A 72,089-nucleotide genomic window follows, 5' to 3' on the forward strand; every position below is an offset into this window, starting at 1 on the left:
AGGGGCTCCTCTTATGGCCTTGTAGGTTCAAATAGATCATTCGTAGGTGCCACAGATTTTGAGTTAGGTTCCGTCAAAGTTTGACAATTTTGAGCACTTAGGGCGCTCAAGGGACGACGTCGGTAGGGTATAACCCTGAGCGTTCGATCAAGTGGAGGGGCAAAATAGGAGCATGCGCAGGGTAATAATGCCTAACTAGACATGTTAAAGCTGACGGTTCATCATCGCGACGAGCAGAACGAGAAATCAGCCACGCAACAACATTCCATTGAGTGAGACTAACGATTTTTTTGCCAATAGAAAAATTGCTGCCCTAATAAAACCGTAGGGAAAATTGAAAAATCAAGATAGACTTTTGTAGGGACCTCTCTCGTGGCCTCGTAGGTTCAAACAAATCATTTGCAGGTGCCACAGATTCCAAGTTAGGGCCCATCAAAGTTTGATAATTTTGAGCACTTAGGGCGCTCAAGGGACGACGCCGGTAGGGTATGACCCCGACCATTCGATTCAGTGGGGGGGCAAAATAGGAGCATGCGTAGGGTAATAATGCCTAACTAGACATTTTGGAGTTGACGGTTCATCATCGCGACGAGCAGAACGAGAAATTGGCCACGCAACAACATTCCATTGAGTGAAATTGATGATTTTTTCGCCAACCAAAAAATTGCTGCCCTAATAAAACCGTAGGGAAAATTAAAAAAATGAGATAGGCTTTTGTAGGGACCTCTCTCATGGCCCTGTAGGTTTAAATGGATCATTTGCAGGTGCCACGAATTTCAAGTTAGGGTCTATCAAAGTTTGACAATTTTGAGCACTTAAGGCGCTCAAGGGACGACGCCGGTAGGGTATGACCCCGAGTGTTCGATCAAGTGGGGGGGGAAAATAGGAGCATGTGTAGGGTAATAATGCATAACTAGACATGTTGGAGCCAATGTTTCATCATCGCAATGAGAAGAATGAGAAATCGGCCATGCGACAACATTCCATTGAGTGAGACTGATGATTTTTTCACCAACATAAAAATTGCTGCCCTAATTAAACCATAGGGAAAATTGAAAAACTGAGATAGGCTTTTGTAGGGACCCCTCTCGTGGCCTCGTAGGTTCAAATGGATCATTCGCAGGTGCCACAGATTCTGAGTTAGGTTCCATCAAAGTTTGACAATTTTGAGCTCTCAGGGCACTCAAGGGACAATGCCAGTAGGGTATGACCTCAAGCGTTCGATCGAGTGGAGGGGCAAAAAAAGAGCATGCACAAGGTAATAATGCCTAACTAGACATGTCAGGGTGGATGGTTCATCTTCGCAATGAGCAGAACGAGAAATTGGCCACGCGACAACATTCCATTGAGTGAGGCTGATGATTTTTTTGCCAACTGAAAAATTGCTGCCCTAATAAAATCATAGGGCAACTTGAAAAACTAAGATAGGCTTTTGTAGGGACCTCTCTCGTGGCCTTGTATGTTCAAATGGATCATTTGCAGGTGCCACGGATTTTGAGTTAGGGTGCGTCAAAGTTTAACAATTTTGAGCACTTAGGGCGCTCAAGGGACGACATCGGTAGGGTATGACCCCGAGCGTTCGATCAAGTAGGGGGGCAAAAAATGAGCATGCGTAGGGTAATAATGCCTAACTAGACATGTCAGAGCTAATGGTTCATCATTGCGATGAGCAGAATGAGAAATCAGCCACGTGACAACATTCCATTGAGTGAAACTGATGATTTTTTCGCAAACCAAAAAATTGCTGCCCTAATAAAACCATAGGGTAACTTGAAAAATCGAGATAGGCTTTTGTAGGGACCTCTCTCATGGCCCCGTAGGTTCAAACAGATCATTTGTAGGTGCCATGAATTCTAAGTTAGGGCCCATCAAAGTTTGACAATTTTGAGCACTTAGGGCGCTCAAGGGACGACGCCGGTAGGGTATCACCCCGAGCGTTCGATCAAGTGGGAGGGAAAAATAGGAGCATGCATAGGGTAATAATGCCTAACTGGACAAGTCCAAGCTAACGGTTCATCATCGTGATGAGCAGAACGAGAAATCGGCCATGCGAATACATTCCATTGAGTGAGACTAATGATTTTTTCGCCAACCGAAAAATTGCTGCCCTAATAAAACCGTAGGGAAACTTGAAAAACTGAGATAGGATTTTGTAGGGACCTCTCTCATGGCCCCGTAGGTTCAAATAGATCATTCCTAGGTACCATAGATTCTGAGTTAGGCCCGTCAAAGTTTGACAATTTTGAGCACTTAGGGTGCTCAAGGGACGACGCTAGTAGGGTATGACCCCGAGTGTTCGATCAAGTGGGGGGGCAAAATAGGAGCATACATAGCGTAATAATGCCTAACTAGACATGTTAGAGTCGACGGTTCATCATTGCGACGAGTAGAATGAGAAATCGACCACGCAACAACATTCCATTGAGTGAGACTGATGATTTTTTCACCAACCAAAAAATTGTTGTCCTAATAAAACCATAGGGCAACTTGAAAAACTAAGATAGGATTTTGTAGGGACCTCTCTCATGGCCCTGTAGGTTCAAACAGATCATTCATAGGTGCCATAGATTTCGAGTTAGGGCCCGTCAGAGTTTGACAATTTTGAACACATAGGGCGCTCAAGGGATGACGCCGGTAGGGTATGACCCTGAGCGTTCGATCGAGTGGGGGGGGAAATAGGAGCATGCGTAGGGTAATTATGCCTAACTAAACATGTTAGAGTTGATGGTTCATCATCGTGACAAGCTGAACGAGAAATCAACCATGTGACAACATTCCATTGAGTGAGACTGACGATTTTTTCGCCAACCGAAAAATTACTGCACTAATAAAACCATAGGGCAACTTGAAATACTGAGATAGGCTTTTATAGGGACCCCTCTCATGGCCCCGTAGGTTCAAATAGATCATTTGCAAGTGCCACGAATTCTGAGCTAGGGCCCGTCAAAGTTTGACAATTTTGAGCACTTAGTGCGCTCAAGGGACGACGCTGGTAGGGTATGAACTCGAGCGTTCGATTGAGTGGGGGGGAAAAATAGGAGCATGCATAGGGTAATTATGCCTAACTAGACATGTCAGAGCTGACGGTTCATCATCACATCAAGCTGAACGATAAATCGACCATGCGACAACATTCTATTGAGTGAGACTAATGATTTTTTTGCCAACCGAAAAATTGCTGCCCTAATAAAACCATAGGGAAAATTGAAATACCAAGATAGGCTTTTGTAGGGACCCCTCTCGTGGTCCTGTAGGTTCAAATGTATTGTTGGTAGGTGCCACGGATTTTAAGTTAGGGCCCATCAAAGTTTGACAATTTTGAGCTCTTAGTGCGCTCAAGGGACGATGCCAGTAGGGTATGACCCCGAGCGTTCGATCGAGTGGGGGGCCAAAATAGGAGCATGCATAGGGTAATTATGCCTAGATGGACATGTTGGACCTGATAGTTCATCATCGCGATGATCTGAACGAGAAATTGGCCATGCGACAACATTCCATTAAGTGAGACTGACGATTTTTTCACCAACCGAAAAATTGCTGCCCTAATAAAACCTTAGGGAAACTTGAAAAACTGAGATAGGCTTTTGTAGGGACTTCTCTCTTGGCCCCATAGGTTCAAATGGCTAGTTCGTAGGTGCCACAGATTCTGAGTTAGGGCCCGTACATATTTGACAATTTTGAGCACTTAGGGCACTCAAGGGACGATGTCGGTAAGGTATGACCTCAAGCATTCGATCGAGTGGGGTTGCAAAATAGGAGCATGCATAGGGTATTTTTCATTAAATGAATTATATTATTCATGAATAGTATTTTTCATTGAATGAATTGTATTGTATTGTTGATTAAATGAATTGTATTGTGCATTAAATAAATTGTATTGTATTGTTCATTAAATGAATTATATTGTTCATTATAAAAACAACACTTATGATGAAATCAAATGAATTGTATTGTTCATTAAATAGCCATTATTAACCATTGTTAATTATTGGAATGAAGATTAAAGATTTCCATTATAACACTACACACAGATGAGCAACAATTTATATGATTGAATATCAACTTCGGTATATATAAAAATGTTGAATGATTACAAATGTATGTCCATACACAAATATGGCATAAACGCCAATTGAAACAAAATGTATGTCTAAATATGTGAATTTATGTCCATATACAAAATATACATGCCAACTAGACATGTAAGCATCCCAAAACTATCTATAACATCCTAAGCTGTTGATGGATCATCAAAATCGATCCTCTTCGCCACACTGCTCGGCTCTGAAGGATCCTGCACAAGAAAAATAAACCATGATTAATATTAGTTATATTATATAACTCACATTCGAAAAGTTAACATAAAAATGAACTATTTAATTGAACTATTCATGTTTACCTCATCTCCACGTTTTCTCTTCAGCTTTGTAGGACTCTTAATGTATGTCTTTGGTAGAGAAGGTATGTTTTGAATATTTTGATACATAACCTACATATGTTTAGAAACATGAGATTGATACAAGTTAGCATATAATTGTCACTGATAATAAAAAATTATATCTACTAATCAAATAATAAAATAAACACACATCTACTTGAGGCATCTCTTCTTCTTCTTCAGGTATACTGGGTGTAGTCATCAAGGATGTGAAGCCAAGAGTTCTCTGTATATATACACAACAAGTATATGAAACTATAAATCTATGTCTAGACATGTATAATCACTATAAGTTATTTAAACTATTCATTCAATCATATTTGCATTCAATTACCTTTCCCTTGTCTCCAATTGCACTACCAGATCCTAGATCACACTGCACTGCACTGGTGCTGCTTGTGCCCTACAAGAGTAAAATAAGATATACATGCAAGTTACTACATAATCTAATTAATACAAATATAAATGATGAGCATGTATGTACAATAAAATACAAACGACTAGGTGCAATAATATATGTACCATCAAGCTATCAAGGCCAAATGAAATGGCCGACAAGGTGCCCTCCTGAATCTGTCTCAACTCATCCTCAGTCATCAACTATTAAATAGACCATGTAAATAAAAATTAGTACTTAATATTATCTAATTTATAAATATTTAATTAAAATATAACATGAACTATGAAAACACAAATCTTACCAATACATCATCAATGTATGATGATAGTGCCTCCTCGCCTCTAGCATGTGAGGACTCCCCAGGGTATCCTCCAGTCTGTGTAATAACCTCTAGTGCATCATGCATCTCATGCACCTCGTAATCTGCACTGTCCACAGCAGGATCAACGGGCTGTCCAACTGGACCCAAGCATATGTGCCCACACATGACACAACTATGGGGCATGCATATGTGTGGAGCCAAGGATGACATGTCACCAGCACCGGATGCACCACTACCATCAAGAGTAGGCTGAGCTACTAACACAGCCTGAGAAACCAAAAGGCTACTCAAAGAGTGAATAGCCGATATGGTCCGTGAAGCCGCCTCACAAATGATATCAAGATGTTGAACTGCAGGTGGGGGATCAATAGGAGGAGGGGGGACATATGGGCCCTGGACTACTCTGACTACCCCAGGTCTATTTTGGGGCATACCTAAACCTACACCCTGGAAAGGTTGGATGTCAAAGTAGTTCACATGTTTGTGTAAAACAAACTCAGCATACAATTTTTTTATGAAATAGAAGGGGATATCAAGATTGTTGTTGGGTGGTTTGTCGAAAACCATCCATCAACGATCCCAAAAGTTTTTCACAATCCCATCATTTGTGCACCATTTGATAGAAAGTTTTATTTTTTTGGGATCTACAGGCTGACCAGTACGGGGACTGACAAACGATGAGGCGATTTCGGCTTTGGATATCTCAAGATCCTTGATATCCTTATACAACAAGCCATTTGCATATTTTTCCTTCATAGAATCTCACCACAAAAGGGTGGCATCATGCTCCTCAGTCATGGTTTCCATACTTTTTACGATCGACATGAGAGAATCAAACAATGGGTTTAGACGAGGGATCCTCCGATATACTTCTGCAATCCCCCTCAATTCATTCAAATTTTGTGCAATCAAATCTTGAATTGAGGGGGGGTTTGGCAAATGAGGGTTTGGTTGTTGCAATTGTGGTTGGTCAGTGTTTTCATTGTTATCCCCCATTTTTAACCTAATTGAATGTAAACAATTAAATTTAGTTAACAAATTTAAACAATTAGGTATTTGATTTAAAAAAACCTAGTTTTCATTGAAAAAAACCATATTTTCAATGGAAAATCAAATAAACATTCACAAAAAATACAAAAAATGAATGAAAATGATTCAAAACGACAAAATTCTTACCTCTAAATCTATTTTTTAGCAATTGTTTGTCAAAACACTGGATATCGGATGGAGCAAATATTGGATTTTGACAAATTCGAATGACCCGTGAGTTAAAAATGACTCACGGGACTGTCACTATCGAAATATTAAAGTCTCAAAAAATCGGATATCCGATTTCAACACTTAAATTATTTTTAAATAACATATATAATATAATAATATATTATATAAAACGTATTGTATTATATTATATATTTTATAATATATAATATTATATATAATATTATATATAATATTATATATAATATTATATAATATTATATTATATTATGTTATATAATATTATATTATATTATGTTATATTATATAATATAATATTATGTTATATTATATATAATATAATTTTATATTATATTATATTATAATATATAATATAATACAATATTATATAATATAATACAATATTATATAATATAATACAATATTATATAATATATAATATAATATTATATTATATTATATTATATATAATATAATATTGTATTATATAATTCGTAACATATAATATATTTTTAAAATTAAAATTACAAATAAAAATCGGATATTGGATATCCAATTTTATCTGATATCCAACTTTATCCGATATCCGATTTGCATAGGTAATTACCAGGCCAAGGTGTACTGACACCCAAGCCAAGCAAAAAGTCAACACGGATTTTTGGGTTTTTAGGCGAGTGAGGAAGGCTATTTTTTTCACATTGCCACTTTTTGGCCCCCCTTGATCCTGCACTAACCCAATTCCCTATCTTGATTAAAATAATGATCCTCCAGGTTGAGGTTATCTGGGAATCTAGGGCGATTCTCCCTATCAGTGGTTGGGTGCGAAGAAAAGGAAATTTTGGCATCTTTAGAGAAAGCAGTACTGTTATCAGGAGTGTCTTCAGAGTATGACACAAGCTTCTTCTTAGAAGTGTTATTCTCCCTTTCCCAAGCATCCTTAGAAGAATCCTTGGGAGGACCTTTAGGATTATTTACAGAGACCTCATTTTTTATTGTTGACATTGTTTGATATTGTTATCTTATTTGGATATAGTTTTGGCATTATGGAAATGTTAGTTTTGTGGACCAAAAATATATTTGTGTACTTCAGATGTTGTGGCATTGTTCATAGCTAGTTGTGATCCCATCCTTAGGTCCAGAAATGATTTGTAGAAGCTTTTTTAATGTGTTATGGGTCTCACCATAACGTGTGGAGATCCATATTTGAGTTATATGCATTAGAGAATATGTTTGATCATTAATTTCTTATATGGATGTGTATCATGTTGATATTTTATTTTTTATGTTCTAGTGATTTCAAATTAGTGAATTGATCTTTCAAAGATATTTTTTTGTCCCCTCTTTCTCATAGAGTGGATCAACATGTGTGTTTTTTCTCAGGCCAATTTGATTCGATCTTTGATGATCTATCTTGTATATAAGGACTATGTATGATTGAGTAGAGTATGAAAAGTGGGGGGAACAAAGTAGAGGATATGAGTGGAAGTGTGTGAAAGTCAATGAAGAATAGAGAAGAAGAGTTGTGATTGAATGATTTGTGAGTTGTTTGAGACAATGGTAGAGAAATGAGATAGAGTGTTGACAGATTGAGATTAGAGTTGTGCATGTTGATCTTGGTTGCCTAATGCAAAGTTCAATGACAACTTCATGATCAGAAGATCCTTCTTTTCAATTCATTTTTGTATCTTGCCTTGGTTTAGTTAGCTTCAGGTTTTGCAAGTCCTTTTTGTCTTGCCCCAAGAGTAGTTAGCCTTGGTTTTGCAAGTCTGGAGCAAGCCGCTCCAAATAATCTAATCCTTCTTCCAAGACTAAGTTACTTTAAAAAAATTCAAAACACTTTCTAGCTTTTAAAAAAGAAAATCCCTTTTAATCTTAAAAATTGCATAAATCTTTAACAATATAACTATGTCCCAATGTATAAACAAACCTTACTATTTTCTAACATACTAAGAATAAGTAAAAGATGATTAGTTTAATCCATCATAAATAGAAAATTCGAAAGGATTGATGAATCTTTGATCTCAAGAACACACAACCCACTCCCTCCAAGCACAATTCTCTTTCAAAATGTTCAAGAGTGTCTGTTTTACTTTGAAAAAATGTTCTCTTTCAATCTTCAAAATTGCATGTCTTTCAGAATGAGACTCCTTTAGAATTGTACAAGCAAATCTTAATTTTTTAATAATAAATATCAATAACTTAATCTTTTCATAAATAAATAATTCAAAAATTTGATGATCACAAGAGTACACCAAAGACAAGTCTCTTTTAAATTATGCAAGAACACTTTCTAGGTTTTGTAAAAGGAGTTTTCTTTCAATCTTAAAAAATTCATTAGTGTTCAATAGTCAAACTCTTGTTCAATATATAAGTAAATATTACTTTTTCCTAATGGGCTAAAATAAATCATAAAACTTAAAGACATTAGTTTTTTACAAACAAAAAATTAAAAATATTGTTGAATCTTTCAAGTGTCAAAAAAATGTCAAGCCATTCCAAATAATCCAATCCTCCCTTCAAGAGCAAGTCTCTTTCAAAATATTCAAGAACACTTTCTACACTTTAAAAAGATGATTTCTTCCAATCTTTAAAGTTGCACATATTTAACAATTAGACTATTTATGAAGACATAAATTTCAATTCTATTTTATTTTAAAATATTAAAACAAACTTTAAAAGATAAATACCTTAATCATTTACAAAGTAATAATTCAAAGATCTTAAAAAACCACCAAACCATTCGAAATGATCTAATTGTCTTTCAATTTTAGTACTTTAAACAGTTGGATTTTCTCATTGCACCAATGTAGGACTACAATTGGAATGCATAACCTAATTTCACCACTCTTGAACAACCAGTAAACCATCACTCCTTAAAAATCAATTGAAATATTGAGGGGGAAAATTCTCGAGGTAGAAGAGAGCAATATTAATTAAATAATTTAATTTCCTTTTTATCATCATTAATCAAAATAAGAAATTATTATTCATCTCTTGAAATACACCAATCTATAAATTATCCTTATACACCATAAATTATGCATTGATACAACCTAAAAACTGAATAACAAGTTCCCTCAAAAACACATATTCTACCCAACATCCTCCTCAAAGAATTTTGATCTTAGGAAGTTTCTTTCCTTTCAATTATAAGTGATTTACCTTGAATAACAATTCATTCAGGATAGAAGAAGTTAATCAATTCAACGGTAAATGAATATCATAGCCATGAGAAGATTTGGTAATATAGGTGTGAGATTTTGCCAAGATCTAGAGGCAATGGAAAGCACAAATAAGAGAACAAAATATACGATAGGAATAAACTGTATTCTATCAAGATGCAAAATATGAGCAACTAGACCATTAATCGTTGTTCAATAGTTGTTACATATAATGAATATGAGCTTGCATATATAGGCAAGGCTATATGGATATGTGAGCATACAAACATGACATGTGGCTCAATGAGAAACAAGGGTAGGTAGGAAATAGGTGTGGTAGGTGTGTGTGTGAAAAGTGGACCTGTATCTATAAGCACAACACTTCAATCAAGTCATTACATGCATGGTTAGATAGATATAAATATGAATATGAGAACCATAACAAATCAACCCATTACCTTCTAAAAGATGCGAGTATAAGATTGCTCTTAGATTATAAGCAATACCAGTGACTAGACAACACCAAGACAAAGGATTTTAATCTATATGAGCATGATATTAATGCTAGATGGATGCAAGATTAATCTAACAAGATTTAAGTAATGTAGCATCCTAAAATTGTGACACTTGCAATTTCGACTGCATTTGGGTCTTCACGATGGCGATGCAACACTGAACCTGAATGGAGACCCCGAAACTTGTTCGTGACATCAAAAATTGCATTTTTCAGCACCCTGGCCTGATCCTCCTTGCACCCTGCTGGCCCTGGAGGTGGGACCATGGTGCCTAGTGCCCTGGTCCCCCAGGACCATGGTGCCCAGCACCCTAGTCCCTGGCCCTATTTTGGGCCCGGTCTCTTATGGGGCTTCAGGTCTTTAAGTTTGCAAATTGGAAAATAAGGTTGCTATGTCGGCCCAAGGTCGGAAAAATTAGTCTTTCAACCCTAATTGGCAAGTATATAAACTACATTTCCCCTCTCAGAAGGGTGGATGAAAAGAGGAAGGTCATATGTGTACAAGACGCGGAAACGATACTCAAACATTCAAGCATTCAAGCATTCAAGCATTCCTTCAAGCAATTGATCATTCTAAGTCTCCATTCAAGGCTAAGTGTTGCATTCAAGACAAGGATTCAACCATTGAAGAGGAGATCACTTACAACATACAACATACAACAACATTTACACCTTCACATGTAAGAATACAAACATTCTTACAACAAGGTATCAGTACTTTTTTACATTACAATCATTTACATTTACAATATTCTCATTTCTTGGTTAATTCCAAAACCGGGGTTTGACCTAAGGGAAAACCCCTACTCCCTAACCCCCCAATCATCCTCTCTTTTCTGTGTGTAGGTTGCAAGTACGCGGCTGTAATTGAAGATTTGGAATCCTTGTGCAGAGACGAACAGATCCCCCTTCGTTTCGCAGTTTTTTCGGAGGACCGTGTGCATGCCAGGCGCCATCATCCTGTCAACTTTTGCTCAAATTTGCAGGACAGAGCCGTCTTGACATTTTACTACTAATTCCAGGTCCGCAGCTTCATCCTATATTCCTATCTCTATTTATAAGTGAATCTTTCTCACTTTACATGCATTCCTAGCTCAATCCTTCTATTTACATTCTTTACAAAAGAGGGTAGCCTTGCTGTCTTAACCCTTGAAACTCATTTAGAATCCAATCTTGCATTGTGTGGGATTGGATCTTGTGGGTTTCAACCCCTCTTTTGAATGTAAAGTCTCCCCTAAGTGAAAACCGTCAACCCTAGTGACCTCCTTTCTCTCTCCTTGGAGTGGTGGGGGGGAACACTTAGGGTTCGATCGTGCTTTTTTCCGCTTTACATTTTTGTGAACCCGACGTGAACATCCTTTCTGATTATTCATGGTTAGATCTGAAAATTGGATGCCTTGATTACATTTCCATGTTTGATCTTTTGCAAATTTTAGAGGTTAATTGCATAAAAACCCTAAATTTTCTTTTTAGTAATTGAGCTTGTGAAATGTTTAATTATTAATGCTTGTTTCAGATCTACCCTTCTATTGCAAATTGTCAATTCATATTTGTGCTTTAATTCTGAAAATTAAGTGGTTAAGTGTCAAAACCCTAATTTTTAAAACCCTCTTGATTCAACCTTTGACTGATAATTTCACTGATCAAAACATCTCCAAATCAGCTGTAACTTCGGATTCCGCAATAAAATCATAATATCTTTCATCCCTGAAAATTTGGAAAAAAGTTGCGAGGACTGTGTGCACCCCGAGCGCCATTGTCCCCGACATTTTTTCTGAAATTTCGGGAGCTAGATCTTACTGTATTTTTCTGCTAAAATCCAGAACCTTGGCTGATTTCATCAATTCTAACACTTTCAAAATTAAAGTCAAAGTTGGTCTAGTGATTGCTTGGATTAAGGCTCCTAATCATTCAAAAATTATTGAAATTGAAATTTTGTATCAAAATTGGTTTCTTACTGTCCTAAATCTGAAAAGTGTGTTGGCATTCATTCAAAATTTTAGTGCTTTATTCAAATTCTTGCAGTTTGTAACTTTTGAAATTAAATGTTTAATTGCAACAACTTTGATTTCCGCTTTCAAAATTGAATTTTGCGTGAAATTGAGTCAACTTTTAAAATTAAAAACTTGCATTGCTTTTGGTATTCCCTCTAAAATCATAAAATTCAAAATTTCAGTTTCCATCTCTTTTTCAAAATTCAAATTTTGCATTTTTCAACAATCTTGGTAGGGTTCAATTTTGAGATTGCAACTTTAATTTGGCCTATCTACAGATCGTAAAATCACTCAATTTTTTTAGATTAGCTTTAAAATCATCATAGCTTTCATCTTTGAAAATTTTGAAAAAAGTTGCAAGGACCATGTGCACTCCGTTCGCCACGGTCCCTGACATTTTTTTCGAAATTTCGGGAGATTGTCGTGATTGCATTTAACAGCTTAAATCTAGGAGATTGGCTGATTTTATTGAAATTTGCTACCTCTAAATTCAAAATCTTCTCTCTCTCTCTAGTGCATGAGTTTTACAACAATAAGCCCTACTTACACTATTCCCGTTAGACGAATCCTTAGAATTAAGTCTTTCCGAGGTTTAATTACTGAGGAGATGGAACCTAATTTGAATAGCCTTTTCAACGGGGACACGGGTAATTCCTCTAATCCTCTTAATGATGAAGAAGCTCTCCATGAGGTTTCTGTAGAACAACTTTCGAAATTGGATAACCAATTTGATGATTTTCAGCAATGGATGTCTCAAGAGTATCCCAATAGTCAAGCTCTTTCATTAATTGAGGGTCTAAAACGTATGGTTCAAAGTGATAAGAATGGAATTGATATTTTGCATGGTATTGCACACATTGTGGATTCGAATGTGATGCCTATGAAGAGTTGTGCTGAAACTTTAGGTTATACACAACCTCGCACTCAAGTCAATCATTCCATCCCTTTGACAACTTCTATTGCTAGCATACCTACCTTTACATCAAACATAATGACTACTTCTATACAAGACATTCTGCCTATGATCACCAGTCATGGGGGCAATCCTTCCTCTTCAATTAACCCTCTTCCTTCATTCAATCCAACTTCTTCATTCATTCCTTCAATAAGTGTTCCTATTACATCTCCACAAATGAACATGACGCAAGGGGGCAATTCATTCAACCATTCCATTCCTCCTTGTAGTCTCCTCTTTTCCAATCATCTCCTATGACTAACTATCATAGTGTCCCACCACCTTACTCTCAATCAATACCTTCTTTCAATAATGTAATACCTCCATCACAATCTAACACATCTAATATGAACTCCTCGACTGAAGCGACCATTAATAATCTTGCACAAACTGTCTCTTCTTTACAGCAACAAATTGCCTCTATGAATCAATCTAAGTTTAGTGTGCCTACATTTGATGTTGTGAGCCCACTTTCTCTTGACATTGTTCGAGCTATTCCCCCTAAACATGTTGAAATCCCGCATTTGGAGCTTTATAATGGTAAAGGTGATCCTCTAACACATGTTAAGACTTTTCAAACAATATGTACCGATTTTGCTTATGACCAAAGGTTGCTTGCAAAACTGTTTACTAGGACATTAAGAGATAAAGCCCTACAATGGTATTGCTCGATGCCTTCTTATTCTATTACTTCTTTCGAACAACTTGCAAATGCTTTTATTCAACAAGTTCAAAACAATATAAGTCCTAAAGTTACTTTGATTGATTTAATGCATTGTAAACAAGGTGTTAAAGAAAAAGTGACTGATTTCATTGGTAGATATAAGCATTTGTATGCTCAAATTTCTTTTCCAGCAGCTGTGTGCAACTCTTCACAATTATCAACTGATTGTGAGTCAAATGGAACAAGCAAATCCTATGGCTCTGAGTGATAAGGGTGATAGTAGTCAACAACCATTTGGAAAGTTTAAACTGAACAGAGAGTCCATTAAATTCAATGAAAACATCATCAACAACAATGTGAATGCAGCATCAGGTGTGCCTCCTATTTCTAAGTTTTTCAAGAAAGAGAGAAAGTTTACTCCTTTGAATGAATCATTGCATAGTATTATGAATAAGTTATTGGAACAAAATGTGCTTACTCTCCCTCCTATAAAGCAAATAGATCCTGCAAAGATTAATTCACCCTATTTTGATAACAAATCTTTTTGTCAATTTCATCGTCAACCTGGGCATGATACTGAAAAATGTTTTTCTTTAAAGGGTAAAATTCAAGATTTGATTGATAATAATACTATCTCTGTTTCAGGAGTGAATGATAAAGGCAATACATCTGTAGCTCCTCCTAACCAAAATCTTAATATTTTTACTGATCCATTACCTTCTCATACCTCTAATGTGATTGAGACTAATGATTCCTCTTTCTCATCTGATGGTCTTGTGTCTATGACTCCGAATGTGATTAACTTTGTAGAGCAGCAAGAAAACCCTAAAGAACCTTCCATCACATTTGATTCTAGTGAAACTATTAGGGCACCTGATGGTCCTTTATACATAGTTGCAAAAGTCAAGAATACACCTTGCCGTGGAGTGCTTATTGATTCTTCTTGCATGGTTAATGTTATTACTGAAGAATTTCTCTTTACTTTACAATTGAATCAAGTGATCTATGACAAAACAAATGTGGTTGTGAAATTATTTGATGCATTTTCTTCTCCTGCAATTGGTTCTATTACATTACCTATTGAGGTCCATAATAAATCCCTTGATGTGAACTTTGCTATTATTCCATCGTCCGAACAATTTCGTGTGAAGCTAGGCTATCCTTGGCTATCTTCCATGAAAGCTATTGCTTCTCCTATTCATAAGTGTTTGAAATTTCCCCATAATGGTGAAGTTGTTACTGTTAATCATAGTCTCTTTAAACCAGCTGAAAGAACTTCTAGCGTTCCTATTGATTATTTTTGGCCTAAACAATTCCAATCTCTTCCTCCGCGAAGTGATCATCTTTTCAAATCTTATCAAAAGTGGAAAATAGATATGATCCTATCTCTAAGTGAACCTAGAACACCCAAACTTGATATTCCTATCGTTCTTGAGAAGAAAGTTCTTCCTTTGAAAGATAAAACTAATGTCTTTCCTCAAGAAGATTCCCAACCCATTCCTATGGATGTGACTATGTCTAATCTAATAAACTTTCTAAAAGTAGGCCTATACCTCCTCATCATGATGGACTTGGTCTCCTTCCTAAACCAAATATTCCTCCTTTATATGGAACAGTTCCTCCTCCTTCCTCTTATGGAGAGAAGAGACCTTCCTCTTCTCCTATTACCCAGCCTAAGAGACCACAACCTAAACACCCAAGTGATAAGGATGAGAACATTCCTCCTCCTCAATCTTCTCCACTTCCTACTAAGACTAGACGAAATCATTCTGCGCGTGAATGCCGATGAAAGCATCGTCTTAGAGCTCAGGCAGCTACTTCTCAAACTTTGCAATCTCCAAAAACACCTTCAGCTAGTATTCTTCCATTTTCTCCTCAGCCGAAAATTGAGCCAAAATCTCCTAAACATAAGATGCATGATGGTTTTGATCCTGTGCCAGTTAAAGATCCTATTTTTATAAATCTTGATGATGATATAGATGAAAATGTTATTCATGATGAAAATGTTACTCCTCTTCATGTTGATAATGAATATAATATGTTGATGTTGATAATCATTTACCTAACGAATTTTCTAAAGCACTTATCCTAGCTCCTAGACAAGAACAACGTGGCTTGGAACATGAACATAGCCCTTGTTTGGATCTTGTGATAGCTCCATCTGCTGTGTTGAATGTTCCTCCTCTAGTGTGTTTCCTGCCTTCCTGAAATATTGATCAGTAAGATCGGGGGGTGGATGACGTGCTAGACTAGTTTCATTAGCATAGCAGACTCTCTCCTCCTCTCTTTTGTTACTTCTTCTATGTGTTATTCTCATTCTTCTATTTGTTGTCCTTAGTGTTGTCTACTTGAGGACGATGCAAAGCATTGAGATCTCTTTTGGTCTCTCTCATGTTGACTCAAAAGACACGTGTTCCCTTCTTCTAGGTGACCTTCCTTGATTGGGGAATGAAGAACAATTATGCATACATACATATGATATACATGAATTATCATACAGCATACTGACCCCGAGGAAAGCAAAGTCACCTCGTTCTTTGTGTTTTGTGTCTATTATCCTTGGGTTTATCTCACACTTGGGGGCTAAATCTTTGTGATAACGTGCTCCTTTCCCTTCTCATTTCTTATGTGTATCACTACCTTAAAGCGATCACCCCTGTTGAGGCGTGTATGATCGCTTTAACGTAGGGGGGCATACACCCCGTCCATATCTCTTCAGGATACTTGAAAATTTCTTGGCGAACTTAGCTTTGCCTTGAAAATTTTTGGTATTTTTCTTGCATGACTCATAGTGAGAGAACCTTACTACTGACAGTCATGGTTCTCCCTCGTGATCTTCCCTTTTACTTTGTCAATCAAGGTCGTAAGATCCTTAGTCCACTGGGGGCTTGGTGTGTCTTGCCTCCTTGACGTGGTGAAAGTCTTTCAGTGTTGTTTCCTTGTACTTTACCGGAAGTATGGGCGTACGCTTATACTCCCGCTAAAGTGGGGGCTAAATGTAGCGTCCTAAAATTGTGACACTTGCAATTTGGACTGCATTTGGGTCTTCACGATGGCGATGCAACACTGAACCTGAATGGAGACCCCGAAACTTGTTCATGACATCAAAAATTGCATTTTTCAGCACCCTGGCCTGATCCTCCTTGCACCCTGCTATCCCTAGAGGTGGGACCATGGCGCCCAACACCCTGGTCCTTCAGGACCATGGTGCCCAATGCCCTGGTCCCCCAATACCATGGCGCCCAGCGCCCTAGTCCCTGGCCCTATTTTGGGCCCAGTCTCTTATGGGGCTTCGGGTCTTTAAGTTTGCAAATTGGAAAATAAAGTTGCTATGTCGGCCCAAGGTTGGAAAAGTCAATCTTTCAACCCTAATTGGCAAGTATATAAACTACATTTCCCCTCTCAGAAAGGGTGGATGAAAAGAGGAAGGACATATGTGTACAAGACGCGGAAACGATATTCAAACATTCAAGCATTCAAGCATTCAAGCATTCCTTCAAGCAATTGATCATTCTAAGTCTCCATTCAAGGCTAACTGTTGCATTCAAGACAAGGATTCAACCATTGAAGAGGAGATCACTTACAACATACAACATACAACAACATTTACACCTTCGCATGTAAGAATACAAACATTCTTACAACAAGGTATCAGTACTTGTTTACATTACAATCATTTACATTTACAGCATTCTCATTTCTTGGTTAATTCCAAAACTGGGGTTTGACCTAAGGGCAAACCCCTAATCCCTAACCCCCCAATCATCCTCTCTTTTCTGTGTGTAGGTTGCAGGTACGTGGCTGTAATTGAAAATCTGGAATCCTTGTGCAGAGATGAACAGATCCCCCTTCGTTTCGCAGATTTTTCGGAGGACTGTGTGCACGCCGAGCGCCATCATCCCGTCAACTTTCACTCAAATTTGTAGGATAGCGCCATCTTGACATTTTACTACTAATTCCAGGTCCGCAGCTTCATCCTATATTCCTATCTCTATTTATAAGTGAATCTTTCTCACTTTACATGCATTCCTAGCTCAATCCTTCTATTTACATTCTTTACAAAAGAGGGTAGCCTTGTTGTCTTAACCCTTGAAACTCATTTAGAATCCAATCTTGCATTGTGTGGGATTGGATCTTGTGGGTTTCAACCCCTCTTTTGAATGTAAAGTCTCCCCTAAGTGAAAACCGTCAACCCTAGTGACCTCCTTTCTCTCTCCTTGGAGTGGTGGGGGGGAACACTTAGGGTTCGATTGCACTTTTTTCCGCTTTACAAGTAATAAATGAGATAAATTATCTAAATATGTATGCAATATTCTCAATGAACCTAGAGTGAAAACAACATGATAACAATATATTCTCCAGGATCTTTTTTTTTAATGAGAGATGAGAACCTAAATTTATAGAAAATTCAGAAAGAAACCAATGGATGAGATCAAATGATGATGAGCGGTCAAGATTTTCCAAGAGGAAGCACAATCCAAGTGAATTGATGTGATTGGATGCTTTTCTTAGTTTTAAAGGAAATTGAACTAAAATTAAGATAAAATCAAGAAAAACTGATTTATTCTCTATTTCATTCAATTTTAATATTTAATTGTTTTAATTGCTTTCTTTGAGATTATTTATCAAAGATTATCTCCAATTGATTTCTTTTCTCAATTTTTAATTCTTTTTTGGTCAATTAATTCCTTTTTTTGAAGATTTATGGCAATTTTAATTTATTTAATTAAATATGCAAAAGATATTTAATTAAAATAAATAAGATAATTGTTTAAAATGATTTACTTGGAATGATTTAATTAATTAAATAAATATTTAATTAATATTGAGTGATTGATTTGCCATGTGACATTTCATGATTTTAGAAATTTATTGTGTGCTCGAGATTGATTTAATTGCCTTTGTTTAGGACCTTGGTGATGTTGTTGAGATTAGGGGCTCATGGTTTAGATGACCATTTTTAGGGTATTACATTTTCCCCTCTTTGAATTAATGTGCGAGCAGCGTATTGGTTCAAAGAAAATTTGATATCTAGGAGATGCCAGTTCTGAACTTGATTGATCACGAACTAGATTAAAAGTGAGGTGTTTAGATTGATTCGAAGCGATGAAGCTGAATGGAGTTGAAATTTGTGGCTTCATAACCTCTGATGGTTTTTCCGACTGTCTTGGTGATGGAGGAAGAGACGTAAGTGAGAGTGTAGGCTCTATCTTGTAGCCGTCCATGCCAGTGTTTGTGATTTTCAATTTCTTTTGTAAATCTTTCAGGAAAGATTCTGATCTTTTAGCTGTGGAGGCTTCTCTATTATGAGGAACAAAAGCATCAACACTCTATGTTAATGCATTGTAGGTATAGCTTGCATCGGCAGTAATACTGACTTCAACTCCATTATAAGGAAATTTCAGGCATTGATGATACGTAGATGGTACTGCTTTCATTTCATGAATCCATGACCTAGCCAGTAACATGTTGTAAGAAAGATGAAGATCCAGGACTTGAAAAATGGCATCTCTTTCTATAGGTCCTACTCTGATTGGTAGTAGTACCAGACCATTAGAGGTTCTTTCTTCTTCATCATAAGCCTTGATTGTTATTTTCTTTGTTGGCTCAATAACATTTTCAAAAAATCCTAGTTGTGTCAGTAGATTGTAGGTACAAATATTCAACCCAATGCCTCCATCTATCAAAACATGTTTAACGCAGTGTTTATGGATCATGGCTTCAATGTGTAATGGCTAGTTATGTGGGTGACTCAGTGAGTTATCATCTTCTTCAGAGAAAGTGAGGTAATAAGGTGAGGTTAGGTGACCCACCATAGATTGAAACCAATCTACGTCTAAATATTTAGGGACACTGGTGGTAAGTAGAGCCTTGTCCAGGACCTCTCTATGAGTAGAAGAGATCTTAAGCAGTTCCAAAATGGAGATTTGAGCATTGGTTCTCTTCAATTATTTGACAATACTATAACCAGGAGAAGATGGTGAAGCTAGCTGTTTTGATTTGGGCATGATTGTGTCTATTTGTCTATTTGGTAGATTTGATGTTGTTTGATCAAAAGTTGAGGAACTAGCTCCTGGGAGAGTAATTTTCCATGGAGCGTGATTCATGGCATTAGCAGTTTGTGCTTGACTTTGGTGATCTTGGACTATGATCACATTGCAATATTCAGTTTGAGAAGATTCAATCATGTTGATCACATTATCGTTGTTAGTGTAGGTATAATTGACTCTAGCTCCTCCCTTGGATGTTGAGGAATCTCCTTGTTCATAAGTCGGTAAGGGATCTTTAAAGGCCTTATGATCAGCATTTGTTGCATGATTTCCAACAATGATCTTGCTTGTGTCAATGAGATATTGGATTTCATGTCAGAGTTTCATGCAGTTGTTTATGTTATGTCCCTTGTTCCGATGGTAGTCATAGTATTCATTTTCTCTCTACCATTTGGGTCTAATTTCTAGGTCATATGGTCTATAATTGTCCGGCAATGTTATCAAATTACTTACCAATAAAGTTTTAAAAGCTGATTCATATGACTCATCCAGAGGAGTAAAATCATGCTTAGGCTTTGAAAGCCAAGGTTTTTCTTTAAACCATTCTCTTGTTTTCTTTGGGGGATTCTCTATTGTCATTTCAGCTACCTTGAGTGCTTGCATGCCACTAGCCAAGCTAAATATTGTGGATTTTGTTTTTTATTGTACAGTATCTACCACTCCATCATTAACAACGTTCTTGTTGCTATCTTTGCCATATTTCCAGTATTTACACTTTTCTTTAGAGCTAGAACCTTGTTATGTTTCCTTCCAAAGTGAGATATCTCCCTTTTTGATAAGCATGTCTTCCATTCTGAGGGTGTTATCTACCATTTTGTTGAATGAAGGGTGTACTTGCATTTGGACACTGTACTTCAATTCAGGGACTAAGTTGTTGACAAAGATATCCATTTTCTCAAGATCTGGGATAGTCTGTGAATATCTAGAGAACATATTTCTCCATCGTTGGAGGAAAGTGAGAAAGGGTTCTCTTGTCTTTTGTCTGGTATTGCAAAGCTCTATCATAGTGACTGGGTGACGAATGTTGTATGAGTATTGTTGTAAAAATAGTTGGATTAGTTCTTCAAATATTTTTATCCCTTTGGGTAGGATTGCAAACCATTCCATTGCTTGACCCCCTAAACTCCTTGGCAAAAGGCGCATGAGGTATGTTTGATCATGCATGAACTCCATACAAGCGGCACAAAACTCTCTGACATGATCTTGAGGATCTGAGGTACCATCATATTTGTCAAATTTTGGGATCTCAACTCGTGAAGGAAATGGAGACATGTAAAGGTTTTTTTCAAATGGGAATGGGCATATTGTGTCTAGAGAATATTGTTTTGGCATTTTATCTTTGTCTTCTATTCTTGTGACCGTAGTTTGTAATGCTTGCATTTGTTTGCTTATTTTTCCCCATGGTGTCTCTTCTTCTTTAGCGACAAGGGCCTCCACATTATAACCAGCACGGAGTTTGGCGCCTTGCTTTGCTAATTCTAGGAAATAGTCTTCTTTTTCCCTAGCCATGATGACCTTCATCATTTTTCGGGACTCTTTATCATTCTGACATCTATGTACTTCAGCTTCAGGAGGTTCAGGAAGCTCAGATTCAGTTGATGAGGAATCGTTGTCAGTGGCATGATTGCTGAAATTGTCGTGAGTATCTCATTTACTAGCTTCTCTTTCTTGCCTTTCTCCAGACATGGTGGGAGATAGGAGCTGACCAAATATTGGTATGTCGTAAACTGGTATTTGTGACGAGGATGGTTTGCTTTGAAAGGGCTTTCCTTTGAAGAATGGATTGTCGTTAAATGAGAAGGGTGTTTCTTTTCCTTTGTCTGTTTTGGTGCATGAGCTTTTGGTTTGAATAGGCATTTGTAACTAATAGGACCGAGAGCGAGATGTGTTGCAGAAGTCAAGATCAAATTGTAGCTGTAGTTCATTTAACATAGTGATTGAGAGAAGTAACTAAGATCTAGTTTGGTTTCAGGAATGATCTATCCTAAGTAAGACGTTATCTAAGTCAACTTAGGTTTGATAAGATGTTTGTTTGAACTAGCTGAGAGATGATCGACAAAATCATGCAACACAACGACAGAGGTACACTATCAAGGTTGTTTATGCTCAGGAAGATGATAACCAGTTTTAGGCTTGTTGTAGACTATTTTAGACAGGTTTGACTATTCTGGACTGACAAAATTAGAGACTCATACGACAAAATTTCTAAGACTGTACGATATTAAAATAGCTTTAGGATGACAACAGTTCTGTTTCATACGAGTTGCTGCTTAGTACCGTACGACAAATGGGTAGGTCTCGAATGACAAAGGATTCAGTGCAGTTTTGACTCGTATGACATAGGATTTAGCTTAAATGATAGACTGTTGGGCCTCATACGAAATAGGATTGAGCTCGAACGACACTTTAGAAGACTCGTATGACATAGGATATGGTGCAGGATGACAAATGATCAGGTTCGTATGACTATTAATAGGACAGAGACAAAAATTCTGAGTATGACAACTGAGTATGACCAATTCTGAGATGGATTGATTTTTTACCAGGATAGACTAGTTTGTGACACGGACAGAGTTTTGATCACTGAGTTTGTTGATTTGTTTTCTCCGGTTTAGTATGAATAGTAACTCCAATCACAGCATGCAAACCCTATGGAAGTTGGATTAGAGAAGAAAACCTTTGCTTGTTGACTTAGGTACATACCCAATAGCTAATCAGAATACGGCCGCTGAGTCTCACGCAACAGATTCTCAACACCATATTAGCTAACTCCAAATGCTAATGGGGGCATGATATGGCAAGTGTCTTGGGAGAGTTACTATCTCTCTTGCACAAAGATTATCAACCTTTCAGAGGTGAATCAGGTAGCTTCTAATTTTAATTGGATCTAGTAAGGGTTTCGTTCAGTGCGTCGAGGTATAAACTCAATTAAAAGGTCTCCCAGCCTTGAAAACCAAGGTCTAATATACCCAAAGGTACTGAGGAGAACTATTCTCGAGCACTACTGTTGACTTGATTTTCATCAAATCATGTTTATTTTATAGTGGGTTGGAGTACTTGGTGTTTAACCGTTCCCACTTAGGTCATTCCCCTCACACCAACTGTAATGGCTTTAAGAGTTTTTCAACCCCTCAGGAGGGTAGGGCTGCTAAAGATGTACAAATCTCAAACAAAGAAAAAGCCTCAAGGGTCTAGATTTCTAATTGTCTTAGAAAGACAAGAGCATACTCTCCTACCTCTCAGAATTTTCCAAAAAAACACAAAAGACAGATTTGTTCATTACCCATATAGCAAGTTAGGTGCCTAAAAAATTAAAGAATACACGATGTTTGATTGATTTCTCTTTAGGCAACCTGCAAAAACAACGTATCAGTAGTCATGTTGTTTTTATTCTTTGATAGGCATATGTTTGATTGATAAATTCTTTAACAAGCATCCTCCAAGAAACTGATTACGCTGTGAAAATACTAGGCAGACAAAAGACAATTCAGGGTTTAGCATCAGCATAATCAAAATTTAATTCAAGAAAAACCCTGGAAAGAGAAACTTGCTTTTAATCTAACAAAGAACAGAATCATACAAAAATTCTCATAAAATGGAATGACAGAAAACTTTTATCATACGAGTCAGAAATCAATATAGAATGATAGAAGATAACAAAAGCAGTATGTCGTACAAGTCCATATTATGATTCATATGACTATACGAACCAAACCTGCAGGATAAAAAGAATGATTCTGAGGCTAAAAAGGTAGTTTTCTGCCGCACGGTGGGTGCCAAAAATATGTGTGTGAAAAGTGGACCTGTATCTATAAGCATGACACTTCAATGAAGTCATTACATGCATGGTTAGATAGATATCAATATGAATATGAGAACCATAACAAATCGACCCATTGCCTTCTAAAAGATATGAGTATAAGATTGCTCTCAGATTATAAGCAATACTAGTGACTAGACAACACCAAGACGAAGGATTTTAATCTATATGAGCATGATATTAATGCTCGATGGATGCAAGATTAATCTAACAAGATTTAAGCAATAAATGAGATAAATGATCTAAATATGTATGCAATATTCTCAATGAACCTAGAGTGAAAACAACATGATAACAATATATTCTCTAGGATCTTTTTTTTTATGAGAGATGAGAGCCTAAATTTATAGAAAATTCAGAAAGAAACCAACCACTGAGATCAAATGATGATGAGCGGTCAAGATTTTCCAAGAGGAAGCACAATCCATGTAAATTGATGTGATTGGATGCTTTTCTCGGTTTTAAAGGAAATTGAACTAAAATTAAGATAAAATCAAGAAAAACCAATTTATTCTCTATTTCATTCAATTTTAATATTTAATTATTTTAATTGCTTTCTTTGAGATTATTTATCAAAGATTATCTCCAATTGATTTCTTTTCTCAAATTTTAATTCTTTTTTGGTCAATTAATCCCTCTTTTTGGTTTATTTCCTTTTTTTGAAGATTTATGGCAGTTTTAATTTATTTAATTAAATATGCGAAAGATATTTAATTAAAATAAATAAGATAATTATTTAAAATGATTTACTTGGAATGCTTTAATTAATTAAATAAATATTTAATTAATATTGAGTGATTGATTTACCATGTGACATTTGATGATTTTAGAAATTAATTGTGTGCTCAAGATTGATTTAATTGTCTTTGGTTAGGACCTTGGTGATGTTGTCGAGATTAGGGGCTCATGGTTTAGATGACCATTTTTAGGGTATTATAGTAGGTAGGAGAAACAATGAAATATTCCACATGAGGTGGATCACCCATCGAAGGTGGAATTATCACTCCACAATAAATGGATATGATAGAGTAATAACAAGATCACACCATAAAAGGTGGAAATCTCCTACAGCACACTATCCCTATGTGGCACAAACACCCAAGTGTCTCATACCCAAACTACTATGAAATGCATGTACCTAAGTAAACTTAAGTAAGGTGTAATAATATCCAAGATGAATAATTAATTACATCAACACCCCCCCTTAAGTGCAACTTAGGGGAATGCACTTAAGTCTACAATGCAACTAAGCAATGCAAGATGGGTCCTGGCTACATGGCCATGTTAGGTACCCATGTACAAATACAATCTCCCATAAATGGAGAAAGAGAGAAAAACCCAATGGGAAAAAAATATCCCCCAAAAGAGAGATGAAAGCTATGAAAGAGGACTCTCATAGAAGTATGTGAGGAACAAAACCCCATGTGAGGAAAAAGTCCCCCCCATATGAGAGAAGAAGAGAAGCTAGGAAGCCCCCTCTCAATGTAGAATCTGCACCAATGACAGAAGCTCGATGATGAATAAAGAAACTGCTCCATGAATGTCAAACAACAGTCCTCCCCTTAGGAAGAAACAAAACCAAAGGTGTATCCATGAAGTCTCCCCAATCATGAAGGGAAGATGTAGGAAACAAAATCATGATGAAAGGAATCTCTAAAAACTTCTCAAGTGTCTCCATGTCGATGTTGAAAGATACCCCCTCCAAAGGTGGTAAACTTCTCCACACTGCTAAAAAAGGTACTCCAAGATCTAGTGGAGATTAATGTAGAACAAGTCCCAAAGACTCACATGTCTCCTCAAAGGATAAAGAGACCTCCTCCAACTATTGTACATAAGTATCCACAATCATGTCAACCTCAAAAGAATGATCATGTAGAGAATTAACAAGAGGGTCAGAGTGTTTCCAAAAAAAAAAAAAAGAGGGATCATCTTCATCAAAGAGAAGATGAATATCATAAATGATGTCTCCTAAATCTGCAATGTAGGATTCCACAAACAAACCTACAATTTTTGTCAAGTACTCATCCCAAGAAACTGAAGCTGGAAGATAATGAATATCTCGCTGCACTGAATCACATGAAGGAAAAACAGTTGCACTATCTGCATCCACTGGTTCAATAGGTGATGTGATATCAATAGGAGGAGATGAAACACAAGGCTCAAGAACAGGGTCACAAGTGAGAATCCCCAAGTTCAAGTACCCAAAGTTCTCCTCAAAATTTGAATCATAACAAGAAATGTGATCATTATGTGTAGAATTATCATATTGAAATCATTATCATCAACAAAATTTGAAAAGGAGTATAACTGAGATGCATGGTCAACCACCCCAGTCGTAATGATAGCTCTAGTCTCCAAGTCTCTAATGAAAACTGACTCAGGTGTGAACTCCACAATTCTCTTAGTTGCCCCATGTGTGATTTGATAGATGGAAAGAAGATTATTTTTCAAGTGGGGTACACACAACACATCATTGGAGGAGTTATCCCTGAGAGCAATAGATCCTTTCCCAATCACATCCATGTATGTATGATTGCCCATCAAAATCTACGGCATGGTGCAAGTCTCAAATGTAGAGAACATAGACTAAGAAAGATGCCATATGATGAGAAGCTCCTAAATCTAGAAGCCATCTCCCTGAATCATGACTTGTAGTAGCACAAAGAGATTTTCCTTTTCTTATCTCAAAAGAGTGAGTCTTCCCACTTGTAGAAGCCATGAATGCTTGCCCTTTTCCTTTTGAAAGTGTGGAAGTGGAAGTTGATGAATCATCCTTCTTGTAGACATTACGTAGATCAATGTTGTGCTTTTTGAGGATATGTGTGAGCTCATCAATCTTCTTAGAATGGGAATGATGCTCCTCATGACCAAAATTTTTACAATAGGCACAAGTAGGTCTCTCCCTCTTTGGTGAATTGTCCCTCTTGGAAGAGGATGAATCTCCTTGTTGTGGAGAAGGTGATGCTTTGTCCTTAGGCTTTGATTGCCATTTCTTCTTGTTGGAGTTGTCCTTTCCTTGATTTTCTTTGTTCCCATGATTTCCCAATAATGCTTGAGACTTAGAAGCCTTAATAATTCCCATGCTTATCAACTTAGTTTGTTCCATCATCAACATTCGGCGAAAGCATCAAATGTAGGCATTGTGCAGGTTGAACCCATTGTCATCCTATGGGTTTGGAAACTAGAAACAAATGCTACATATTCTTGTGGAAGCTTGCCCATGAAGTTGAAGATCAATTGAGTATCCTTCTTATCAATGCCACAATCCTTGAGTTGTGCCCTCAACTCTTTTTCCTTAGTGACATAATCTTGTATGGTATCAAAGTTCTTGGGATCTAACATGGTGAGATCACTATCAATTTGATATCCCCTAATCTCATCAACTTGACCATACAAGTCTTGAAACTTTTTCAAAGCATCCTTGATTAGAGTACATTTCTCAATATGAAAAATGAGATCCTTTGATACATACTTTCTTAAGGTACCAATTACCATGATATTTTTAGTGAGCCAATCCAAGTGACCAACAAGATCATCCTTAGGATTAGTGGGAGCAACAATAGTTCCATCAATATAATGAGTTAGTCCTTTTTCCATAAGTTTACTCCATGCATCAATTTTCCAAGTAGCATAATTATGAGGAGTTAAGAGAGGAAACTTAGGAGAAGCCATAGCAGAAAAAAGGAAAAAACACAAGATAGAGAGAGGTACAATCACACAAGACACCCGCCCAAATTACTCAATCAAGAAACCTCCCCCTCCCCCCCCAAAAAAAATCACGATTTGGCACTTTATACTTAGTGTGTGTACAATGGGCAACTTGTAAAAAAAGCAAGGTCGACTTCTGATTTAAATTTTACAACTTCTCAAAATGAGATATAAGAGACTTCAACAAATACTGCTAGTGATCTAAACTGAGATCCAAGCAAAATACAATTACCAAATAGGCCAAAAAATGACCAAATACTGAAAGTACAATTTCTACTCAAAATCACTGCAAACAAATGGAAGATTGTGAAAGTAGACAAAAAATTATGCACTTTCAAAAAAAATGGCACCTGGAAAGGAGTCCATATGAGCCCAAACGAAGCCTCCAAAGTTGTAAAAATCGAGATTTCACGATTTCAAAAAAACCTATATCCAAAAATTAGAAAACTCCTGCACCACTATACAAATCACAAAATTCTACCCCAAAACAAAAAATATTGCTCAAAAAAAGGAGTCTGGATGAGTGAGATATCACTATTTCAAAATTGCCTGCAAAATTATAATTTCTGGAAAGTTTTCATCGCAACTTCAAACTTCAAATGCCTCTAGATTTGGCCTCCGAAGTCCGATTCGGATGAAACAAAAGGTAAAACTGACTTTCTTGGACCTCCTCAATCCAATGGTAACCTCAGATTTGACCCATTAGGCTTCAATAATAACCTGCAATAGAAAGCTCCAAAATACACAACCCCAAATAGTATCAAATTTCTCTCATTTGGCAAACCAATGACACTCTAATGGCTCTGATCCCGTGTGAGATTTTGCCAAGATTTGAAGGCAATGGAAAGCACAAATAAGAGAGAACAAAATAGATTATAGGAATAAACTGTATTCTATTAAGATGCAAAATGTGATCAACTGGATCATTAATCGTTGTTCAATAGTTGTTACATACAAAGAATATGAGTCTGCATATATACGAAAGGCTATATGAATATGTGAGCACACAAACATGAAATGTGGCTCAATGAGAAACAAGGGTAGGTAGTAAATAGGTGTGGTAGGTAGGATAAACAATGAAATATTCCACATGAGGTGGATCAGCCACCGAAGGTGGAATTATCACTCCACAATAAGTGGATATGATAGAGTAATAACAAGATTACACCATAAAAGGTGGAAATCTCCTACAACACACTATCCCAATGTGGCACAAACACCCAATTTTTTCATACCCAAACTACTATGAAATGAATGTACCTAAGTAAACTTAAGTAAGGTGTAATAATATCCAAGATGAATAATTAATTACACCAACAATAGGTCAACTAAGTCTCATAGGTTATGGTCTTTCTAGATATCTTTCTTATGTTTGAGTATCAGATCTTTGAGGTGCTCATCTTTTTCAGCCAAGCATGAGGTAGCCTCCCTTAAGAGATCCACATACCAACTGCCCTTTACGCTTCCATTTTCAATGGTGTTGATGACTCACTCTAGATCATCTTCAATCTTTTCATTGAAATTCTTGACATCTGAATCCTTTTTGAAGGCGTTTTTATAAGAATTTACCCAATCAGGGTCTATTCCAACCCTCGTATAAATGTCCTCACTCATATGGCCTCCCATCTTGTCTATAGAAATGAAACACAGTTGCAAATCAAACTTACTGTCAAACTTGTAATAAGCAATCTATATTGCATCTGAAACTTGGTGAATGGGAATCTTGTTTGAAGCAGTGTTTTAAGTTGATTAGACTTAGTTGCTATGAGGATTCATTTCATTTAAATAATGTTTTTAACAGACTAGTTAATTACCTGAATATTTTGTTGTTAAGAATGTCCAAATCATATCAATAATATTTTTTCTAATATCATACAGTTTTTTTATTAAAATGTTATTATATTAATTCTTAGATTTGATATTTTGACTTAGGAGGTTGTCTTTCCTTATACGTCATCCCCTCTTGAGCTTTTGTGACTCTTTCCTTGACTTGTTTTCATTCCCCATTGCAACTGACATGATGGTGCCCAGTACAAAGTACAAACATTTATTTCTTTATTTTCAATTTCTTAAATTTTAATCTTTATAAAATACGATAATTTTATATTGAAAAAATTAAATGCCTCCATCTGGTATATTTTATATAGATTAAAATTTAAAATATATATATGCTTGTAGCATGGCATAGAAGAACATGAAAAACATAAAATAAATCAATATAATTATATAATATTTTTTAATTAAATTGAAATACAAATTATAATATTATAATATTATTATATTATTACATAGAGATATATGGCATTTCATCTATCTATTTAGACTAAGTTTTTCATAGTATATATGTGTTGCAAGATTTAAGCATATACTAAAATCTAAGATATATTACACTTTATTTAAGGATAATATAAAATTTTATTTAATGCTCGATATTATGGTTATGATTAGCATCAGGGTTAAGATTAGTATTAGGGTTAGGTTTAAGGATTGCATCATAATTAGGGTTGGGATAAGGGTTAAGGTTATGATTAGGGTTAGGGTTTTAGATTAGGGCTATGATAATGGTTAGGTTTTATATCATGGTTAGGGTTAGCATCAAGGTTAGGGTTAGGTTTAGGTTTAGGATTATGGTTACAATTAGGGTTTAGGAATATGGTTGGGGTTTAGTGTTAGGGTTTAAGTTTAAGGTCAGTGTTAGGACTCAGTGTTAGGGTAATTATTATGTCTAGGGTTTACATTAAAGTTAGGGTTAGAATTATAATTGGGAGTAGGGTTAGGGTTACAATTTCATTTATGGTTTCAATCAATGCTAGGATTAGTTTAAGGGTTAGGATTAGGATTATGAATAGAGTGAGGGTCGAGGTTTGGATAATGATAAATGTTACAATTAGGAAAAGGATTGTGATTGCAATTAGGTTAAAATTTTGTGACTAGGGTAAGGGTTTTAATTAGGAAGATATTTAGGGTTAGTTTTAGAGATAAAATTATAGTTAAGACTAGGGATAGGGTTAAAGTTAAAGTTAGGCTTATTGTTAGAATTTAAATTAAAGTTAGAGTTGGTTTTACAATCAAGGTTACTGTTTGGGTTAGGATTAGGGTTAGTTTTATAATTAGAGATAGAATTTGGTTTAAGGGTAGAATTAGGGCTAGGATTAGAGTTATAATTACGATTGGGATAAGGTCAAATACTAAAATAACCTTGAAAGAAATAATGAAAATGCTAAAATAAATGTTGGAAAGATATACCTTTGATCTACAATATGTTTAATATTTCAACCTCCTATGTTTTGCATTTCTAGATTTTGAGTGTGAAGGATACAATTATATACTTCCCTTAATTGGGCTTTTTTCCTTAAATATTTCAAGTAGTATTAAATCTTAATTACTCATTTAGAAAGAAGAGGAGATTGTAAAAAATGTGTATTCACTAGTATGACAATTAGATATATTGGGATTATTTTGTGAATTGGTTTGGATAAATATTTATGGATGGAAACTGTATTTGAATACTCTACATATTTTTTTGTGGGTGCATAATTTATGTAACTAAACTAGGATTTGAGTTTTATAAAATTTGTTTAAGTGAGTGAGGAGGATAATAACTCTAGATATTTTGAGTAGGTGGCACTTGTGTATGAGAGAAAGATTGATTTTAAAAATTCATTGACTTTTTTGAGAAAACTTATTCTAAGTAGTATGTTATAGCTACAAATAGGTTTTTTTTCTCTTTTTGGATTATTGCAAGTAGATTATTGTGACTACAAAGAATTTTATGCATACATGTGTGAACTTGTAATTTTTTAAAGTTTTGTGTCAGGAAGTAGTTAAATATTAAAAAAAATTTCAAGAAATATCAGGAGTATGGTCATGAGGAGATTGGTAATATTTTTATGAAACAACAAATTCCTATATTTGTGGCTAATTTACTACACCTGACAAGACATAAAATGCCAAAAGATGTGGAAATAAAATAGGAGCAAATGTTATAAAATAACACTGAAAAATATAATAGGTGGAGGAGAAAACATTCGAATAATATTGAAAACAATAATGTAACATAAATAAATTATAGTTTAGAATTTGTTATATGCCTTTAAATATATAAAGGAAATATTGTAAAGGAGACTAGGGTGGAGAACAAATGTTGTATCATTTTTCTCTAGTAAATAAAGAAACATTTCTTCTCTTAATACCAACATGAGAAAGCTTCCATTTTATCCATCGTGTGAACTAGGAGCAAGAACCCACTCCTCAGGGAAGCTTAGTGATGTTTTTTTTTTGTTTATGTGTAATTTCTTTTTTAGTTTTTAAACTTTAATAGTTGTGTGATTTACATTTAAATATTTTCATTAAAGTTTAGTTTGATAAAATCTTTTGTGTTTTGATTTTGGTTTGTAATAGTTCATTAAAGTTTAATTTCAATATTATTAATTTGATGAGAAGGTTTGTCAATTGTTAATAAATTATTTGTTTTAGAATTTGATGTTTGTGCACTTTCTCTTGCCAGGAAGTGATAGTTCCTGTCGTCGAAATCATTTTGATTTGCAATAGGTGTATTTTTCTAGCTGCATTTCATCCCCACTCAACTTGCTATCTACAACCCTTGTGCAAATAGCCACAACACCTTTTGCAATATTAGGATCCATGGATTGATAGGCAAACAAAATTGAAACTAGTTATTGGTTCTTCTTATTAGTTACCCTAGTGTTGGCCTATCAAAAATGTAATACATTGGTAGAGATTCCAAGGACAAAGGAACACATAAGAATATCTCACAAAAATGTAAATGAAGAAAACTAAGAGAAGATGATAAAGAGAGAGAAATAATAAATACAAAAAGAGAGATTGGTCACAATACACGTAAGATATGATGAGAACACTTAGTTGAAGAGTGAATATTTATTTATGAAGATAAGTGGGTTTTTGGCAGCCTGGCCCAAACCCTATTACAAGGAAAACTAAAAAGTTGCCCAAATGTATCTAAAATTAGGATTGGACTATATTAGAAACCAAATTATACATTTTTACATCTTTTCTATTTCTTCAAACAACTTTCCATTAAGAGATATTATCCAAACTTGTAGAACCAAGAGAAAGGAATGAAGAAACCCCTTCAGAAGTCCCAATTGAGAGCAAAATGTTAATTGAAGAAGATGGGACTAGAGGAAGATTATGATGTGCAACAAAAATATGAGAAGCAACATTTTTACTAGAGGAAACAAAAAAAAAATAGAAAATTGGGGAAACAACAAAATGAACATCAATCTTACCAAAAATCCAATCAAAAGCAACATAATGAAATTTAGAGGGAACTGAAATAGGAGAAGATGAGTTAGAATCATTTGAATCAAAAGAATTATCAGAGAGTATTATAGTATGTTGAGGAAGATAATTACTACACCAAGAGATAAAGCTCTCTATTACATGGAGATATACCCAAATTCTTAATAGAGTGAAACCCCTTATTTTTAAAAATGGGGAAGTAACCCATTTTTATTTTTCATGGTTACTCTAATACAATGAATTAAGTCTTTCCATATAAGATCTAGGTTTGTGTCTAGACTAAAACCAACATCTTTCACTTCATGTAATAGGATAACATCAATTTTTTGAAACATCTTCAGTAATAGTTTGATGATAAACTTCCTATCAAGGGATTGAAGGCCCTTAACATTCCATCTAATGTGGGTCAAGTTCATATTTAGTTAGGTTTAATAATTTTTATTTAGTATTCCTAAATGTATGAAAGAATTTGGCAATCTAGTCATTTTTTATTTTTTTTTCACTTTCACCTCTTCTAAGGTGTTACATCTTTTTTTTTTTCTCTTTCTTTTCAATAGTAGAAAGAGCCTTATCAATCTCTCTCATAGTTTCAGCTTCACTAGATCATGATGAACTATCATGGGTGAAGTTTACCAGTTGACCCATTATCTCTAGATTCTGAATCAAATATATTCTTTGGGCCCCCCACTAATTAGAATTGTTCTATCATATTTTATGGATTCTTAATTCTCATTTCTTTCTTTGTAAGCACTTTGTAGCGTGGGTGGTTTCCCTAAAGTGCCACTTCCTCCAAGCATTAAACTCCTAGATCAACCACCTCAATCAAGGGTAAGGATATCAATTCAAAAGATAGAAATAAAATAACAATCATTTATCGCATTCAAGGTTACTATAGCCTCATAAAAGAATGACAAATAGTTTGAAGGTTGGCCAATAGGTGAAAGATTAACTAGAAGGCCAAATCAAGGACACAATTGCCCTGCAATAGAGAGTGACTTTTCACCTCCCTCTAACCAGAGCACTCACTCCAACCTAGTAAATATAAAATTAAATATATTGATTATGTTCATGATATTTATTAGTGTATTATATTATTATATTATTACATTATATTGATTATATATATATATATATTATATTTATCTTTTCAATGTCACAAATTATTACTCCCTCAAATCCTAATTGATGCAAGAAATGGAAAATAATACTTCATTAACCTCAATAAGTATATTTGGTAATTAAGATGATTGGTTGGCCAAATAATTGAAATTTGGTAAATTCTATATGCAATCTTAACACTACATAGGAAATGTTGTGATCCCTTTAGACATGGCCAAATATTTATTCATTTATTTAGCTACTCATTGGTGGCTTCTATTCTTTATAATTTTTATTTGAATTTATACTCGCTTCAAGTACTAATAATAATAAATATTGTGATCATTTTCAGGAATGACTACCTAGTAAATAATGATGATACTTGTAGACCAATATCTATACACAATCAATAACTATTAAAAACTATTATTTGGCAACATCTACCAATTAGAAAATCATTATTTATTATTATGGTAGTTCAAAAGATAATATAGCAATATTTAAAAATTAATATTAATTTTAATGTTAAACCCTTCTACAAGATTCGATAAATATAATAAATCTTTCAAAATTAGTTTGATAACTAGAATAATAATAACTTATAAAAATTTTAAGCATTAAAAATAATATTGTGACTAACAACAATAGATATAACAATTGGAAATCACTAAGGGATATATTGGATTAAAACTCTCAATAGCTGACTAAAATATGGTCTTTAAATAGAATCTTCCTAAAGCATATGAGAGTTTTTTTTGGTCTAAAATTGAATCCAAGAAATTTTTTATCCTTTAGAGATCATTCAAGCACATTTAATATGATGATATCACTCAATTAATATGGAAAATAAGATTTACTTAATTACAACAAGTTAAAAGACATTCACTCAATTGTAAGCATACAGATACGATCAAATATGATGAAGATTTTGTAAATATAATGAATAGCTTTCTATGTGAAACAAAGCTAATGTTCAAAATTTTAATATAAGAAAGTAGACATATATTCTCTCCTTTCAATTATTTGTGTCTCATAAATGAAAAAAAAAAGAAGAGAGAGTATAGAGGAGTTAAAAAGTGATGCATGATAAAATAGTAAAGTGATCACATAACAAATAAATATATAAATGTAGTGTTCAAGATTATCCTTATTTTAACATGATATATCACAACTCCAAACCTTAATTACAATTCCATGGAACTCTATATAATATGCTTGGAATGTAAACAAAGCAAATGGGTTGACCGTCAAATGTAGCTGGCTATCATGCGAGTAAGAGCCTCCCTCCTCTCGTGGAGGCCATCGCAGTACTTCCCCACATCATTTTGAAGACGGTCGAGCATATTGACAAACCGCTTCTGTTCCTTGTTGATCTCGTCCACACAAGAGAGCACATTTTCCTTGTCCTCCAAACAGATGTCGATGTAACCGTTAATCGAAGTGATGACAACGATCAGCCCTTTCTTTGAACACTTTGCTTCATCTAGTGTCTGCATTGTTACAAACATACTCCTGTCCACTGTGTCTATAATCTTCTTCGCTTCTGTTATCTTCTTCTTTGCTTCTGCCCGCTTCTTTTCCGCTTCTTCCCTCTTCTTCTCTGCCTCATTTGCCACAGTTTTATCTTTCGAGCGTTTGCCACAGACTGTCAAGGCAATGGAACAGCTTATTGTGCAGATCTCTGGGGCCATCAGTATGACTGGTGCAATCGGCACAAAGACGACTGCCGCCACCGAGAGAGCCACCACCGCCGCTGCTGTTGCCACAGAAATCACCTTCCAAACACTCCAGTATTTGCTCCTGGATTTGGGCTTCAGTTCCTCCTCCGTTTGATTCTTCAGTAGCTGTTCATGCAATTCCTCCATTTGCAATTCCTCCTCCTCAAATTCCTTCATTTTATTCTTTAATTTCTTCAAGAGTTGTTTATGTCGTTCGAAGAGGGGCTCAATATTCTTTTCAAAATCCTTAAAGGGATTCTCAGCCATCTTATAATCCTTGAACTTTTTCTTAACCTTCCTGTACTGAGCGTCGCTAAGAGGTTTTTCAGGCGTTATGCCCTGTAACGCTACGCCAATATTACGCTGGTAGATCTTCGCCTTTACCAGGGACAATTGCAGCCCAACGAAGAAGGATGAAGTTTCTCGACTGTTGATGAAATACTCATCAACCACCTCCCTCGTTTCTTCATCCTTCCACGTATATTTCCCTCTTTCGATAATGTAGTCGATGACTTGACCATCTAATTCCACCAAATAGCGGAGGCTTTCCAAGCCCCATCTTTATCTCTAACCCTAGCAATACAAATGAAACATAATTATTAAAAGACGAATTCCACGGTCAATTTGTCACGTTCATATCGTCAATCATGATAGCCATCCATTTGAATAAATCTGTTCAAGAAATAGAAATTTACTGATTTATAGTTAAAGGCGAATTCCACGGTCAATTGCAGGCATGACATTTTCAGTCTGTGAAAAGGATTGATCATTTATTCCACTGTGCATTCATACAAACAAAATTTATATAATTGGTTTTATAAAATATTTTAATTAAAGCTTTGGATTTTTAAATATGATTGGTTCGTATTTGATGTAAATAAATTGTATATTAACTTTATGTTCCCATGCAGCTGCTTAACTCTATTTTCTGCTTAAATTTAAGGAGTTAAGTGTTCCCATGCAACTTTAAAATTATGAAAAAAAAGGATAATTTAGCATCTTTCCCTACTTTGATGGAGCAGCTATTGTTTAGGAATTAAAAATAAGTCATGGAAGAAAGAGGGGGCTCCAAATAAGCAGTCACTTCTTATTAACAAAAGTGTCAGGTGGCTCCACAATTTGCTCTCCCTCTTTTTTTAAAGATTTTATTTCTATTTGGTTTTTCAAATTTTAAGTGTTCAAATTAGTATTAATACTATTAACAAGAAATTAAAATGTTTTGTTTAAAAATAAGCAGCAAAGATAAATATTTATGGGGCCACCTGCTCCACAAATAATTCCTAAAAATATAGAGCAGCTAGTGAAATTGTATAACGACATAAACTCACAAATTTTCCTTCAGATATTAATAGACGAGTAAAATACTCATGAAAGTTCACTAATTATCTGCTCCAAATTAATTCAGATTCAAACTTTTATGGGCCAAACAGTTTCAAATCGCTCTATATTTACGTAGAATTCGTTGTCTCAATCTCTCGACAGAGTTTAGACAAAATAAACAAACATGGACCATAAACCGTTCAAAATCAAGGTAATTTGTGTGTCAAATTTAATCCATCGGCTGTAGAGTTTTCGTTAGTCTTAATTTATCTGTCAGAGCAGTTTAAGAAGTCTCTACAAGTGAAAATCCTAATAATGAATGGGTTTTGAGTAGCAGATATTATGGGTGGGGTTACATCTACCAAAGCTAGAGAGAATTCATTTTGTTTCCTTCAAGATCCACTCTCGTATAAGCTAAACATGGACGAATCAGAAAAAGTAATTGACTATATACTTTTTGAAACCAGATCTTACGTATTAGCTAACCATGGACTATTATCTCACCAGATCGCTTATCCATCCAAAACAAAAAAAAATTCACAGAATCGAAATGTTCACTTCGACATGTTGAGCAAAAATTAAAATTAAAGCTATTGTGAAAATAGAAAGAAGTCAGTCAACGGATCGATATACCCTATTATCGATGCCTTCCATGACAGATGGTTTCGTAGACATTAGGTACAATAATATCATGTATGAAACAACAACAGAATCAACGCCATTTATTTAAAGATAACAACGTAACTACTCTGGAATGAAATAAAACACAACAAAAATGATCCAGCTGCTTACAGATTCCAAAAAAAAACATCAAAGATCCATGGCAAGTGACTTACCTCAAAGATCTTCTATAAATGTGTTCTGTAAACTCGCCCCTCGAAACCAAGATGCAGGAAAAATATTAGCAAACCCTACCAAAGTACATAGGTTTTTTGGGAAATGAGACGAAACTAGATCTAGAAATATAGGACCATGTTGACTAATTCTAAGCCATGTTTTGGGGAAATGGGACTCCCATTTCATATCTTATAGTTGACTGAAATATGGTTTAATTAGTGAATTATGTTTTATTCACGTTTAAAATTAAGTTTTCATTATTTTATTATTTTTTTAAATAAATGTTCCATACCAAGATTGGAGGTGTTACTATCCAAATGTCAGAGAAGAAGGCTTCTTTAGATAATTGTGGTCAACTTTCAAATATTTCTATTAGATTATTTGACAATAGTGATGACCAATGTAACTTGTCTTGAAGTCATAACCAACAAGATTGTGAAAATGAACATTGTAGTGTAAGGTTATTTGTTGTGAAATGTCCTACTTTAGCTAACATTACATTATTCCAACAAAAGGAAAATGCCCAAGATTTTTGAGAGAGGCCTTCCAATGTGTGGGATTCATATACTCTTTTAACTATGTAGGAGCTTGAAGGAGAAGTTGCACATATCAATTGATTATGTTTTGTATTGAGTGGTCAATAGATTTTATTGGGATCCTAGAACCCTTTCACAATTAAAAAAACAATAAAAATAATAATTGATCAATGATAAAACAATAAACAAAAAATATAGAAGCAAAAGAATAATAAACTCTAAAGTAAAGTAGTAATGTTTGTTAACACAATGTTACTAGCTATTTTTTTGAGAATATCAAAACAATAGATTTTCTTTATTTTATTTTTCTTCCATTATATTTAATGTTTTGATTAGTTAAAACTAGGAGAGGCACAAACCATTACATAACAACTAAAGCGAAGAAACTACTTGGGTCTCACAAGGAGTGAGAGCACCAAACAGAGAACCAATTGACAAAAATGAACAAAAGCTAGATGAGGACCATAGCCAAACACTAGAAAACTAGACAAAAGACTAAACTAAAGCCAATAATTAAAAAAAAAGAACAACCACACCCCCCACTAAAGACATGAATCAATGGTCTACCTAGTGGTGGTCTTTTTTATTTTTGACTAATTCTAATGTTTATGCATCTAATCTAGCCTAAATTTTATTCCTACCAATAAATGAAAAATTATAATAAGGATAAATTGATATTAAAAGTGAACTCCTTGATTATATAGGAAAAGGTGAGACATAGGATATCAATAGGTTATGACATGTGCCTTATGCTTATGATATTGTACATAAAGTGATAAGATACCATAAGATCACACAGCTACTAAAGACTTCTACAAATATTCCTAGCTCCCTAAGTAAACTTAATTACATATGTATAAACATGTTTGAAAGAGGTCTAACTAATTTATAGTTAAATAATGTACCTTTTTCACACTATAAAGGGGCAAACAAGATAGAAAACATTTATGTATCTACCAACAATGAGGAAATGTTGAGTAACAAAAGATGAACTCATGTTGAACGTTTGTAAGACCAAGAGAACTCTATAATTATATGAGAGTTCAAGGATCTGGTCACTTTAAAATAAGTTCCACTTTCATAGAATCCACTTGAATACCATGTGCATGAATAGGAAATCAAAGATAACATATATATGGATGTATAAGAAAAGGAACACTTAGAAAGGTTGGTATATAATTTTTTTTGTTGAAGTGTACAAAGAGCATGTTCATAATATTGAAGATAGTAACCAAGTGTGAGAAAATCAAAGGATATCATTCAAGTAGGTGATAACAATTTTTATAAAATAATCCCAAAATACATCATTTATTGCATGAAAGTGGCGAGAGTAATGGTGATTTTTTAAGTAAATTTGATTAAGAATTTAAGTAAATTTGATTAAGAATTTATTTTCATCCTATTATATGGTATGTGTGTTATTAAATGCATGAAATTGAGTTTTTCAAATGATATTGATAGGATTTAATAGGAAACAAACCAAAATAATCCCTATTGGTCACATCATGGGTGACCTTATCAATAGATTTGAAACCAAAGGAAAAGATATAGTGAATGTGTGCATGTTATGTAATAATGAACCAATATTCTTCCATCCACATGAATATGGAGAAGGATCTAATTTCATTGACAAATGTAATTTGCCGATAATAGTACTTATCACCTCTTTTTGTTAATTGATATCAATGATATAATACATAAAGGAATAATGTGTTAGGTGAGCATGAGTTCAAAACAAATTGTCATTTTCCTCCAAAGTAGAATGATGGTGCATCAAGATGGCTATATTGATTTTACATTTCAACTCATCATATGTCTTTACCATCCTCATTAATCTTGATTCAAACATTTTTCATTTCCACATCATGATAATATGCAATTGAACTCTTCTTCAATTTAAAACACTAATAATTTTCATGACCTTTATTTATAGCATAACTACAAATTTTCCAACATTTCCTAGTTTTAGATGATGGAACACAAGTACCCTAAATATTCTCTTTCGAATCATGTTGCTATGGTTGATAATTTCATTTTTTTGGAAGGACCTACAAAAAATTAAAATCAAGATGCTTGTGATTCGGCAGCAAGTTTTTTTTGGTTAGTTGTGCTTTATTTAATGTAGTATCTAGAATTGCAAAGCTATTGTATATCAACTCAATAAATAAGCGATCTTTTAATCCACTCTTGAAAACTTGAGAATTAGAGTGGAAGCTGCATCTAATAGCTAGAATAATATTTACACTTGATTGAATTGGTAGATGTAATCGTAAACAAACATTTGACATCCTTTTTGCAAATGAAGCCATGTGATATGTAGATTATAGTGAAATTTGGAAGCAAAAAATGTTTCATAAAATATTATGAAAATTTGATCCCAAATGTTATAGTATTTTTTATCATCTTGACATTAAAGAGCTTCAATACTAGAGAGCTTCAATTTCTTATGGCACTTTCTTGACATTAGAAACTTAATTGTGATAAAACCAAATCACAATTTTAAGAACCTAATTGTAAAGCGCATCCATTTTTTTTAAGATCAATTATATACCTTGACCTTGTAACTTGACCTTACATGTAGTGATTAAAGAGGCAACTTCAAGAAAAAAGAAAGTAGCTAAAATTTATATATTATTGATCTTATTGATTAATGCATCAACTACACCAATAAATTCAACTACATTCCAATGATAAATAACTCTAGACTCCCAAAAACAAAAGTCAACAAAATCACTATATTTTTAATATAAAATAATAAAAATATAATGCTAGACATGTAGTCTACTCTTCACAAATATTACCATGTGAATGAGAAAATGGTTTGAAAAGATATAATAAGACAAGGTTCAGAAAAAGAATTGACGTATGAGCGGGATGTGTTGGATGCCGGATGACTTTTCCCCCCATTGGGTAATCCATTATGTGTGGCCAGCACTGATCTGTCTTGTCAAGCCAAATGGGGCCAATGCAGGCTTCCCGTCACATTCTTACAATAATCAAATCGAGAAATGAATTGAAATTTTAATTTCTTTATTGATATTTTGTGGAACTTACTACATATACGTAAGGACTAGCATGTTTTACGGCTCTGTGCAACTCTTCCATGTAAAACTATAAAGAGGATAAGTGTTGGACGAGGTAGAATTATTGGTATAGCAGTTGTAATTATATAGTATAATTAGAATAAATTAATATTATATTATGTTGAATTTTAATTCTATATTTATAACTTATAATTTTCAATTATGTGTGTTATGTAATACATTTTTTTTTCGTATAATATAATATAATTATTTATCATATATATCAAATTATATAGTAGAGTTTCTTACATAATTATTCGAAAAAAAATCATTACATATCACATTTTAAAATAAAATATTTCTTGTATTCCCTAACAAATTAAATAATCTTATTATTTAATTAATTGAATTTTCATCTCACATAAATTATTTATTTTATTAATATATACATCTGTTTTCCACCTACACATGGCTAAAATAGTTGAATAATATTATTATTCAATTGTGATTAAATTCTCCCCACCAAATTTCAAGAATAATCAGGACCTCAGTACATTTGTTCCCCGCATCCCTCATGCTTGCATTATTCTTTATACCAACTTCTAAGAAAAAAAGACACCTAAGTATAGGTGTCCCTTGCATGATCCCTCATAGTTCTAGTTACCAATTCTAATAAATGCATCCTAGCCCTTCACATTCCAATAACCTTCATCATAACCCTCCATCATAAGAATTTTTGTGTGTTAGCAAGGTCTCTTGAATTTCGCTTGTATAAAATTTTGTACAATTGTAAGTAAATATATTTTTATATAGGATTTTTTAATAATATAAATATTGTTTCAACATAGGTAAGTAATATACACAATAGGATTTGTTTTTTATATCAAGTTCGGTGTAGATATTCTCAATATATTTGATGTAGTAACAAATAAAAGGTTGATAAACTTAGACCATGATACACACTTTGTATATACCAAAACTATGAAATACCATGCATGGTTTGCAAAGAAACCATAACTATTTAACAAAATTCACAATATAAAGTAATCAAAACCACCTTAAAACTTATAAAAATAGATTTTATTGATAGAAGCTCTATGTATGTGCAAACTACAAGATTTATTACTAGAACCACCCCAAAGTGTGTAATACCACATGTTTTAAACTTGAAAACTACCATATATCCCTAAAACTGAAAGTTTTTGACCATTCATGTGTTATTTGTTAAATCTACTTCAAATTAAAGTAAAATTGTTTGGAAAACTCTTCACATCCACCTTAAATTATGAAATCCACCTTAAAAACTATAAAAATGCAATCATCGCATAGAGTAACATTTTGATAGTCTGAGTATCCACATTAAACACTTTAGTATTAGGATGCTTATTAACATGGTCCAACACTTCCAAGCTCAAATTGCAGACACAACTTCCTTTATGTTCCTTGTTTCTAGATTTATACTTAGTGTCTACATAAGGGAAAGTTATGATGAGCCTATTCTTATTCACTATGATAATACTACTTCTATTGATATATCAAAGAATCTGGCATTTCATTCCAAATCAAAACACATTTCAATAAGGTATAATTTCTTGAAAGAAAAGGTTGAAGCAAAGGAAGTCAGAATGGTATACGTGCCTACTAAGGAACATATTATAGATATTCTAACTAAACCATTGCCTAAAGACACTTTTGAATATCTCAAAGATCAGTTGGGGGTTACCAACCCTCTAGAAGAGACTTAGAGATGCAGGGATGGATCAATCCGATGAGCTTATCTGACATACTTTTTCTGATCCAGGTTGATGAATATGGTGCTACTACTTAGGGGGAGTAGTCATCTATTTAGTTTGGTATTCTTGGTTTGGTATCCATCCTTTGTCATTGATTTCAAAGGGGGAGAGAGGTATTCATGTAAAAAATTGTTAATCAAAGGGAGAGATATATTTCAGTTCATCTTTTAGAGATTGTTGGCATTCCTTGGCACTTGGATGTTTTTCACATTAAGTGTTGCCATCAATGCCAAAGGGGGAGATTGTTGGCAATATGTTGGATTTGGTTAAGTGTTTTCATTGATTTCAACACTGTATCCCAGTTCGAGACTATCCCAATTGGATCTATTCCAGTTGAATCTATCCCGGTTAGTCTTGGTGATTATCTTGGTTTTGGCTATGATTCTTATATGGTATGATTAGATCTCTGGAATCGGTTTTGGATTTTTATTCTAATGGTTATATGCTTTCTATATTCTGGTGGTTCATGATTTGGTTATCACTTTTGGTATCTACCACTACCAAGCTAGATTTTATCTTTATCGACTTGCCTAGCGTTCCCGATTAGCTTTACCGGTATGCATTATTTGGTGACTTGGTTAGTGGATTTTCGGTCAGACTGATTGAATCGATTTCTATCATGCTGAAGGTGTTTCCTGATCATATCCTGAGTATTTGGTGACTTTGCATTGGATGGCATTCTGTTATGGTGGTCCTATTTGAATCCAGTTAAACTTTCTATTATTTCACTGAGGGTTTCTATCGATTGGTGAAGTGTGTTGGATTTTGGTCTTAGCAAAATTGCCAGCAGATATAATTGTTTGGTTACTTGATTTAGGTCCATCCTATGTAATGTAAATCATAATATTGGTTTGGTGATATCATGTGATGTAATTTTTGTAATTATGTTTTTCTAGGTTTAGGGTTTAGCCGACCTTGTCAATAAGGTTGATGATCTATATTTATAGGTGACTTATTCGTGTAATTTGTATGGTTATGGTCATGGTAATGGATGGTTAAGTTTTTATTATCAGAGAAGGATTATCTGCGAATAGAGTCATATCATTCCAGTGAAGGTTTGAAGAAGGTTTTGTATTGCAAATAAGACACCAGTGCTTAACCAGAACCGTATCAGGCATTTGTACATGCTACTTTCATAGTTCACTTCTTTTCGGATTGTACTTTGATGATTATGTAAGTTACTGAGACTCCCCTTTGAGATGAGTAGTGCGCTTTAGGCTGTTGGCCTTTCTGCAAGTGTAGACCCCATTGTAATCATTCACAATACTACTGCAAAGTATTCATCTGATTGTGGGTAGATTTTTCCACGGTGGTTTTTCCCTTTTCGGGTTTTCCACGTCAAAATATTAGTGTTATGTGTGTTGTTCTTTCATTTTATATTCTTCATTTTGTTGTGCTTTGGTTTAAGGTTTATAATTGAATTGATTATTGTAACTGTTAGTAAGCTAATCTCCCCCCTCTCTTAGTTTACTCCTGGTATCAGTGCATTCTAACATTTAGTACTATTATTCCTTCAACAACACCATCTCCTATCAATAATTCTTGTAAAAAAAGGAATTAGAGTACAAGATACTTTACACCCTCCTCCAATAAATACAAGACCCCTCAATCTAAGATTGAAGCCTCCACGAAGCCTTTTGTTTCTTTCATCCAAACTTCTAAACCAATTTCCATTTCTCCTTCTAACACATGTCTTGATAGGAACAAATACAATGAACGAGTTCTAAATTGTGTGCAACAAAGTCTTGAATGTCATGAGCAATCACACTTTCCTTTTTCAACATCTTCTTCACTATTGTCTTGTAAATCCACACCTTCTCATTCTAATTCTGAGTTACAACAAAAAAATTTGTTGACCAATCTTCTAAATTCCAACTTAATATCTTCTCTTTGTCCTAAACGAAGAAGAAAACATAAACAACATTCTCAAACTTCTTCTTTTTGTAAATATCATCAAACCCATGGCCATTCTACTAATGAGTATCAAGCATTGAAAACACAAATACAACATTATATTGATTCAGGCAAGTTAAAAATAACATCTGAGAATGAATGGCATATTCAACATGATCATTTAAAATAACATTCAAGTTCCTATTATGTTTCTCCTCACTATGTGGCATAGTTAGCCTACCTATTGGGGGCTCCTTGTCATTCATGGTGGTACAATTTCAGGTGCGATCATACTTAGTGAGAAACATAATAGTCTATTTATTCTTGCCTCTATCCTTGGGGGAAAGAATATTCCCTTTCCTCTTTCTAAGGTTTCACTATTTTTTTTATGGATTACATTATTCATAAATTTTATTTCCTTTCTTGCATGGTGTTTCCTTCATGCGAGCGCATGTCTGTTCCTTGGATAGGATATATTCCTTTCTTAAAATGGTACATCTCTTATGAGTGATCTCTCTATAGAAGTTGTGTAATTATTCTCATTGTCCTACACCGGGGGGCAATTATCTCTCTCCCTCTCTCTAAAGGATCCACTCTTTCCTATTATTGCAAATGGTGTGAGTTTTATTACTTGATGCCATTCCTTATGTGAAGTTGTTGTTATTTTCCCAAGGGTTCTCTCTTATACAAGGGGTGTAAGTCCTTGACTAAAATCTATTTCACACTTGGTAATGTACATCTCTAATAAATTCACCCATCCTCATTGGGATAAAAGTGAGTCATCCTTCATCAAGAATCCCTTTCACTTAGCAATAGGAGGAAGGATTGAATTCTTTCTCTCTTCTTTTCTTTATTCTAGGAGATGTTATATTTGTCTAAGACAACTCCTCTTAGGGTGTAGATGTCTTTTGAACAAAGATCTCTTCTCCTCCAAGGATCTCCTTTACACTTACAACAAGATATCTCTTTTCAACTATCTTATCCTTGCTTGAAGAGTATTCCCTCTCTTTCGTAGATCTATGACATCGTTCCATAATGGATATCTTCTTTGTGTTGAAGGTAGGTATCCTTGTTCTAATTTCCTTAAGATAACTAGAGGGCAGCCTCTTGGAGTGAGATGTTGCCACTTTTCTCTTATATAGTGGCTCATTCTCAGAACCAGAGGGCAGCCTCTTAGATCAAGATGTCACCACTTTTCTCTTATGCAGGGTGATTATTCGTTGAACCAGAGCATAGTCTCTTAGAGCGATATGTCATGCCTTTCTTGAGATTTGTACTATACATCTTAAACAGGTTGTATCATACTTGGACTTAGACTCCTATGAGGTGATTCAAACCTCACTTGCACACATGTGCATGAGGTTGAGTGGAACTAACTATGTTCTCACTCTCCTCCTTTACATGGATCACATAGATAGAATCTAAGGGCTAGTTTTCCATGTCCTTTTTTCTCCATGGATCACCAAGTTCTAAGGGAAAGATGTCCATGGTTCTTTTGGATCACCTAGTTTTACTATTGATGGTTCATTGATGATGTCATCTTTTCTCTTTTATGTGATTGTATGTGTTCATGAGATGGCATTTTATGTTTCAAGAATGATATTAGTTGATTGAGACATTTTTCATAGCGAGGTCTCTTTGGCTAGTTGAATTGAGGTCCTAATATATTAGCTTTTGTTGCATGCCATTTAATGTGCACTTGCATATGTTTGAGTGAGTTGAGATCCTAAGATTGGGGGTTTGCTTCCTTGAGATTAGTGATGTCTTATATTCTTTGTGGTATTGCTCTGCATCTCTCATCTTTATCTCACTCTTTCTTCTACTTTACTGACAGTATTGGCATAAGTCGTACTCCCGCTAAAGTGGGGGCTAAATGTAGCATCATAAAATTGCACCCCTTGCAATTTTGACTGCATTTTAGGCCCCTTACCTGGTGATATCATCTCCCATGCTTGATCGAGATCCATCTATGCCTCCATCATTGAACTGGGCTTCATTTCCACACTTTACAACTTGTTTAGACCATGTTTCAGGCCCCAAATATGGATAGGACCAGGGTGTGGCACCCTTGTCCTCCTTAGGATAGGGGCGTGGCACCCTTGTCCTCCCTCTTTTTGTGGCCCCAAAATGGGTCCATCTGACCCTTGACCCTAATTTTCTCTTTGGGATTTAAATTTACCCTACATTGGCCTTTAGTGAGATGAGAATAAATTAATATTATATTATGTTGAATTTTAATTCTATATTTATAACTTATAATTTTCAATTATGTGTGTTATGTAATACATTTTTTTTTCATATAATATAATATAATTATTTATCATATATATCAAATTATATAGTAGAGTTTCTTACATAATTATTCGAAAAAAAATCATTACATATCACATTTTAAAATAAAATATTTCTTGTATTCCCCAACAAATTAAATAATCTTATTACTTAATTAATTAAATTTTTATCTCACATAAATTATTGATTTTATTAATATATAAGTCTATTTTCCACCTCACACATGGCTAAAATAGTTGAATAATATTATTATTCAATTGTGATTAAATTCTCCCCACCTAATTTCAAGAATAATCAGGACCTCAATACATTTGTTCCCCGCATACCTCATGCTTGCAATATTCTTTATACCGACTTCTAAGAAAAAAAGACACCTAAGTATAGGTGTCCCTTGCATGATCCCTCATAGTTCTAGTTACCAATTCTAATAAATGCATCCTAGCCCTTCACATTCCAATAACCTTCATCATAACTCTCCATCATAAGAATTTTTGTGTGTTAGCAAGGTCTCTTGAATTTTGCTTGTATAAAATTTTGTACAATTGTAAGTATATATATTTTTATATAGGATTTTTTAATAATAAAAATATTGTTTCAACATAGGTAAGTAATATACACAATAGGATTTGTTTTTTATATCAAGTTTGGTGTAGATATTCTCAATATATTTGATGTAGTAACAAATAAAAGGTTGATAAACTTAGACCATGATACACACTTTGTATATGCCAAAACTATGAAATACCATGCATGGTTTGCAAAGAAACCATAACTATTTAACAAAATTCACAATGTAAAGTAATCAAAACCAGCTTAAAAGTTATAAAAATAGATTTTATTGATAGAAGCTCTATGTATGTGCAAACTACAAGATTTATTACTAGAACCACCCCAAAGTGTGTAATACCACATGTTTTAAACTTGAAAACTACCATATATCCCTAAAACTGAAAGTTTTTGACCATTCATGTGTTATTTGTTAAATCTACTTGAAATTAAAGTAAAATTGTTTGGAAAACTCTTCACATCCACCTTAAATTATGAAATCCACCTTAAAAACTATAAAAATGCAATCATCGCATAGAGTAACATTTTGATATTCTGAGTATCCACATTAAACACTTTAGTATTAGGATGCTTATTAACATGGTCCAACACTTCCAAGCTCAAATTGCAAACACAACTTCCTTTATGTTCCTTGTTTCTAGATTTATACTTAGTGTCTACATATCTAATTTGTGCCTTATAATTTATACTAATTACTCTCAATTTTACATCATTAGCCCTAGTTCTTGAATTTCATTACTCTATCTTATCCAATTGATCTACAGTTGTAAGTAAGGAAATTTTCTACCTCAAGGATTGGGGTCAATGCAAGAAGCTGAGTCCACTTTTTGGTCAGAAAGTGGAAGTGTTTTCCCTGATTTTCAGATTTTGCCACATTTGAGTTGAAAATTTGAAGCACTTAGAGATTGAATCTTGGAAAAAGTCGGTAATACAAAATATAGCCCTCTGAGTCTAGTTTCCAAATATGTAATTTATTTTAATAACCACATAATATAAATTGAATTTCAAAATGGATTTCTAAAACCCATTATTAAAAAATGCTTTGTTTCAGGACCATACCATGCATGTGTACGACCCACACTTTTTGACACAAATAATTTTCTTTTTTTCAAACCATCTTGGGAAATGATTTGTAGCACACTCAATATTGATGAGCCTATTTTTTTGTATTTTTTTTAATATTTTATTTTTTATTAATTTTTTATTGGCCCTAATTATTGTTTTAAAAACTTGATGTGTACAGCCCACATAATTTGACGTAAACTTATCATTTTTTGAATTTTTTTTTTTTCAAATAGAAAATAATTTTGTGTAGATTTATGTCATATAATTTTTTTTTTAAAACGTTAAAACAAAAAAGTTATTAAATAAACAAAATTAGTTGATATTTCAAGTTTATGGACCATATTCAGTATAAATTAAATGAAAAATAGAGAAAAGAATAATTTTTTTTTCAAATTACATATTCAGAATTACACAGTATAATGTGAAATGGGTTTTAATTTCGTGAAAAAATTGTCTAATAGCAGGCATGTAAAATATTGCAAAAGTTTGTATTTGTGCTTTCATTGATCCAAGTTTGAAATTGCAGGTCCAAGTCTGAGGTCTGGGCATTCCATGCCTATCCTGCACCTAAACCCAAGGCAAAAGGTAGATTGTGTGGTGAAATTTCACAAAATGGGGGCTCGTTTTATTTTTTTACCGATATTTTTAATAAGGGGCCCAATAATTACTAACATTCTCATTGGGATCTATACTGAAACATAAAATTTACACAATTTGGCTCATTTTTTAACCACTGTTTACTCAAAATTCATGAGAAGTCAGCAAATTTAATCTTTTATTGAAAAGAAATCAATTTTTTAATTAAAGAGGACTTTGTAAAGATGGGTTCAAAGCAACGTCAAAAGAAACAAAGAAAGACAATGACATTAGAGGAAATCTAGGCATAAAGAGAGGAGGCAAAATGTCAAAGAGATAGAAGATCACAACTATGACAATTGAAGAACATTGAAGCATTGAGTTGAGTGCTTGTTGTAGATGAAACCATTGAAGAGACCATGATGGACGCAAGAAATGTAGAACCAAATATGAGTGCATCTTTAGATGAAACTTTGACTGGTGATGAAAATCTTCATGTGGATGCAAATCCTGGTATGTTTTTAAATCCCCAAGAGTATGATGCAAATCAAATTGATGATTTAAAGGAAGCTGGATATGAATTTAATAAATCTAAATGAAAATAATTAAAAATTGAAAATAATACACCACCCTATTTGAATGAAAATAAATTTAATACTATTGATAGCAATGTGTTAGATAGTCTTAATGGGATAGTTTCTTGGAGACAAATTAGAACACATGCCAAAAGAAGATATTAACATTTTTTCTATAATAAAAATCTAGGATTTCAATGTCAATTAATGCTACAATTAATAAAACTATTAAAAGTGTGCAAAGTCATGAAAAAATTAGGAATTTATACAAAACCAAAAGATAAGATGAATCATATAAGCAAGTTGTATCTATTGTTCCCAATGCCATCAATTCTATCAGAAAATGGGTCAATCTAAAGATAAGAATGTGGCTCGATGAGTTATAACAACTACTATAGTTAACAAAACAATTGTCAGTAAAAGAATGTTAAGTGATATAAGTGGTTATTTAAACATACATCGTAGAATCTTGTCAAGAGCAGCCAAAAGAAGAGACACAATTGAAAGTGATCCACTAAACCATTGTTGGAGTTTTAGTGGTAAACTTTGAAGGTCGGACATGAAATTAAATGATGAAACTAAATCATTAATTGAAAATTTTTGGCATGATAACACAAGAGTTTCATCTAATGCTAGAGGTGTTTTAAAGTTAAGGGTGGGATAAAAAATCCATGATCCTCATCCAAAACATCTTCTTGACGTGACTCAAACTAAATTTTAAAAAAAATAAAATTAGATGAATCTGTGTTAATGAATTTACATATTAGTCAATGATCATTTGAAAAATGCAAACCCTGGTATGTTAAAATCAATAAACAAAGAATATCTTGTTGTTGTAAAACTCATGTTCAATTTTGTTAATATTATGATGTTTTTCGATATATACATTGTACATTGCACGCTAATGATCTTGTGTAGGATTGTGGTGTTTATGTGCCACCTAAAACTATCAAAGATTTTATTGAAAGTTTATTTTGTAAACCATCTAGTGAGCAACTATTTCTTTCAAGTGCATGCATTTATGGTCTTTGTAATTTATGTGGGAACTATTCATTGATAGGTGAATGTTTGCATGAACATGTTTCAATTGAGTTTGGACAAAAAATGGTTGATGTTAGGAGATTTAAAAATATAGAATACCCTATAAAAGATGGAAATATGGGGAAACGTTTAGATCTTATTATAGAATAGAATAGTGTGAATGCATTTATCAACGAGTTTAAGAGTAATATTGTTCCAAAATATGTGAAACACTCCCAACATGCTCGATGACTTGATGGACAGTTTTGCATATGCAAGAACACGTTTCTAGTGGAACAATAGTATCAGTTGTGGATTTTGCAGAAAACTACACACTAAAACCACAAGAGGAAACTCAATCACAGTACTATAATTCAATGCAAGTGTAATTTTTGTGCATATTATGTATAGACATGACCATGATAGTACAGAAGATAAAAGAAATTTTTTGAGGCAGTATCATTTCTATGTTAGTGATAATCGATTACACTCATCAGAGTTTGTTCAACATTTCTTCTAGGTCTCTTCTGACAATCTTAAGGAAAGATAAATTTAGATGACACAACATATGATATGATTAGATAACTGCATAGGGAAATTAAAAAATGCAAGAATGTTTTATTGGCTAAGCAGAGCTCACAAGGAAACCAATGTCCAACATATATAGATTTTTTTTGAAGTGGGACATGGTAAAGGAGAACAAAATGGAGCAAGTGCCTATGTAAAAAGAGCTCTTGCTAGAGAACAACTAAAATTCAAGGATGCAGTGAAATTCAGAGATACTCATGCAGTTGTGAATTGGTGCAATTCCAAGTTGTCTACAGGATCAACTGAGAACTCCGCAATTTGATGTTTGTTCTGGTTGATTGAGGAAGACAATATTCCTATTCAACATGATTGTGATACCATAAGTGGATCAACTAAATGGAAATCATTTAAGAGTTATAATTCAATTCATCTTGTAACTTCAAGTTCTTCATCCTTTTAGCATCATAATCTTCAAGTGCCACCTCAAGCTGCTTTTCCAAATTCATATCCATGGATTCCAGATTTAGGATCTTCCTCAAGATGTTAAACTTCCTCCGGGGTACAAGGCTCTAATACTAATTGTTGAAATCCAAGAGCACTAAGAGGGGGGTGAATCAGTGTTGTATCGGATTGATCAATTTTAACCTTATTAAAACATGCATACACCAACTGGTATACTGGTACATATAGAATTGAAAGAAGTAAAGCAACAAATAAGCCAATCACATGAATGAGTACTATAACACACAGAATTGTACATGGAAAACCTCAAAGAGGAAAAAGCACGGTGGGATTTGTGACCCATAATATCATTCCACTGGCCATATGAAGAGATATTACAAAATATAGGGGCCTGCACTTGCAGGAAGGCTTACAGCCTAGAGCACACTGCTCAATCACAAAAGGAGCCTCACTGACTACATACAAATCCAAACTACAACCTAGAGAAATGATTGAATTGCAAACATAACATCTTCTATCCTTGAATACAATTGTGGTTAAGCTCTGCTTGTTTCGGTTTAAAACCCTTAACCCTATATCGGAATAACCCTTTACAAAAATACCCTCATATACATGATCTCTCTCATATGTTTCGCATCTCCTTTACATTTCAGAACCTTACACACTTTCCTATGATATATCAAAATGATCTAATCAACTAACCTAGATACCCTTTACAATTTATCATGCCTTATGTCATCTTACAAAGATAATTACAATATGAATACACATGTCAGCTAGTTAACATAAATACATGAATATCAAATACAATTGTTGATGCTGGATCCAAAAGATGTCGACCTCCAATACCAATAACCTGATTCTAAACCATGTCAGCCTACATTGCCGGTAATCAAAGAAATCTATCCAACCTATCGGTATCGGTGAAGTGTTTGTGATGTGCCCGTCGGTACACAACTAACCCAAAATATGAAGTTGGAACAAGTTGCCATGTTGCCATCAATGACAACATATTGAAACCAACCAATTGAGTGTCAATTACCAACATATCATATTTAGACATTCTCTCTAGGCACCTAGAAGAAAAATGTCCTATCTTATTACAAGAGAAACATTTCAGAGGCAATTTACCATCATACATACCAGCTTCCTTAGGCAATCTCTAGGCAATCAATGCTTCAAGCTCATCTAGTTCTCTTTCTTTCTCTTCCATCTCTCTTCTTTCTCTTTGATATATGGATATAAATTGCATTCATCAGGATCATACTTTTTCTTTTTGGACACAGATGCTCTAAATGCTATCTCAAACTTACCATGTGATTCACCGAATTCGTTCAACTCAAATGCGACAATCTTTACAACTATCATATCTCTTGTTACAGTAGTTACACTCTAGATCTCATCGATAGTAGCTACCTTATGTTTGTAAGTAGTAGACAATGATCTCAGCACCTTAGAAATAATTTCAACTTCTTCAAGGGCGCCACCGACACATCTAATATCTAGGACAAGCTCATTCACTTTAGCCATAAAAAAGTTTATGTTCTCATCTTCTCCCATCTTCAGCATCTCATACTTCCCTTTCAAACTCTTCAACTTCACAACTTTGACTTGTTTATCTCCTTCATTCAAGATCTCAGGCTTCTCCCAGATCTCATGTGCAGTCTGAAGACCCATTATATTAATCATTTCTGAATCAGTTAGGGCGTTCAACAATGCTTCTGTAAAGCGGAAAATCACGATCGAACCCTAGTTGGTCTCCCCTCTTCTAACTCCAAGGAGAGAGAAGGGAGGTTCGCTAGGATTCGATGGGTTTTCACTTAGGGGGAAGACTTTACATTCAAAAGAGGGGTTGAAACTCATAAGATTCAATCCCACACGATGTAAGATTGGATGCTAAATGAATTTCAAGGGTTAGGAAAGCAAGGCTACCCTCTTTTGTAAAGAATGTTGATTAAGGAAATTAAGCTAAGGATGTATAGAAAGTCATAAAGATTCGCTTATAAACTGAGTTCGGGTTATAGGATGAAGCTGTGGACCTGGAATTAGCAGTAAAATGTCGATACGGTGTTGTCTTGCAAATTTGAGCAAAAGTTGTCGGGACGATGGCGCCCGGCGCCACGGTCCTCCGAAAAATCCGCGAAACGAAGGGGGATCTGTTCGTCTCTGCACAAGGATTCCAGATCTTCAATTTCAGCCGCGTACCTGCAACCTACACACAGAAAAGCGAAGACGATTGGGGGGTTAGGGATTAGGGGTTTGCCTTTAGGTCAAACCCCGGTTTTGGAATTAACCAAGAAATGAGCAAGAGCTGTAAATGTAAATGACTGTAAAACAAGTACTAATACCTTGTTCTAAGGATGTTTGTATCCTTATGTGCAAAGGTTTAGATGTTGTATGTTGTATGTTGTAGCATGTAGTATGTGATCTCCTCTTCAATGGTTGAATCCTTGTCTTGAATGCAACACTTAGCCTTGAATGGAGACTTGGAATGATCAATTGCTTGAATGTTTGAATGCTTGAATGCTTGAGTATAATTTCCACGCTTTGTACAAATATCCTCTTCCTCCCCCAAATGAGAGAGAAAATGTAGCTTATATACTTGTCATTTAGGGCTGATAGACTGATTTTCCCGACCTTAGGCCGACCAGGGAAGTATATTTCCAAATTGCAATCAAAAAGACCCAATATCACTTAGGAAACCGGGCCCAAAATAGGACCCAGGGACCAGGGCGGTGGGCGCCCTGGTCCTGAGGGACCAGGGCACTGGGCGCTCTGGTCCCACCTCCCGGGACATCAGGGTGCAAGGAGGTTCAGGCCAGGGTGCTTGAAAAATACAGTTTTTAGTGTCGTGAGCAAGTTTTGGGGTCTCCATTCAGGTTGCGTGTTGCGTCACCATCGTGAAGACCGAAATGCAGTCGAAATTGCAAGTGTCACAATTTTAGGACGCTACATTTAGCCCCCACTTTAGCGGGAGTATGTATGCTCATACTTCCGGTAAAGTACAAGGAAACAACGTTGAAAGACTTTCACCACGTCAAGGAGGCAAGATACACCAAGCCCCCAGTGGACTAAGGGTCTTACAACTTCGATTGACAAAGTAAAAGGGAAGATCACGAGGAAGAACCATGACTGTCAGTAGTAAGGTTCCCTCGCTATGAGTCATGCAAAAGAAATACCAAAAATCTTCAAGACAAAGCTAAGTTTGCCAAGAAATTTTCAAGTATCTTTGAAAGGATAGACAAGGTGTATGCCCCCCTACGTTAAAGCGATCGCACACGCCTCAATGGGGGTGATTGTTTTAACGTAGTGATACACATAAGAAATGAGAAAGGGAAAAGGAGCACGTTATCGCAAGGATTTAGCCCCCAAGTGTGAGATAAGCCCAAGGATAATAGACACAAAACACAAAGCACGAGGTGACTTCGCTTTCCTTGGGGTCAGTATGCTGTATGATAAGTCATGTATATATATCATATGTATGTATGCATAATTGTTCTTCATTCCCCAATCAAGGAAGGTCACCTAGAAGAAGGGAACACATGTGTCTTTTGAGTCAACATGAGAGAGATCGAGAGATCTCAATGCTTTGCATCATCCTCAAGTAGACAACACTAAGGACGACAAATAGAAGAATGAGAATAACATATAGAAGAAGTAACAAAAGAGAGGGGGAGAGAGTCTGCTATGCTAATGTAACTAGTCTAGAATGTCATCTACCCCCCGATCTTGCTGATCAATGTTTCGGGAAGGCAGGGAACACGCTAGAGGAGGAACATCCAACACAGCAGATGGAGCTATCACAAGATCCAAACAAGGGCTATGTTCATGTTCCAAGCCACATTGTTCTTGTCTAGGAGCCAGGATAAGTGCTTTAGAAAATTCATTAGATAAATGGTTATCAACATCAACAAGTTCATATTCACTATCAGAAGCAAGAGGAGTAATATTTTCATCTATATCATCATCAAGATTTATAAAAATAGGATCTTTAACTCGCATAGGATCAAGACCATCATGCATCTTATGTTTAGGAGATTTAGGCTCAATATCCGGTTGAGGGGAAAATGGAATAATGCTTGTTGAAGGTGTTTGTGGAGATTGCAAAGTTTGAGAAGCAGCTGCTTGAGCCCTAAGACGACGCTTTCGTCGACGTTCCCGTGCAGAACGATTACGTCTAGTCTTAGTAGGAAGTGTAGAAGATAGAGGAGGAGGAATGTTCTCATCCCTATCACTTGGGTGTTTAGGTTGTGGTCTCTTAGGCTGGATAATAGGAGAAGAAGAAGGTCTCTTCTCTCTATAGAAGGCAGGAGGAGGAACTGCTCCATATAAAGGAGGAGTTTTTGGTTTAGGAAGAAGACCAAGTCCATCATGACGAGGAGGTCTAGGTCTATTTTTATAAGATTTATTAGACATAGACATAGTCGCATCCATAGGGACGGGTTGGGAATCTTCTTGGGGAAAGACATTAGTTTTGTCTTTCAAAGGAAGAATTTCCTTCTCAAGAATGATAGGAATGTCAAGTTTAGGTGCTCTAGGTTCACTTAGAGATAGGATCATATCTGTTTTCCACTTTTGATAAGATTTGAAAAGATGATCACTTCGCAGAGGAAGAGATTGGAATTGTTTAGGCCAAAAGTAATCAATAGGAACACTAGAGGTTCTTTCAGCTGGTTTAAAGAGACTATGATTGACAGTAACAACTTCACCATTATGGGGAAATTTCAAACACTTATGAATAGGAGAAGCAATAGCTTTCATGGAAGATAGCCAAGGATAGCCAAGCTTCACACGAAATTGTTCGGAAGAAGGAATAATAGCAAAGTTCACATCAAGGGATTTGTTATGGACCTCAATAGGCAATGTAATAGAACCAATTGCAGGAGAAGAAAATGCATCAAATAATTTCACAATCACATCTGTTTTGTCATAGATCACTTGATTCAATTGCAAAGTAAAAAGAAATTCTTCAGTAATAACATTAACCATGCACGAAGGATCAATAAGCACTCCACGACAAGGCATATTCTTGACTTTTGCAACTATGTATAAAGGACCATCAGGTGCCCTAATGGTTTTGCTAGAATCAAATGTGATGGAAGGTTCTTTAGGGTTTTCTTGCTGCTCTACAAAGTTAATCACATTCAGAGTCATAGACACAAGACCATCAGATGAGAAAGAGGAATCATTAGCCTCAATCACATTAGAAGTATGAGAAGTATGAGAAGGTAATGGATCAGTAAAAATCTGAAGATTTTGGTTAGGAGGAGCTACAGATGTGTTGCCTTTATCATTCACTCCAGAAACAGAAATAGTATTATTATCAATCAAATCTTGAATTTTACCCTTTAGAGAAAAACATTTTTCAGTATCATGCCCAGGCTAACGATGAAAGTGACAAAAAGCTTTGTGATCAAAATAAGGTGAAGTAATCTTTGCAGGATCAATTTGTCTTATAGGAGGAAGGGTAAGCACATTTTGTCCCAATAACTTATTCATAATATCATGCAATGATTCATTCAAAGGAATATATTTTCTTTCTTTCTTGAAAAATTTAGAAATAGGAGGCACACCTGATGCTGCATTCACATTGTTGTTGATGATGTTTTCATTGAATTTGATGGAATCTCTGTTCGGTTTAAACTTCCCAAATGGTTGTTGACTGCTATCACCCTTATCACTCGGAGCCATAGGATGTGATTGTTCCATTTGACTCACAGTCAGTTGATAATTGTGAAGAGTGGCGCACAACTGTTGGAAAGAAGTAAACTCAGAAAACAGAAGTTTGTCTCGAATATCTTTTTGCAAATTAGAAATAAAGATTGTTTGAATATCATTATCAGGCACTGGAAAAGAAATTTGAGCATACAAATGCTTATATCTACCAATGAAATCAGTCACTTTTTCTTTAACACCTTGTTTACAATGCATTAAATCAATCAAAGTAACTTTAGGACTTATATTGTTTTGAAATTGTTGAATGAAAGCATTTGCAAGTTGTTCGAAAGAAGTAATAGAATAAGAAGGCAACGAGCAATACCATTGTAGGGCTTTGTCTCTTAATGTTCTAGTAAATAGTTTTGCAAGCAACCTTTGGTCATAAGCAAAATCAGTACATATTGTTTGAAAAGTCTTAACATGTGTTAGAGGATCTCCTTTACCATTATAAAGTTCCAAATGCGGGATTTCAACATGCTTAGGAGGAATGGCTCGAACAATGTCAAGAGAAAGTGGGCTCGCAACATCAAATGTGGGCACACTAAACTTAGATTGATTCATAGAGGCAATTTGTTGCTGTAAAGAAGAGACAGTTTGTGCAAGATTATTAATGGTAGCTTCAGTCGAAGAGTTCATATTAGGTGTGTTAGATTGAGATGGAGGTGTGATGTTATTGAAAGATGGTAAAGAGTAAGGTGGTGGGACCCTATGATAGTCAACCATAGGGGATGATTGGATAGGAGGAACACTACAAGGAGGAATGGAATGGTTAAATGAATTGCCCCCTTGTGTCATGTTCATTTGTGAAGATGTAATAGGAACACTTATTGAAGGAATGAATGAAGAAGTCGGATTAAATGAAGGAATAGGGTTAATTGAAGAAGGAGGATTGCCCCCATGACTGGTAATCATAGGAGGAATGTCTTGTATAGAGGTAGCCATGATGTTTGATGTAAAGGTAGGTAGACTAGCAATAGAAGTGGTCAAAGGAATAGAATGATTGACTTGTGTAGGAGGTTGTGTATAACCTAAAGATTCAGCACAACTCTTCATAGGCATCACATTCGAATCCACAATGTGTGCGATACCACATAAAACATCAATTCCATTCTTATCACTTTGAAGCATACGTTTTAGACCCTCAATTAAAGGAAGAGCTTGACTATCGGGATACTCATGAGACATCCATTGGTGAAAATCGTCAAATTGGTTATCCAATTTGGAAAGTTGTTCAACAGAAACTTCATGGGGAGCTTCTTCATTATTAGGAGGATTAGAGGAATTACCCATGTCCTCGTTAAAAAGGCTACTCAAATTAGGTTCCATCTCCTCGGTATTTAAACCTCGGAAAGACTTAATTCTACGGCTTCGTCTAACGGGAATAGTGTAAGTACGGCTTATTGTTGTAAAACTCATGCACTAGAAAGAGAGAGAAGATTTTGATTTTAGAGGTAGCAATTTTCAGTAAAACCAGCCAATCTTCCAGATTTAAGCTGTTAAATGCAATCACAACAGTCTCCCGAAATTTCAGAAAAAATGTTCGGGACCGTGGCGCTCGGAGTGCAACACGGTCCTTGCAACTTTTTTTGAAATTTGCAGGGATGAAAGGTATGATGATTTTAGAGCTAATCTGAAAAAATTGAGGGATTTTACAATCTGTAGATAGGCCAAATTAAAGTTGCAAATTCAAAATTGAACCCTATCAAGATTGTCGAAAAATGCAAAATTTGAATTTTGAAAAAGAGAGGGAGACTGAAATTTTGAATTTTATGATTTTAGAGGGAATGTCAAGAGCAATGCAAATTTTGAAATTTGAAAATTGACTCAATTTCACGCAAAATTCAATTTTGAAAGCGGAAATCAAAGTTGTTGTAATTAGGCATTTAATTTCAAAAGTCACAAAATGCAAATATTTGAATAAAGCACTGAAATTTTGAATGAATGCAAATACAATTTTCAGATCTAAGACAGTAAGAACACAATTTTGACACAAAATTTTAGTTTCGATAATTTTTGAATGATTAGGAGCCTTAGACCAAGCAATCACAAGACCAACTTTGACTGTAATTTTGAAAGTGTTATAATTGACAAAATCAGCCAAAATTCTGGATTTTAGCAGGAAAATACAGTAAGATCTCGCTCCCGAAATTTTGGAAAAAATGTCGGGGATGATGGCACTCGGAGTGCAACACGGTCCTCGCAACTTTTTTCCAAATTTTCAGGGATGAAAGATATTGTGATTTTATTGCGGAATCCAAAGTTACAGCTGATTTGGAGATGTTTTGATCGGTCAAATTGTCGGACAAAGGTTGAATCAAGAGGGTTTCAAAAATTAGGGTTTTGACTTTTAACCACTTAATCTTCAGAATTAAAGCACAAATATGAATTGATAATTTGTAATAGAAGGACAGATCTGAAACAAGCATTAACATTTAGACATTTCGCAAGTTTAATTACTAAAAAGAAATTTTAGGGTTTTAATGCAATCACCTCTAAAACTTTGCAAAAGATCAAACATGGAAATGTAATCAATTTTTTCAGATCTAAGCATGAAAAATCAGAAAGGATGTTCACGTTGAGTTCACCAAAATGTAAAGCGGAAAATCATGGTCGAACCCTAGTTGGTCTCCCCTCTTCTAACTCCAAGGAGAGAGAAGGGAGGTTCGCTAGGATTCGATGGGTTTTCACTTAGGGGGAAGACTTTACATTCAAAAGAGGGGTTGAAACTCATAAGATTCAATCCCACACGATGTAAGATTGGATGCTAAATGAATTTCAAGGGTTAGGAAAGCAAGGCTACCCTCTTTTGTAAAGAATGTTGATTAAGGAAATTAAGCTAAGGATGTATAGAAAGTCATAAAGATTCACTTATAAACTGAGTTCGGGTTATAGGATGAAGCTGTGGACCTGGAATTAGCAGTAAAATGTCGATACGGCGCTGTCCTGCAAATTTGAGCAAAAGTTGTCGGGACAATGGCGCTCGGCGCCACGGTCCTCCGAAAAATCCGCGAAACGAAGGGGGATCTGTTCGTCTTTGCACAAGGATTCCAGATCTTCAATTTCAGCCGCGTACCTGCAACCTACACACAGAAAAGTGAAGACGATTGGGGGGTTAGGGATTAGGGGTTTGCCTTTAGGTCAAACCCCGGTTTTGGAATTAACCAAGAAATGAGCAAGAGCTGTAAATGTAAATGACTGTAAAACAAGTACTAATACCTTGTTCTAAGGATGTTTGTATCCTTATTTGCGAAGGTTTAGATGTTGTATGTTGTATGTTGTAGCATGTAGTATGTGATCTCCTCTTCAATGGTTGAATCCTTGTCTTGAATGCAACACTTAGCCTTGAATGGAGACTTGGAATGATCAATTGCTTGAATGCTTGAATGCTTGAATGCTTGAGTATAATTTCCACGCTTTGTACACATATCCTCTTCCTCCCCCAAATGAGAGAGAAAATGTAGCTTATATACTTGTCATTTAGGGCTGATAGACTGATTTTCCCGACCTTAGGCCGACCAGGGAAGTATATTTCCAAATTGCAATCAAAAAGACCCAATATCACTTAGGAAACCGGGCCCAAAATAGGACCCAGGGACCAGGGCGCTGGGCGCTCTGGTCCCACCTCCCGGGACATCAGGGTGCAAGGAGGTTCAGGCCAGGGTGCTTGAAAAATACAGTTTTCAGTGTCGTGAGCAAGTTTTGGGGTCTCCATTCAGGTTGCGTGTTGCGTCGCCATCGTGAAGACCGAAATGCAGTCGAAATTGCAAGTGTCACAATTTTAGGACGCTACAGCTTCCTTGGCTCTAATCTCACTTTCAACATCCTTGATCTTCGCAGTATTCACTAGTCCATTCTGAGGAGTAGAATAGGCATCCTTCGTAATCTTCCAGTAATCAACTCCAAGACATCTCAAATGCAACTCCATCAGGTTCTTCCAAATAGTGTAGTTACTTCCATCGAATCTCAAACTATCCTTCTTAAAGATAACACCTCCAGCTGCCATCCCGGATCTCCTCAAGCGATTAAGCTTCTTTTGGAGGATCTAGCTCTAATAGAAATTATTGGCAACAACAATGAAAGAAAACTAAGAGGGGGAGTGAATTAGTTTTCACCAGATCAGAAAACTTAATCACAAATACAAATCTGATAATCTATAGTAATAACAAAGATAAGAAAAATAATAACACATCACACAACACCAAGCTTTTGATGTGGAAAACCTGGTCAAGGGAAAAACCACGATGGGACCCTACCCACAATGAAATGATACTCTGTAGTAGTATGTGAAGATATTACAATGGGGAATGCACATGCATTCAAGCACACTACGTAGAACTCACTGCTCAAAATACAATAACCCAGAAGGCTACAACCCTCAGGGAAGTCTCACTGACTTACAAAAAAATTCAGACTACAATCCAGAAGTAATGAACTGCAATGATAACATCTACTAATGCCTGATGACAGTCCTAGTTAAGCACACTTGTCTGCTCTGCACAACACCAATCTCTGATCAATCAAAATGTCAAAGGATGTATTCATTTTATCACACATTTACCATTCTTTGATAACGCAAACACAACCTTGATCACCAAATTACATGACTATATCATTAATTTATACAATTCATCAACCTTGGCAACAAACTCGGCCAAACCCTCAGCTCACAATTACATAATTACATCGCACGATACAAAGATCGGTCACTAGACTAATAGAATGATATAAAAAACATAACATGGACCTAATTCAAATGCTGAAACACTTAATCACCACCAACAATCACACCAAGATCCATCGCAACACGTTGCACCACCAAGAATGTTGCATAACACGAAGAACATCAATGGTTTAGCAAAATCACCAAGAACGTACACAAAGATCAATGCAGACCATAAAAACAAATAGAACATAATTAGGAAACACCGGAAATCACATTAGAATCAATTGTAATAGCTACACCAACACCACTTACCAAATCTTCATCTGTCAGTGTTTGAAACTAAAGAACACTCAAACAACAACAACTGTCACAAAGAAAGATCACTTGCAGAGCACAAAATCATGAACCATATAAAATGAAGATACACAAGAAAAACTCAAACAATATCCCAAAATTTTAGCTCAAGTTCTGATCACACCAGAACATATCAGAGGAAATATTGAACTCTACAAAACATTAACTAGAGAAACCAAACTCCAAACCAAATCATATGATGAGATCAATTAAGATTTCTGGATCACCAATAGCAATATAGAAAGATGTAATAACATTAGAATTATTTCATTTACTGAACCATGATCCTAATAAACCAATTTGCAACGACCAGAGCAATAAATCACAAGAATATGTTGACATCAATGACAACAACATATCCTAATAGCAGTAATGTCTAACACTTGGTTCTCATTGGGAGTATGGTGCCATACCATGGTCCTCCCTAATTGGGGCCCATTTTGAACGAGCCTTTCCCTATCTAAATTTTGGGCAGGAAATCTTCCTCTATGTTGGCCTATGTCAGAAAATGAACATAATTGATGACAGGCAAGTATATAAGGAGGTCTTCCACTCTCATTTGGACATGGGTGAATAAGGTGAACATAAGGAGAAATTGGATCTCAAGCATTCAAGGATTCAAGCATTGAAGTTTTCATCATCAAGGATTTCTAGAGCTCTTCAAGGCTTCATAGTCTTCATCTATCCATTCTGGAGCAACATTACATCATTCATTTGTAAGAATGTGTGTATGAATAAGGTTTTTTCATGTTCATGCTATTTCATATAACATATGTGATTACATTCAAGAAGCAAAGCATCATTATCTATCATTATCTGAGGTATACATTTCAATTATTTATTTAAGTATTTACAACATTTCATTCAAAGTTGATTCCTTAATCTGGTTTGACTTAGGCAAACCCCTATTCCCAACGTATTTCCCTTTCTTTATGTTTGCAGGGAATAGGTGTGTAGTTGTACTTCTCAGAATAAGCTTTATTCACAGAGATGGAACAACCCTTTTTGGCATGCAAAAAGTTCAAAGGACCATGTTTCTCCACCATGGTCCTAGCTTTTTTGGCACATTTTTAGGGGCAAATCTGACTTGGCTTATACTGAGATCTAGGTGCATGATAAAATCATGCATTTGTAGCTCACTGTTTTTTGAGTTTTGCCTTCAATTTTCAGCATTTTACATTATATTAGCACTTCAACTCAGAAAAGAGGAAATCCAAATAAACCCAATCCACTTAGTATTCAGTTCTTATATGATTTATGATAGGATCTAGTGGATTCCCCTTCTCTTTTGAATGTAAAGGTCCCTAATCATAAAATTAGCTGTTTCCATTCTCCGTTGGTTGGAAACCCTAAATTTTTCCCTTTACAATTCCAATGGGAAATAACTAACAAAAACTCGGTCTCCTCCCAACCTTATTGGTATCATGAAGTGACTTAGGCTCAGGCCAAAGTCTTGAGCAAGATAATACTACCAATTGATTTTGGTTCCAAGGAAAAATACTCATTTAAAAAACCCATTTACCTAGAACATACCCTCAAGGAATATTACCCAACAAATTCAACTCTCCCTATCTTGTCTTCAAAACAATAACAAGAACAGCACAACAAGAGGTCTTCTATCTAATTTAATCCTAATAGCAACAAAAGGAGAAGCACTTATCTCTAAGACCATGCTTCATGAGCACTAATATCATTCACAAGACTTCTTTCTTCCTCCAACTTTCTATTCTTCTCTTCAACTCAAACTAGGGTTCTCAAAAATGGAGAAGTGGGTAACAACCCACTCTCTCTTCACAAACTCCATATAAGGGAGATTAACTTGGAAGATTTGGATGAAGACGTGACACTTGTTTGCTTATCATCCATGATTCGTTTTCCTCATTTAAGAGAGGACACAAATTAGGACACCCCATTCCCCAACTCTTCCCTCATAAATGAGGCATGGGAGGTGGGGTTGGTACCTTCAACTCATCTTTCCTCCAAATTCGTCACTTACCTTAATAAGGACTTTTGGAGAGTGAAATGAAGTCATAGGACCTTTATGGCTTGTCCAATAGGCCCCCACCTCAAGGGTATAGACCCTAGGGGTCTACTTCTGTATTGCTAAAGACCCACCATAATAAACCTCATAAACACATCTTTATCTTATAATAAATCCCCATTTCTTTCTACATAAACAATATTTGAATTTATAACTTGTCATAGAGGAAATGGATTTGAAATAGGTGTTTCTTCTTCTCCCATAGTTCTCATTACCTTACTACACATAGCCAACACATTCACATGCATAATTAGACCCCAATAATAAATCATATTATTTTCTATCAAATTTTATCTAAATTTACTAGGTTATACTAAGAAAATTATGATAAAATCATCTCATTTATAATCCCTTCATATATCTAACAATCTATAGAAGCAAAGAAAGTAATAGTTTAGGGTTTTATTAGCTATGCATGAGGTGAGGTGTTACACATTGTGAGAGTTGAATTTGGTATATTGTTAGAGTTCAATTTTTTTTACGATTCAATTAGTTTTGTACAATTGGAATTTAATTTGTCTTAGTGATAGTGTTCAATATGATTTAAGGTTAAGGATTATTTTGGTTTAGTGCTAGGTTTGGAGTATAATTTGATTTAATGCTCAATTTGGATTAGGAATTGGTTGATTTCAATTTAATGTTTATCTATGGTATAGTTAAGTTTAGGGATGCCATTCAATTAGGCTTACAATTAGTATTAAAATTGGTTTATGTTAAAGTTTAACAATATAGTTTAAGATTAGTTTTTTCTTTTCTTTTATGTTCAATGGTAAGGTTGAACTTTTTTAAGGATTAGGGTTGGATTTGATATAGGGTTCAGGGTCAATTTCATATATGGTCAAGTTTGAATTTGGTTTAGGGTAGAATTTGACTTAGGCTTAGCATTCCATTTGGTATATTCTTAATTGGTTTAAATTTAGTTTAGAGTTTGGGATATTTTTGAATTTCATATAGGGAGAAGATCCAATTAATATTTGTGTTATGATTCAATTTCTAGGGTTAGGATGAGGGTTCAATGTGTTTTAATATTCAATTTGGTTTAGGCTTAAGGATTAATTTAGTTTAGTGTTAAGGTTTGATTAGGATTCAATTTGGTTTTATGTTAGGGTTAGGATCTGATTCGATCTTCTATTTGGATTTAGTTTAGTTTATTTTTTAAATTACTTTAATGCCATTTTATTACCCTAACTTTAATCATAGTAATACTAATTGAATTCAAACTTTTATCCTGATTAATGCTATTGAAGTTTAACATACAATACACCCCAACCCTAACCAACCATAACTGACCAATAATGCTTACTAAATTCAAAGTATTACCCTCATGAAAACTAATGATTATTAAACCCTTAGTGAATAGTAACCTTATTTGAAGTTCAATATAAAATAAACCTAAATGCTAATTGAACCCTAATTCCAACCATAAATTTGGTAATGAGTAAAATTTTAATCAAGTTCTAACCCAACTCATAAGTGAATATTAACAATTTATAGCCTACAATTTTATTCTAATTTAAGAAAAATAAATTATTCAACCCTCATTCTAATGTAAATGTCAACCTAATTAAAGGCAATCCCTAGCCTCAATTTAAAGAAATTATGCCATTTAAAAAAAAAAAATTGTTATGGTTTAGGGTTATGGTTTGGGTTAGGGGTTAGTGTTAGGATTAGGATTATGGTTTGGGTTTACATTATGTTTAGGGTTTGGGTTGCAAACAAGATTAGGGTTAGAATTATTGTTAGGTTAGGGTTAGGGTTTAAATAATGGTTATATTTAGGTTAGGGTTAGGTTAGCATTAGGGTGTACGATTAGTATTGGGACTACAGTTAAGGATGTGGTCGACTTCATGGTTAAGATTAAGAATAGGGTTATGGTTGGAGGTACATTTTTAGTTATGGTGAGGGTTAGGTATTAGGGTTAGGGTTTTGCGTTATGGTAAGTAAGAGTTAGGTTTAGGGTTAAGGGTCAAGGTTATGTAAGAATTAGGGTTAGATAAGGTTTAGGGTTAGGCTTAATATTATGTTATCATTAATGTTACTATTTGAGGATAAATTTTGGTTGTGGTCAGGGTTCAAATATGGTTGTACTTATAGTTTAAGGAGAATTATATTTCAAGCCCAACTAGAGCTATGATTCAATTACATTAAGTAAGACTTACATTAGGATTAGAGTTCAAGTAAGATTAGGGTTTTGTAATACCCTAAAAATGGTCATCTAAACCATGAGCCCCTAATCTCGACAACATCACCAAGGTCCTAACCAAAGGCATTTAAATCAATCTTGAGCACACAATTAATTTCTAAAATCATCAAATGTCACATTGCAAATTAATCACTCAATATTAATTAAATATTTATTTAATTAATCGATCATTCCAAGTAAATCATTTTAAACAATTATCTTATTTATTTTATTAAATATCTTAGCATATTTAATTAAATAAATCAATTTGCCATTAAATCATCAAAAAGAGGAATTAATTTGAAAAATAAATAAAAATTGCCATAAATCTTCAAAAAAAGAAACAAATCAAGAAAGAGGAATTGGAAATTATGAGCACAAATCTTCAAAAAAGGAAACAAATAAAAAAGGAATTAATTGACAAAAAAAGAATTAAAAATTGAGAAAAGAAATCAATTGGAGATAATCTTGAAAAAAACAAATTATAAATTGATAAATAATCTCAAAGAAAGAAATTAAAACAATTAAATATTAAAATTGAATGAAATAGAGAATAAATCAGTTTTTTCCTTATTTTATCTTAATTTTAGTTCAGTTTCCTTTAAAACTGAGAAAAGCATCCAATCACATCAATTCACCTGGATTGTGCTTCCTCTTGGAAAATCTTGACTGCTCATCATCATTTGATCTTAGCCATTGGTTTCTTTCTGAATTTTTTATAAATTCAGGCTCTCATCTCTCATTCAAAAATGCTGGAGAATGTATTGTTATTATGTTGTTTTTACTCTAGGTTCATTGAGAATTTGCATTGAGATATTGCATATTAGTTATTGCTTAAATCATTTAGATTAAATATTCATATATTATTTAAATCATATTAGATTAATCTTGCATATCTAGCTTAAATCTTGCATCCATTTAGCTTAAATCCATGCTCATATAGATTAAAAATCGTTTGTTTAGGTGTTGTCTAGTCACTGGATAGCTTGGAAATCTGAGAGCAATCTAAACTTGCATCTACTAGAAGGCATTGGGTCGCTTTGTTATGGTTTTATTATTCATTGATTATTGAATTACTAACCATGCATCTAATGACTTAATTGAAGTGTTGTGTATTTCAGATATAGATACAGGTCCACTTTTCACACACACAGGTTTGAGTTATAATTTAATTATTATTGGGTTTAAATTAGTATTAGCATTTAATTTAAGGCTAGGGTTCAATTGTGGCTAGATAAAATATGGTTCTACTTATAGTTTAATAAGCACTCTGGTTCAAGTACAATTAAACTTATGGTTAAATTAGGGTTATGCAACAATTAGGATTATAATTGTAAAATAATGCTTGGATTGAATTATATTTAAATTTTTCAATCCATATACAACCTCAAATTAATAAAGCTATATCAATATATATTTAATTAATAAATGTCTTGAATAAATAAATATTTACTTGATTAGTAATATTTGATTAATAAACTCTCTCCAAATAATAATAATTGAAATACTCTTTTGAGAGCGAAAGATGGAGAGAAATAATGGGAGCGAATTGGGGGCACTGGTTGGCAGCAGGAGCGGCGCTGGCGAACAATATAGGGCTACCGATTTGAGGTACTCTGGCTTCTAGTCCATGAAGGTTGGTTCTTGGAGAGATGAAGCAGACATTGCTTTCCCCATTAAAACTGGTAGAATGCATGCAGTCCAAGCACCGGTTAAAGCTGAGGTAACAGATAGGTTTCAGGGCTACAAATGTCCCAGTCAGCGGTTAAACCATGGAAACCCCTATTCAAGTGGTAATTTGTACCCTATTGACCCGCATAAGTGGAAGGCGAATGGTTTCAGTTGGAACAACAAAGGCTGGTTCTGCAAGGCTAACAATCCCGTATCCGAGGGCCCCAGAAAATAGAATCCAAAACCTAACACTTCTGGTGCATTGCTCGAGAGAGACATCCCTCATACTGACCCTTTTTTGGCTCCCCTGACTGATCATGGTAATCTACAGAAATGAAATGGGCGCTTCAGGCAAGAAATCTCAAAGGCGGACCAAGCAAGGTTTTAGAGATCTAACTTCTGTCCGATTAAGCGAAACCCTCGACCAGAATCTTGAAAGACACTTAGATTTTTGGAGAATAGGCTCTCTCTCTCAGCGGCCCCATTTTCATAAACTAGTAAGAAACACCTCAAGACCCACTATCCTGCTAGATGAGAATAAAATTAATTATGCTCGGTCAAATTTGCTTGACTCTTGCCTTTTTATCAAGTGGGGTGGGGGAAAGTAGGTTAAGGACAACTTTGAATCCTGGTGTAGAGCATTGTGGGGAAAGGATATTAATATTAATATTCTTTCGAATGACTTCTATATGATTGAACTTATGAGCAATACGGAGAAATGGCAAGTGAAAAACAAAGGTCCATATATCCTAGATAGCATTGAAGTTCATGTCATCGATTGACAGCCCAATTTCAATCCCCAGACATATGTCTTGCCGGATAGCAAGGTATGGATAAGATTGTATAATCATCCCTCAGATTATTGGCACATTGATGTCATTAAAGATATATGCAAAAACCTTGGCACCTTTGTATCTGCAAATGACATCTTGGAAGATAAACTATGGGGAAGCTTTCTTAGAATTTGTATTACAACAAACCAAATCAACAAGATCCCCGACGAAGTTAGAATTATTGGGGCTGGAAAGATTTGGATTCAGAAGATTGACAGGGAAGATCAGCTGCATATTTGTCTTAAATGCTTCTCCTTGGATCACTCTAGTATTAGTTGTGATGTTTCGGCTATGATACAATGAAATTATTCCTATATGTAATCTCCTATTGAGGTTAATCTACAACCAGAACCTCCCATTACTGATGACATTGGGGATGCCCTTTGCAATGATACTCTTGAGAAGGATAATGTTACGCTAACGGAAGCAACCCCTTTGATCATAGTCCCCTCCTTCTCTAGCCAAACTGGGAGTGAGCAAGATCTTCTCACACAATTGGAGAAGACCAAATCCCTTCAGGTAGACATTGAATGCAAGATAGCAGACTCTCTTCCACCCTCCCCCTTAATGCCTAAGAATCAATTGGCAATTGAAGATGCAAATCCACTTGCTCAGGATATGGAGAATGACACTATAGGGGTGTTGGGAGGGAAGAATCACTTCCCGATAGGCATTGAACTAGAAGATGGTGAAATTGAAACCTCCTCCTCGAAGGGGGAGGAGGACTTTGAACCTAACTCAGAGCTGATAATGGAGGGTTCCTTAAAAGGTTTTGGAAAATCAGATTTGACTATTGGTAAACCAAATTTTAAACCAAAAGGTGTGTGAGGATGCAAGTCCAAAAAAGTCATGCTAGCAGCAGCTAGTGCTGCCTATGGTCAAACCAAACTTAATTTAGGGAAGGGAAATTCCCTTCCCCATGAGCCATGAGACTCCTATCTTGGAACGTCAAGGACATCAATGCCCCTAACAAATGGCGCTTGATTAAGCACCAGATTGATGATACCAATGGAGATATTTGGCCACTACATGAAACTAAATGGAGCAAGGCTGAGATTGAGGCCAAAATGAGAGTTTGGAAATAGTGGAATGGGTTTCTTAGGCAATCGGATGGAGCTTCTGGTGGCTTGGGAATTATTTGGAACCCCATGAATGTCAAGATCTCACTTGTGGGAGAAGATAAGTATTGGCAACATTGCTTGGTCACAATACTTGGACGTAATGAGAGCTTCAATCTCTTTAATGTGTACGAACCTTCTTCGGCTGGTGATAAGAGCGCTCTCTAGGATCTCCTATCCATTAAGCTAAACAGTATTACCGATGGTAGTTGTGTGGTAGCTGGCGATTTTAATGTGATCCTTTCTGGCACTGAGAAAAGTGGGGGTATTCAGAGGACTGGTACGTCCCAAAAAGGATTCTTGGACTTTGTTGAGAAAAATCACCTCTTAGACATTGCTTTGAAAAATGGAATTTTCACATGGTCGAACCAGAGATTGGGCTTCACTAATATTGCTGAGCAGCTTGACCGCTTCCTTGTTTCTGGTGAATGGCTAAGCCAAAATATAGCCTTAGAATCATCGATTCTATCACTCATCGGATCAGATCACTACCTGATCTATCTGGAGGTTGCCTTGGCTCAAGTAGAGGGAGGTAATCCATTTTGATTTGAGAAAATGTGGCTCAGAGTGGCGAAACTATATGATCTTATAGTGGCTTGGTGGAATGAGCGAGTTTTCGGGAATCAATTGAGACTTCTCATTCTCAATAAAACGCTCAAGTATATTAACGTCAAGATCAAAGAATGGAATAATAACCACTTCAAGAATATTCATATGGAGAAATTAAGAAGTAAGGCTAAATTGGTTGATTTAACTAATTCTGTTACGTCTTCAAGAATGACTGAGGATCTATTCATCAAAGAAAATTCTCTCAAATTAGACCTAAATGAAATCCTTAGACGTGAGGAAATCCACTAGCGACAAAAATCAAGGGAGTTATGGTTAAAGGAAGGAGATAAAAACACCAAATTCTTCCACTGGTCGGCCATTTCCAATCGAAATAGAAACAGAATAACAGAGATTATGAGGTCGGATGGAGTCACTATCAATAATTATGATGACATTGCATAGGAAGCTATAAGTTTCTTTGATTCTCTCTTGAATGGGATCCATCAGTTTGATCATGAAGCAAGAGCCAAAATTATGAACTCTATCCCATCCATCATTTCTGCTGATCAAAATACAGCTCTCTATGCATCCATCTCTATTGATGAAGTAAGGAAGACCACCTTCCAATTGAAGCCAAATAAGACTCCTGGCCTGGATGGCTTCCCTGTCGCATTCTTCCATCATTTCTGGGATATCATTGCTCAAGATTTACACCTTGCTGTAGAAGAATCAAGAAATAAGATGGCTATGTTAGGGTCCATCAATCACACCTTTTTGACTCTAATTCCGAAGAAGCAGAATCCACAACAGATGAGTGATTTTAGGCCTATCGCTCTATGCAATACTGTATATAAGATTGTAACAAAGATCATAGCTAAAAGATTAAAGCCCCTCCTTTAGCACATCATATCAGAAGAACAAAGTGATTTTTCCCCTGGAAGATCCATTGTAGAAGGTATCATTGTTTCTCACGAAACACTCCATACAACCAGGAAAACCAAGGACTCCTGTATGATTTTAAAATTGGACATTCTGAAAGCTTATGACATGGTGGATAGGGATTTCTTATTTGATGTTCTAAACAAATTTGGCTTCTACAAGGAATTGCTCACTTGGGTCATGAGTTGTCT

General features: G+C 35.0%; 1 protein-coding gene across 1 annotated transcript; it reads right to left on the reverse strand.

Annotated features, from left to right (window-relative positions):
* Nucleotides 1-34,872: 34,872 nt before the first annotated feature.
* LOC131028666 (UPF0496 protein At4g34320-like) lies at nucleotides 34,873-53,198 on the reverse strand. The gene is made up of 2 exons (XM_059219420.1): nucleotides 53,144-53,198; nucleotides 34,873-35,864 (listed from the first exon to the last, which is right to left on the reverse strand). Exons 1-2 carry the CDS (start codon nucleotides 53,196-53,198, stop codon nucleotides 34,873-34,875), a joined length of 1,047 nt encoding a protein of 348 aa, XP_059075403.1.
* Nucleotides 53,199-72,089: the final 18,891 nt, after the last annotated feature.

Source organism: Cryptomeria japonica, chromosome 4, assembly GCF_030272615.1.
Source record: "Cryptomeria japonica chromosome 4, Sugi_1.0, whole genome shotgun sequence".
Classification (NCBI taxonomy): Eukaryota; Viridiplantae; Streptophyta; class Pinopsida; order Cupressales; family Cupressaceae; genus Cryptomeria; species Cryptomeria japonica.

Bases quoted from the DNA above. Each gene is read 5' to 3' on its own strand.
- LOC131028666 (XM_059219420.1), bottom strand. From the start codon at position 53,198: ATGATAGTTGTAAAGATTGTCGCATTTGAGTTGAACGAATTCGGTGAA. The intron at 35,865-53,143 runs GTAAGTTTGAGA...TGGTGGAATTAG, and splicing joins CGAATTCGGTGAATCACATG to ATGGTCAAGTCATCGACTAC.